At 39.7% G+C, this 72,089-nt stretch overlaps 2 protein-coding genes across 3 annotated transcripts; both read left to right on the plus strand.

Moving 5' to 3' along the window:
* The first annotated feature begins 16,350 nt into the window (after positions 1-16,350).
* LOC103698245 (kinetochore protein NDC80 homolog) lies at positions 16,351-40,631 on the plus strand. Of its 2 annotated transcripts, none has more exons than XM_039117182.1 (4): positions 16,351-17,577; positions 30,362-30,566; positions 39,895-40,041; positions 40,166-40,631. In XM_039117182.1, the coding sequence occupies exons 1-4, from the start codon at positions 16,463-16,465 to the stop codon at positions 40,370-40,372; spliced, it is 1,674 nt and encodes a 557-aa protein (XP_038973110.1). In that variant the 5' UTR covers positions 16,351-16,462; the 3' UTR covers positions 40,373-40,631. The 2 variants fall into 2 exon arrangements, with proteins under 2 accessions (XP_038973110.1, XP_038973109.1); XM_039117181.1 differs by having other exon boundaries at positions 16,358-17,577; positions 30,320-30,566.
* A 6,971-nt stretch (positions 40,632-47,602) lies between these two features.
* Positions 47,603-48,625, plus strand: LOC120105079. The gene has a single exon (XM_039117149.1). The coding sequence runs from the start codon at positions 47,603-47,605 to the stop codon at positions 48,623-48,625; it is 1,023 nt and encodes a 340-aa protein (XP_038973077.1).
* Positions 48,626-72,089: the final 23,464 nt, after the last annotated feature.

Consider the following 72,089-nt stretch of genomic DNA (forward strand, 5'->3'; position numbering starts at 1 on the left):
AAGATTGACGTCACCTCGTTCCACGATATCTCATACAAGGTGGTAGCGATGCAGAATGTGCTTGGTCCTGTGGTGAGACTTTGGCTCCTTCGCTTGTGCAATGGCTCCAGTGTTGTCACAATACAAAAAAACTGGACCGTTGATTGAGGGAGCAACACCAAGTTGATTTACAAACTTCTTGATCCAAACAGTTTTCTTTGCCGCATCTAATGCAGCAACATACTCTGCTTCGCATACGGAATCGGCTACTGAATGCGGCTTGGAACTTTTCCAGCAGACTGCTCCTCCATTCAGGATAAACACAAATCCTAACATACTCTTACTGTCATCATGATCTGACTGAAAACTCGAGTCTGTAAACCCCACAAGTTTTAAGTCAGATTCTCCATAGATTAACCATTAGTCATTAGTATTTCTCAAATACATAAGGATGGTTTTCACCACCTTCTAATGGTTCTCATCCAGATCATACTGATACCTACTCACTACCGCTAATGAGTAAGCAACATTCGGTCTTGTATATGTCATGACGTACATGATAGATCCCACTGCAGAAGCATATGGGATTCTACTCATACGCTCTCTCTTCGGAAGTTGTTGGACAATCTTTCTTAGAGAGAGAAATTCCTTGGCCTATCGGAAGATAGCCCTTCTTGAAATTCTCCATGTTGAACCGCTTCAACATAGTATCGATGTACGTGGATTAGGACAACCTAATAACCTCTTAGATCTATCTCTATAGATTTTTATCCCTAGGATGTAGGATGTTTCTCCCAGATCCTTCATGGAGAACTGTGATGACAGCCAAAGTTTCACATTTTGTAATGCAGGGATGTCATTTCCAATTAAAAGAATGTCATCCACATACAAGACAAGGAATGTGATCACTGAACCGTTAGCCTACTTGTAGACACAAGGTTCTTCTTCATTCTTAACGAAGCCATACATTTTGATAGTTTTATCGAAACGTATTTTCCAACTTCGAGAAGCTTGCTTAAGTCCACAAATGGACTTTTGTAGCTTGCATACTTTGGACTCGTCTGTGGATGTGAAACCCTCAGGTTGTATTATATACACCTCTTCTTCCAGCTCTCCATTTAGAAAAGTTGTTTTCACATTCATTTGCCAGATTTCATAATCCATATTTGCTATTATAGAAAGCATGATCTGAATAGATTTTAGCATTGCCACAGAGAAAAAAGTCTCATCATAGTCGATACCATAACGTTGATGATACCTGTTGACCCCCTAATGGATTTTGATGAATACAAAACACTAGAGTATAATTCCATTTATCTTAACAATTTAATTGAGGATTTCATGTATTTTATTAGGAATATTGTTAAGAAATGTCTAGGCAAGTTCCCATGATTTTTAAGGACTTATTAAAGAATTTTTGAGATGAAAGAAAAAGTTCAGGGACAGCCGAGACGTCTCCGGGTTGTCTCAGAGACGTCTCTGGCACAAACAGGAAGAACTGGCACGTCTGGAGACGTCCCTGGCACCTGCCGAATCGTCCCCGCGATAGCGGAGTCGACTCTCTCAGTAGCGGAGTCGACTCTCTCAGTGGCGGCAGAAAGGCAGTTTTCAAGAGATATGCGCGAGACGTCCCCACCGTACGCGGAGTCGTCCCCGCAAGTAAAAAGCAGACTTCCCGAGTCGTCCCCAAGATAGCGGAGACGGCTCTCTCAGGGTTTTCCAGAGAATGACTTTTTCGGTGATAAGGCAGCGGAGACGTCCCCTGAAAGAGCGGAGTCGACTCTCTCAGGGAATTCCAGAAGACATGTTTTTCTGAGATAAAGAAGCGGAGTCGTCCCCGAGGCAGCAGAGTCGTCCCCATTCAAAAAGTGCAAACAAGCCGAAACGTCCCCGTAAAGTGCAGAGACGACCCTCTCAGCAAATCAGAAAGGCAAGGATTCAAACGGTACAATTCCAGAGTCGTCCCCGTAAAGAGCCGAGTCGTCCCCAGACAACGTAAAAAGTAAAATCTTGTAGCCGAGACGTCTCTCGTTGAAGCAGAGACGTCCCCGGAGCGCCTGGGACGCGACTGACAGCTTTTACAGGTTTGGTTTGAATTTCAAATCTCTTTTACTTTATCTCTAACGGCTATATTTGCTTTTTGGGCTATAAAAGGGACCTCTTAAGTGCTTCTCAACAACTCTTCACCAACCAAAAGCTAGATCATTTAAGAGAGAAGCAAGAGAGAGAAGTTCAAGGGAGTGAGTGCATTCAAGTGAAGAAATCAAGTGCTTTCAAGCTTCCCAAGTGATTTCAAGCTCAACTACTCTCTTCCGCCCGGGATTCAAAGCTCACACTCAAACCTACGCAATCCACATCGAAAGAATCACCATTTCCCACGCTTCCAACGGCAAAAGGATTCTTCCGGGTTCTATTGTTTATCATTGTCATATTTGCTTATTTAGAGCTTTTCAATCCTTTGTAAAACCTTTCATTGTGGTGCTTGTTCCAGTCAAGGGACTTGGAACAAGGGAAAGGCGTCCCAAGCCTAAGTGAAATTGGGGGTTATAGGGTTTGTTGTTAGTCCGGTGTAAAACAACGAGTTGGGTAGTGAACTCGCAAAACTACCGTACTGTAATCGTGGATTATAGTGAAAATTCCCAAAGGTGCTTTGGGGAGTGGATGTAGGAGCAGTGGAGGCTCCGAACCACTATAAAAGCTTGTGTTTGCGATTGTTTGTCTTCATAGCTTTATTTTAGCCTTAGCTTATACATTTGTGTGTTTTATTTTTTAATTAGACAAAAGTTTTAAAACACCCAATTCACCCCCCCTCTTGGGTGACCATCTCTGGGCAACAAGTGGTATCAGAGCAGGTGCTCTGTGTATTTCTTGAAAGACCTAACCGTCTTAGCCAAAGATCTAGATGGCAACACCCTTTAACAATGTTCCTGCTGAGGGGCAAGCAACCAATAGACCTCCACTCTTCAATGGGACAAATTATACCTATTGGAAGACTAGAATGAGAATCTTCATTCAAGCACAAGACTATGCCTTGTGGAGGGTTATAGTCAAGGGACCACAAGAACCATCACACATGGTTAATGGCATTCAAGTTCCCAAACCTGAGGAGGATTGGGATGAGAATGATGATAGGATGGCTCAACTCAATTCAAGAGCCATGAACTCATTATTTTGTGCTCTAGATGTAAATGAGTTTAATAGAGTCTCCACATGTAGTTCCGCTAAGGAAATATGGGATAGGCTTGAAGTTACCCACGAGGGTACAAATCAAGTCAAAGAGTCCAAAGTGAACATTCTAGTTCACAAATATGAGTTGTTTAAGATGGAACCCAATGAAACCATCACATGCATGTTTACACGCTTTACCGATATAATTAATGGTCTAAAGAGTTTGGGTAAATCTTATACTAATCCGGAACTTGTAAGTAAAATTCTCAGGTCTTTGCCGAAAGCATGGGAAGCAAAGGTCACGGCGATCGTAGAAGCCAAAGACCTCAACACCTTGGGGCTAGAACAACTCTTGGGCTCATTGATGACGCATGAGCTCACGATGAAGCAACATGAAGATGATTTGCCAAAGAAGAAGACAATTGCACTCAAGGCTACTTCGAGTGTGTGTGAAGAAGAAAGTAGTGAGAGTGAGGAAGAAAGTGAGGACGAGGACTTGGGTTTGATAGTTAGGAAGTTTAAAAAATTCATGAGGAAAAAGAAACCCTTTCCAAGGAAAAAGTTTGGAGGGAGAAATGATTGGGAAAAAGAAAAAGAAAAAGAAAGAGACCCAATCATATGCTACGATTGCAAGAGACCGGGACACATTCATTCCGAATGCCCTCAACAAAAGAAGTTTTTTGGAAAGAAGAAGAAGAAGGCATTGAAAGCAACATGGGATGATAGTGACACATCATCCTCCGAGGAAGAGAAGGAAGAGACCGCCAATTTGTGCTTCATGGCATTCGAAGACGACGAGGTATGTCAAAACTCAACTATAAATTTTACTTTAGAAGAATTGTATGAAGCTTTTCAAGAACTTATGGGTGATTGTAGTATGTTAGGAGCAAAGAATAAAGAGTTAAAAGCCTCCAATCAAAAACTGAAAGAAGATATTGAAAACCTATTGATTGAGAAGGAGAGCATTAAAAATATTAACACCATTGACCTAGAAAATAGAAACTTAAAACTTAGCATTGAAAATAAAATGGGAAAAACACTAATTAAGGAATTAAATCTAAAAGTAAAATCTCTACTCGATAATAATACCTCACTTGCACAAAATGTTGAATCCCTTAAAAAGGATAAGGAAGAACTAGTTAAAGAAAATTTAAATCTTAAAAATGAGGTACATAAATACAAACCAATTGTTGAAAAATTCACACAAAGCTCTGAAAAATTAAATCTTATTCTTTCAAATCAAAGAGCTGTTTTTAATAAAGCCGGATTAGGATATAAAACTAACAAACAACAAAAGTATCTAAAGAATTTCTTTGTAAAAGCAAAAGATGTAAAAACTGAAAAACCTACATGCTTTCATTGCGGAAAAAATGGACATAAAGCCTACTCTTGTATTCAAAGAAAGATCCAAACTAACAAGAGTACATTTGTGAAAGCTAAAAACATAACTAAAGTATGGGTGCCTAAGGGAACCAACTACACTAACCACGAAGGACCCAAGAAAACTTGGGTACCTAAGAGCTTCACATGATCATTTTGCAGATATGCCTTGCAGCCGGGAATAAAAGGAGAATGTGGTATCTTGATAGTGGTTGCTCAAGGCATATGACCGGTGACAAGAGTCTCTTCGTCACTTTGAAATCAAAAGAAGGAGGAGTAGTCACATTTGGAGACAATGCTAAAGGTCAAATCATTGGTGTTGGTAAAATCTCCATTTCACCCTCCTCTTTTATTGACAATGTATTGTTAGTTAATGGACTAAAACATAATCTATTAAGTATAAGTCAATTTTGTGACAAGGGATTTAAAGTGTCATTTGAATCATCACTATGCATAATTAGTAGTTCAATTGACAATGAGATCATACTCACAGGACATAGGCATGGAAATGTTTACATGGTTGATCTTGATGATCTCACCATGAAGAATGGCCAATGTCTTGTAGCCATGAGTCCCAAAGTCAATGAGACTAGTTGGTTATGGCATCGTAGGTTAGGACATGCTAGCATGGATTTAATTTCTAAATTGATTACAAAAGATCTAGTCAAAGGACTACCAAAGATAGATTTTGAAAAGAACAAAATTTGTGCTGCATGTCAATTAGGGAAACAAACGAGAAGCTCTTTCAAGTCTAAAAACATAGTCTCAACAACAAAACCCTTAGAACTAATCCACATGGATTTGTTTGGACCCACTAGAATTGCTAGTCTAGGGGGTAAGAAATTTGGTCTTGTAATTGTTGATGATTTTTCACGTTTTACATGGGTTTCATTTCTTGCACATAAAGATGAGTCCTTTCCCGCTTTTATCAAGTTTCATAATAGAGTTTCGAATGAACTCAATCTTAAACTAAAAGCAATTAGGAGTGATCATGGTACCGAGTTTGAAAATCAGCACTTTGAAAAGTTTTGTGACGAAAATGGTATCAATCACAATTTCTCGGCACCTAGGACACCCCAACAAAATGGGGTGGTAGAAAGGAAGAATCGCACACTAGCAGATATGGCTCGTACCATGTTGTGCGAATCGGATCTACCAAAATATTTTTGGGCTGAAGCAATAAATACTGCATGTCACATTTTAAACCGTGCATTAGTTAGATCCATCTTGAAGAAAACACCTTATGAGTTAATAAAAGGTAAGAAACCAAATATAAGCTATTTTCATGTTTTCGGTTGTCGATGCTTTATTTTAAACAATGGAAAGGACAATCTAAGCAAATTTAGTGCTAAATCAGATGAGGGAATCTTCTTAGGTTATTCCTCATCTAGTAGAGCATACAGGGTCTTCAACAAGAAAACTCTCGTTGTTGAAGAATCCATTCATGTTGTTTTTGATGAAGCTAATGGAGATTCTTCTAGAAAAGAAGAAGATGGTGATACAGGTATACTTGAAGACCGAATGAAGGAATTCTCCATACAAGACAAACAACAAGAGGATGAGATCAAAGAAGATACAATTCAGCAAGATGAAGAAGAAGACCAACCTCCGTTGAGAAATCAAGATCTTCCTAAGGAATGGAGGTATGCACATGGTCATCCAAGGGATCTAATCCTTGGTGATCCCTCACAAGGGGTAAGGACAAGATCCTCTCTAAGAAATACTAGTAATTATCTTGCATTCGTTTCACAAATCGAGCCTAAATCACTAGAAGAAGCTGAAAAAGATGATAATTGGATGAATGCTATGCAAGAGGAATTAAACCAATTTGAAAAAAATGAAGTTTGGACTCTAATGAAAAGACCCCCTAATGTTTTAATCATAGGCACCAAATGGGTATATAGAAATAAACTAGATGAAGATGGGATAGTAATAAGAAACAAAGCTAGGCTAGTGGCCAAAGGATATAATCAGGAGGAAGGAATAGACTTTGATGAAACTTTTGCTCCTGTTGCTAGATTAGAGGCTATTAGATTACTTTTGGCATATGCATGCTTCATGGATTTTAAACTCTATCAAATGGATGTAAAAAGTGCCTTTTTAAATGGTTATATAATGGAGGAAGTTTATGTAGGACAACCTCCAGGTTTTGAAAATCACTTACATCCAGATTATGTGTATAAATTGCATAAAGCATTGTATGGACTTAAGCAAGCCCCTAGGGCATGGTATGAAAGATTAAGTAATTTCCTAATTGAAAATAAATTTAAGAGAGGAAATGTAGACAAAACCCTCTTCATTAAAAGAAAAGAAAATGACTTATTGCTTGTGCAAATTTATGTGGATGATATAATTTTTGGTGCTACTAATGATAGTCTTTGTCAAGAGTTTGCCAAGCTTATGCAGGGAGAATTTGAAATGAGCATGATGGGTGAGCTCAACTTCTTCCTTGGGCTACAAATAAAACAATCAGAGGAAGGCATCTTCATCAGTCAGTCCAAATACATCAAGGAAATGTTGGAAAAATTCAAGATGAAGGATGCAAAGGAAATCAGCACACCCATGGGCTCAAGTTGCAAGCTTGACAAAGATGAAAAAGGTAAAAGTATAGACTGCAAATTGTACAGAGGTATGATAGGCTCTTTACTTTACCTTACCGCTAGTAGACTAGATATATTATTCAGTGTTTGTATGTGTGCTAGATACCAAGCATGTCCTAAGGAATCACACCTGCAAGCTGTTAAAAGAATTTTTAGATATCTAGTAGGGACATCTAATGTTGGCTTATGGTATTCTAAACAATCTGACATAAATTTAATTGCTTATTCCGATGCTGATTTTGCCGGTGCAAACTCGACAGAAAAAGCACAAGTGGCACATGTCAATTCTTGGGTGCTAATTTGGTTTCTTGGTTTAGCAAGAAACAAAATTCAGTTGCCTTGTCCACAGCTGAGGCTGAGTACATTGCAGCTGGAAGCTGTTGTGCCCAAGTCCTTTGGATTAAGCAACAACTTGAAGACTTCGGTATCAAAATGAATAATATACCAATTAAATGTGATAATACAAGTGCAATTAATTTAACAAAAAATCCTGTCCAACACTCTAAGTCAAAGCATATAGAGATTAGGCATCATTTTATTAGGGATCATGTGCTGAAAAATGATGTGATGATTGAATATGTATGTACTGAAAATCAATTGGCCGATATCTTTACAAAGCCCCTTTGTAAAGATAGATTCAACTTCTTAAGGAATGCCTTGAGCTTGTATGATCCTAGCAAATAAATTAAACTTGTATTGCATTGCTTTGCCACTCAAACTAGTAATCCACCTCAAGGTAAACATAAGTGAAAGCATGAATTCATCTAAGCTAAATGACGAACTGTTTGACTTTTCGGAGGATGGTTACCCTCCCTTGGACTCTTCATGGAGATATTTTCAGAGCCTATTTCATAGGTATTCGAAATTTGGTCAAACATTCCTCATTTCAACATTAATAATTTAAAAATCTTTATCAATTTATTATAGGATGTATTATTAAGGGGGAGGATCACAAACAAATTCACTCTGTGTTTATCAAAAGAAATCATGTTGATTAGGGTGATTAAACAAAAATTTGGGAAAAGATAGAATTCAGTCTGAAATTTTTCAGTGCCGGAGACGTATCTGGCAAATCGCAGAGACGTCCCCCCAGGCGAGACGTCTCGCCTTAGTCACGGAGACGTCTCGGGGACCGAACGAGGTTTTTTTTTTTAAATAAGTGAAACCGCTCGAGCCGACCCGAGCTATCTTCTCTCATCCCCGACCAAAACAAAAAACCCTAGCCTCCATTTGCTCTCCACCTCAAACCCTAGCCTCCATTTGCTCTCCATCACAAACCCTAGCATCCATGGCACCAAAGAGGGCTAGACGAACCGGTGGAAGGAGACCTAGGGTAGCGGCCGACGGTGAGGAACGGAGGGAAGAACCTTCCGCGCCGTCTCCTCCGGTTGCTCCGCCAACCACGACCATTTTCTGTGCAAATCGCACAGTGACGACCGGTAGGTACATAGATTTTGCATTTTTAGACAGTGAGGGGTTCTCTATTGGAGAGAGACTCCGAGCCCAAGGGTGGGAGCACCTTTGTAGCCTCAATACCTCGACCTACCCCGGTCTAGTTAGAGAACTTTTTAGCAATATGGCCTTAGGGGACTTAGGGTACACTGCATATGTCCGGGGGACATTAGTAGAAATTAATGAGGACATCTTGTCCACTATTTTGCAAATTCCTAAGGACGGTGAGGCTCCAACCTCACATCTCCAAAGGGAAATAGCCCTAAATTTACTTTTAGGACGAGAGGACTGCGGCCCTCTTGATGTTGTCAACTCTCAAGACCTAAACGCTGAGATGAGACTCCTTTTGAGTATTGTCAACCGGGTCTTGTTTCCTAAAACCGGTCGCTTCGATTTTGTTTCGGAGCGAGACTTAGTTATTATGCATCATATCCTACTAGGGATTCCCCTAAACCTCCCTAGACTTATGTTGAACTACATTGCTCTATGTCATAGGTATTCTAGGTTTAGTATACCCTATGGCATGATATTTACCCTAGTATTCAAACACTTCAAAGTTCCCATTCCAACATATGAGCCTGCAAAACCCTTGAGAAACACCGACTATTATAATGAGGGCACAATGCGAAGAATGGAGTTTCATAAAGTAGATGGGTCGTGGGTCAAGGTACCAAAGAGAAAAGCCCAAATCCTAGAGCCTGAGATCCCACTTCAGGAGCCTGACCACCACTCTCCTCCACCTAGCCACATGGATTTGCCTGATATACCCTCCAGCTCAGCTGGACTTTCCACATCCATGCCACCACCTCCTCCAGTCAGTGGGCCCTCCTTCCTATCAGAAGACCAGATGCGTACCTTAGCATCTGTCATTTGCCAACAAATGAGGGAGGAAATGAGATCCATGATCTCTACTGAGTTGGCCCCCATCAGAGCTTCACATGAAGGGCTTCTACAAGAGCTAAAGGACATTAGAGCTCAAATTGAAGCCACAACGCAAGAAATAATTGGTGTGGGTGCCACCCAAACAGTCAGATCAATCGAGCTAAAGGATAGTTTGAAGGCCATTTCAAAGAATCTTAAAGAGTTGACAAGCCCAGGAGGAAATGTGGGCACCTTGGTTGCCCAACTCAGAGGAAGAATTGAAATGGCAACCATAGAATTTGAAGCCCTCGTGGCAGCCTTCCATAAGTCACAGGGGGATCAGTTCAAGACCCTAATGGATTCAATCAATGCATTTATAGATGCAGCTTGTAGGGTCTATGAGCAACGTCGCCGATGAGGGACATTTTGTAGGATCTTCTTTTTGTAAACCCTAGGCTATTTTGGAACACTTCTTGTAATGATTTTTTCTTTTAACTATGTACTGACTTCAAAGGTTTACAATGATACATGAATACAATTTCTTTTGAAACCTTGTGTATGTGCTTCTGTGTATGTGATTCTGTGACTGTGTATGTGTTTCTTGTGATGTGCCATAAAAATCTCATAACATACCTTGAGTATTCAAATTCAACACAACTTATCAATACATATGACACAGGGGGGAGCACATCTTGTGATAACTATGTTAAACAAAAAGAGGAGTCTGAAATGAATTCCAAAACAAAGGGGGAGTGATATGAATGACTAAATTCTTGGACAGGGGGAGCACAACTTGAATCTCTTTGAGTAGTTCATGGAAGGATAATTTGTCCCCTTCATTGTTGATGACAAAAAGGGGGAGTAGATATAGCAGGGGGAGTAGAATCAAGAGTAGAACCAAGAGTAGAACCAATATGGATATATGGATATTGGATACATTGGAATGCAAAATTCATACTCCCAAGTTGAATTAAGAGAAGATAAAATTGAAAAATATTGGCCTTTAGATAATTGCTCTTCTGAAAAGAAAGGGGGAGTCAAAAAGAACTAAGCTTTCAAATTTTAACTTAATTCAAATTCAGTTGATATGCTAAAATTGCTTAAGAGCTATGAAGATCAATCTTATGCATAATGATAGAACTCAAAATTGACTATTTTGAATTATGCACACTGTATCTAGCTCTAATCAAAACATTATGCTTATACATCTGATCAAATACTGTGTATATGTTTAAATTTCGAATTTTGCATATACTCAGTGTTTTGTCATCATCAAAAAGGGGGAGATTGTTGACCCCCTAATGGATTTTGATGAATACAAAACACTAGAGTATAATTCCATTTATCTTAACAATTTAATTGAGGATTTCATATATTTTATTAGGAATATTGTTAAGAAATGTCTAGGCAAGTTCCCATGATTTTTAAGGACTTATTAAAGAATTTTTGAGATGAAAGAAAAAGTTCAGGGACAGCCGAGACGTCTCCGGGTTGTCTCAGAGACGTCTCTGGCACAAACAGGAAGAACTGGCACGTCTGGAGACGTCCCTGGCACCTGCCGAGTCGTCCCCGCGATAGCGGAGTCGACTCTCTCAGTAGCGGAGTCGACTCTCTCAGTGGCGACAGAAAGGCAGTTTTCAAGAGATATGCGCGAGACGTCCCCACCGTACGCGGAGTCGTCCCCGCAAGTAAAAAGTAGACTTCCCGAGTCGTCCCCAAGATAGCGGAGACGGCTCTCTCAGGGTTTTCCAGAGAATGACTTTTTCAGTGATAAGGCAGCGGAGACGTCCCCTGAAAGAGCGGAGTCAACTCTCTCAGGGAATTCCAGAAGACATGTTTTTCTGAGATAAAGAAGCGGAGTCGTCCCCGAGGCAGCGGAGTCGTCCCCATTCAAAAAGTGCAAACAAGCCGAGACGTCCCCGTAAAGTGCAGAGACGACCCTCTCAGCAAATCAGAAAGGCAAGGATTCAAACGGTACAATTCCAGAGTCGTCCCCGTAAAGAGCCGAGTCGTCCCCAGACAACGTAAAAAGTAAAATCTTGTAGCCGAGACGTCTCTCGTTGAAGCAGAGACGTCCCCGGAGCGCCTGGGACGCGACTGACAGCTTTTACAGGTTTGGTTTGAATTTCAAATCTCTTTTACTTTATCTCTAACGGCTATATTTGCTTTTTGGGCTATAAAAGGGACCTCTTAAGTGCTTCTCAACAACTCTTCACCAACCAAAAGCTAGATCATTTAAGAGAGAAGCAAGAGAGAGAAGTTCAAGGGAGTGAGTGCATTCAAGTGAAGAAATCAAGTGCTTTCAAGCTTCCCAAGTGATTTCAAGCTCAACTACTCTCTTCCGCCCGGGATTCAAAGCTCACACTCAAACCTACGCAATCCACATCGGAAGAATCACCATTTCCCACGCTTCCAACGGCAAAAGGATTCTTCCGGATTCTATTGTTTATCATTGTCATATTTGCTTATTTAGAGCTTTTCAATCCTTTGTAAAACCTTTCATTGTGGTGCTTGTTCCAGTCAAGGAACTTGGAACAAGGAAAAGGCGTCCCAAGCCTAAGTGAAATTGGGGGTTATAGGGTTTGTTGTTAGCCCGGTGTAAAACAACGAGTTGGGTAGTGAACTCGCAAAACTACCGTACTGTAATCGTGGATTATAGTGGAAATTCCCAAAGGTGCTTTGGGGAGTGGATGTAGGAGCAATGGAGGCTCCGAACCACTATAAAAGCTTGTGTTTGCGATTGTTTGTCTTCATAGCTTTATTTTAGCCTTAGCTTATACATTTGTGTGTTTTATTTTTTAATTAGACAAAAGTTTTAAAACACCCAATTCACCCCCCCTCTTGGGTGACCATCTCTGGGCAACAATACCCCTTGGCAACCAAACGAGCTTTATAGGTCTCCACCTTTCCGTCTGCGCTTCTCTTTCTTTTGAAGATCCATTTGCACCCTATGGGCTTTATCCCTTCGGGTGGATTAACTAGTGTCCATACACTATTGATTTCCATGGATTCCATTTCGGATCTCATGGCGTTAAGCCATAACTCAGAGTCGGACCTCTGCATAGTATCCATATAGGTGATCGGATCCTCATTGTTCTCATCGAGCTGAATGAGATCTGCGTCTTGGACCAAGAAATCATAGTATCTGTCCACTTGATGCGGTACTCTACCTGATCGCTTTAATGGTGCTTCTACATTGGGCTCCGGGTTTGATCTAATCGAATCCGGTTCTGTGGGTTCAGTAGATTGTGTTAAATCTTCCACCTGCTGAACTTTACTAAGTTCAACTTTAGAGGTAACAATTCCTTCACTAAGGAATTCCTTTTCCAAAAGGGTTGCCTTAAGTTCTACGAACATTTTTTGTTCATTAGGAAGGTAGAAGTAATAACCCCTAGTTTTCTTAGGGTACCTAACAACATAACACTCATCGAACCTAGGACCAAGTTTGTCAGTTCGAGAACGTTTAATATAAGCCAGACATCCCCAAACCCTAAGGTATGAAAGTGTCGGCTTACGCCCAGTCCATATCTCATATGGAGTCTTCTCAACAAACTTACTTGGAACCTTATTTAGTATTATACACGCAGACTCTAAAGCATAACCCCAAAAATATAAAGGCAGACTAGTAAACCCTATCATGGATCGAACCATGTCTAACCGAGTTCGATTCCTCCTTTCGGATACACCATTGTGCTGAGGTGTTCCTGGAGGGGTCCATTGTGAGAGAATCCCATTCTCCTCTAGATAAGTCAAGAAATCACCGGAAAGGTATTCTCCTTCTCGGTCTGACCGAAGGATCTTAATACTCTTTCCAGTTTGTTTTTTTACTTCATTACGAAATCGTTTGAACATTTCAAATGATTCCGACTTATGCTTCATCAGATAGACATACCCATATCTAGATAGGTCATTTGTGAAGGTTATGAAGTAGGCATAACCACCTTTGGCACTTACGTTCATAGGTCCACATACATCAATATGTATGAGGCCAAGAACATCGCTGGCTCGTTCACCCTTTCCAGAAAAAAGGTGACTTGGTCATCTTACCCAGAAGACAGGATTCACAAGTTGGTAGTGATTCACAATCATTGATTTCTAAAATGCCCTGTTGGGCTAACCTGTTTATCCTGTTTTTATTTATGTGACCTAGCCGGCAATGCCACAAATAGGCTTCATTGACATTATCTAACTTAGGGCGTTTATTAGAAGTGTACATTACATTCACAGGCAGTGATAGAGTATAAATGTCATGTGTCAATTGTTCACGAAAAATTTTAATACTTTTTAGAATGATATCACAAAGATTTTCTTTTATTGATAAACAATAACCATTTTTGGCCAAAAGGCCTACAGAGATGACATTCATAAAAAAATGTTGGACAATAATGACAATCATCTAATATGACTATTCTAGATTCAAAAACAAGCTTAATGACTCCTAAAGCTAGGACTGGAACTGATCTTCCATCTCCAACGTTTAGGAATCTTTCGCCATTCTTGAATCTTCTACTAACTTGAAATTCCTGCAACGAATTGCAAATATTAATTGGATTTCCCGTATCCAATACCCGAGCAGTAGAATCATAAACAGAAAAATTACAAGGTGTTATCATATAATTATCTTGTGCAGCAACTGTTTGCTGCTTCTTCTTATGCCTGTTTGGATCAAGGGACACTATGTAAGCCGGACAGTTTCGCTTCCAATGACCCATCTTCTTACAGAAGAAGCACTCTGCCTTGCTCTTATCGGCTTTATGCTTCTTAGTCTGGCTGGGCTTAGAGACCCCAGCACGAGCTTTCTGCACCTTCTTCTTCTTTTCTTTCTTAAAGGAAGAAAGTCCTGCAGAAGTCCCACCTACCATATTCACCGATTTCTTTTTGAGTTGGTGATCCTTTTCATAGGTCTGCAGTAAACCTGGCAAACCATGATAGGATACTTCAGGTTTAGTCATTCTATAATGACTAAGGAAGGTCAGGTAGGACTTGGGAAGTGAGTTCAAAATGGCGTCCTTGCCCAATTGCTCGTGCAAAGGAAAGCCAAGTTTACTCAGGCGATCGATTTGTTCGACGATGTACAATATATGATCGGTGACCGATGCCCCTTCCCTCATACGAGCATTGAATATAGCGCAGGAGGTCTTATGCCATTCAACATCATTAGGTGTGCCGAAAGACTCCTTCAACATTTGAAGGATTTCCACTGGCTGCGCTTCCTCGAATTTACGACTAAACTCGTTATTCATCGAGGCCCTCATGATGCAGCGCATTGTAGTGCGATCGTTGAGCCACTTCTGATAAGCGTCTCTGATTGCACGTGGTGCATTGGCTGTAGGTTCCTCAGGTGCAGGATTCGATATCACATACATGATTCGCTTATGCTTTAATACTATTTTCAACTTTCGATACCAGCTATCAAAGTTAGGTCCATTAAGCTTATCATTTTCTAATAGTGTTCGGAGGGACAATGAGTTAGCCATATCTAAAAAATAAAGAAAAACCCAACTAATCAGTATATGATTTTTTTTTAATTAATCCTAAAGACTTGGACTTTAGTCTAAAGTTTTCTCCCACTATTTTAATCGAATTAATAGCCTCTACCTTTAATTCGAGGAATTACTTTAATTCCCTAGTAGGTATTAGAATCCGCATAGACTGCATATGGGCCCGAGGAAGGCTCGCCCAACCCATGTGCATCTAAGAGTAGGTACATTACCAATTGTTTCTCTAAACAATTTATAGTAATCAAGTTTGCCCAGGGTGGTAATCAGTAGGCGGAGGCCTCCACTGAAAACCTTGGTTAGGTCCAACCATTAATAAACTAACTCGATAACACTACCTAATGTATGATCAGGCCCGAGGAAGGCTCGGCCAACCTAATCACAATTAGATAGCTCAAAAAGCCATCATATAATGAAGGATAATTCCAGTATTCAGAGAAACACCAGACGGAAGCGTCCTGCATGTTCAATTGTAATATTGGACCCATTATCATTCATCTTAATGGAAGGCTATGATCTAGTTATCTATATCTATAGAAATGGCGAGGGGATAATAGGTCGGATTGGAGTCCTCGCCGGAAAGGGGGCTTGGAGCACACCATTTCTTCTCTTGATTAGGACTGCATCGCTAGGTGTGCAGACTCTAGGGAGACCGCTCCGAGTCCCGACCTTGGGAGCAGTGGCTGACCAGATGCATGCTGTGCACTAGCGACTGAGAATGGTAGTTAGGCTGGCGGGATTTCGGTTGGACTGGCTCTAGTCATGCCACTGTCTGTTGCAGGCCCTAGATCGCCACGGTCAGCGCCTGCACCTATTGAGTGAGCAGGTTAAATTGTTCATTTTTCATCGATGCAGTGGGTTATCCCGGCGAAGTAGATCCAGGTTCTACAATGACCCTTGGGAGATCAGAGCACGTCATTGGGAAGCATGCGATGCGATGCGGGCTCCTCGTGACTTCATGCTTGTTGTCTCTCTCTTCGATGGGTATCAACATTGATGGGGACTGGTGAAACCCCTTCCTCTAGCGTTAATCTATTGCCGCCAAATCTGGACAAAGATCGGAGCGGAGTTCGGACGACTTTGAGGTTGGTTGGAGAAGAGCTGAGCAGTCGATCCGTCTTGTCATTACTTGGCCTGACGTGGCGTGCAATAATGGCTAGATAACGGCCGGTAGTACGACTGAGGCATAGGTGCCAGTCCGCATGGGTGGCGTGCTGCCACGACTGCGTGCTAAAAATACTAATTACCAGGAAAAAATTAAAGAACAACTTAGAAAATATTAGAATTTTGATGCCATAAAGAAAATTGGTTAGGTAACGGGTTTTCTTTCCGGCATAAACGGACATAACGGTTCGACGAGGGGTCCGTTATTTCGGTGTATCGGCGCTTGGGAAGAGGCGGCGGGGGACAGTTCTATGCGGCATCAAAACTGGAAGTAGCGCACAGCAATTTCAAAACCCACCTTAGATTTTGGGACGAAAAGCGGGAAAGAGTGAATACCAGCGAGAGAAGAAAAGGGAAGGGATGCAGCGAGGAGGGCGCCGGCGGTTACCTAAGGCCTCCATCACTGGCTTCCCCGAGAGGGCGGCGCCGTTCGACGTTGGCCGCCCCTTCGACGTCGGCGGCGGGCGGGACTCCGATGCCAGCCTCTGCAGCAGCCGGCCGTCCTCCGCCGGCGGCCGCCCCTCCTCCGCCGCTTCCGCCCTCCTCACCGACCGCTCCTCCCAGTCCGCCGCCCTCCGATCCGTAAACGCCTACCTCTCCTCCTTCTCGGCCCCGACCTCCCTCCGCCCCCCACTCCCCTCCGGCCGCGAGATCACCGACGTTTTCCGCTTCATCCTCGCCCGCCTCGATTGGCCCCTCGCCGACCTCGACGACGACCTCCCCGCCCTCCTCCGCCACCTCCACTGCCCCATCAAGCTTAACCGCTCCGCCCTCAAGGCACCGGGCACCCCCCACGCCTGGCCCCCGCTCCTCTCCGTCCTCTACTGGCTCGTCCAGCTCGCCCGCGTCTTCGATGACCTCGCCCCTCGCACAGACACGACCTCCACCAACGATTTCCTCCTCTACGTCGCCCGCAGCTACTCCCTCTTCATCGGCGGCGACGACGACGCTGTCGCCGACCTCGACGATGAGTATCTCCGCAAGGCCCAGCACCAGGCCACCAATGCCACCGCTGCCGTTGAAGCCCTCGAGAAGCAGGCAAACGGCCTGGAGGCCAAGCTCCGCGCCCTCACCTCAGGCCCCTCCCGTCGCGATTCCCTCGAGCGCGAGCGTGCCGTGCTGGTGGAGGACGTCAAGAAGTTCCAGGCAGTCGTCGACACCTGGGGCTGGAAGGTGGCTGCGATGGAGTCAGCGCTGGGGGACTGGGAGAAGGAACTGGAAGCCAAGGAGAAGGAGATCAGGAGGACCTGCGAGGAGAACGAGGAGCTGCAGAAGAGGATAGATGCACAGACTGTGAACGTGAGGGATGCGGAGAGGATGAAGAGGGAGCTGCAGGCTGTTGAGAGAGACATAGCGGAGGCAGAGAGTGGGAGGAATGTGCTGGAGGAGAAGGCATGGGAGCTCGAGGCGGCGGTTGGGCGAAAGCTCAATGAGTTTGAGGTGCTGTCAGAACACTGCAATCAGGCAATCAGAAAGTAATCTCCTTTTTATGATCTCATTACACAAACAATCGGAATCATTATGCATAATCCGTTTCTCCTCTTGTTTCTTTTGATACATATAACATCTTATCCTGCAGGTAGACTAAAATAAAACCCGTTCTTCAGTACTAACTTTGTTTTGGATGATTTCATTATATTGGCTGCGTAAAATAAATCTATATTCATGATTCTGCATATTGGGTGGCTTACCTAATGGCATTTTTGGTTTTTCTCGCTGGTAATGACTTTGCATCCAGGAACACAATAGATGCATGTTTGTATGTATGTATGCACGTATATATGTAAGCATTTATGCATGTATGCATATTCTGATCAAATTCAATCATAGTCAGTAGATAAGTCTCTGTTCTGAACCTCCTCTGCTGCTTAATCAACAGAGAAGTCGATATGGTCCAAAAAAGGGGTAGTAATTTGTGGGTTGCATTTTAAAAGTAGCTAATTGTTTCTAAGTTAGTGAAGTGGTTGTGATAGATGGAAAGTTTTTGCATTTATGTAATTGTGATCTCAGGTGATGAAAAGTAAGAGGAAAAGTTTTGCATCCTTTACCGGTTTACTCTATGAGGGAAGTTAAAGGCTATACCTCCTATAGGATGTAAGGAATAACAAATTGAGAAGGATATGTTTCTGTGCTAAAGTTTTTTTACCTTTGTTATGAGCACTCCTACTCCATCTTGACTACACCCAATTATAATTTGCATTTTGTGCTCATGCTATCCAACTTTATTAACTTGTTTGGGTATATGAGGAAGTGGTAAAGGCTTTCTCCCAGTTCATTCCTCATCTGTTCTTTTCTTGTGTTGCACTCTTTTGCACTTAGTGTAATTGTGTAAATAGTCTAACACCCTCACCCCCCAACACCAACCAAAAAGAAAGAATTCTGTTATGGCTAATAAACTGTAGGAAACTCTATATTGCGAATTCATAATTTGACAGCCATCATCTGATGTTATTGCAACACTGGCCGCGAAGTATGATGCAAAAATAAAATTGTTCCCCCAAGTGCAGGAGAATCGCACAAGTAGTAAAATCTCGGGAGTCCGAGGTCGAATCCTCAGGGAACGATCTATAGATTATTAGCATAATTTTTAGATGTAATTTTCAGTTAAATAAATTTGTGGATTAAAATGATGTTTTGGTTTTCAAAAATTAAATGCAAAGAATAATAAACAAAATTCAATGAAATAAAGATGGTAGGGATCTGGAATCCCCCTTGATGATATTGCATCCAAGGAATAAACTCTATGGTTCTTGATTAAAGATTAAATGTAGGATAGATCTAATCATGGTATATGTTTCATGAACATATGAACTCAATTTCTAAGCATCCGTCGTGCTTTCTACGTCTACGACGAATCAAATACTAAAGCAATCCATATATCAATAATCATAATCCATTAAAGATCTATCTATGAAATAGCTACGCATGAATCAAGAACATATCAATAAATATAAACCATTGAAAGCAAAAGTTTAGAGTTTACTTCAAAGAGCAATACATCAAAGGTTCCTCCATCACCCTCCCTAAGAAATTAGCCACTCATTGAAAACATTAATCCCCCTTTCATTTTCTTTCTTTTTTTCTTTTTCGGAAACAGGGGCTCCCCTGTTTCTTCAATGGGACTCTCCTCTCTGTTTTTTTCTTTGAACCCGAGAGAGCCCCTCCTGTCTCTTCCGAATGAGGGATATATAGCTCCCTCTGTTTGCCAGCCGAGATAGGTATCAAGTCCCCCTTTTCCTCGCACGCGATGAAGACCAGCTGAGATGAATCCCTGATCCCACGGGATGCTCCTCTCATGCTGGCTACCGAGTATCCCGGACGCGGAGAGGCTGAGAGGCGGAAGAAGCGGGCGGACGCGGATGGATGAACTCGGATGATTGCGAATCCGGGAGGCTGCGAGGAAGACGGAAGGCTGGATTTGTGCTGTGGATGCGGGATCTTCGCGGAAGATTTGCACGCGGACGGCCGGGAGGAAGAAGTGTGGACGCGGACGTTGGAATCGGGAGATGCCGGGATCTTCGGACGCGGTGAAGCTTGGGACGCGTGGGAGGATGGACTCGGAAGCTTCACGGGATGCTGGGGTGCGTGGACTGCTGAGAACTGGGAGAACCTGGGACATGGAGACTGCTCACGGGATGTTGGGCTGCACGCGGATGAGCTTGAGATGGAGCTGATCACATGCGCTGGGACGATCATGAATCCTGGGATTTGCTGTTGTTCCTGGACGTGGAGGATCACTCGCGGGAGAAGCGGAATCTGGGAGGCTCGTGGATGCTGGGTAGACTGGTTCGGAAGGAATGCTTCATGGGATGCTGACCAGCTGGGCTTGAATGCTTGGGATTGGTTGGAACACGTAGGAGCTGATGTAGCTGGAACTCGGGTGCAAGATGGCTTCACAAGCGGAGAAGACGGACTGCTGGTGCTTGGGCTAAGATGCAGAAGAAGCTGGGTCGCACGAGATGCTGGGAAGGGAAAATGAAGCTGCGACGAAGTGGACCGCTGAACTTGACCTCCTTTTAGTGTGCAACTGGGGTCGTCCCATGCTGTTGGCTGGTCACCTATAGTGATGCATTTTTTTTGAACCCAATGTGCATTTTAGCTTTGATTTCCGATCACCTGCACTCCACAAAAATATAATATTAATGCGGCAATTTTATCATTATTTGTTAGCAATAATACTAATTTAAGTGATGTATAGATCGCACTTTTGTGCTCTCATCACACCCCCCAACTAGCTTATTGCTAGTCTCTAGCAATTAATGAGCAGATAATAGAATGAGAGTGCAAAAGGTATGGTTTAACCTATGACTTTTTATTGAAGCTAAAGATATAAAACTAAGATATGTACTCACTTTCGTAGGAATCACGATTGCACTTAGCACGTGCAACAAGCCGTTAAACCCCTAGGTTACCCTAGTGGACGAGTGTTGTCTCGTGAGGATTTTCAGGGACGTTACCGACAAACATCATGAATGGTATGACATGAGATTAAAAATATGAAATAAATCCTAAGCTAATACACATGTAATTAATTGATATATATTTTCAAGCATGGCAACTGTCAAAGCAAGGAAATATAAAAGTGAAGTGTGCATCAAACCGCATGACTTTCTCAGAGTACTAATACCTCCACCACAACAGGGCACCGCCTGAGTTTTAGGTGCACTACTCAAGTTCACAAGTGTTTTCTACAATTTATTAGAACCTGATCCATAAAATTTTCAGAATATCACATGTTGTCTAAATTTGTCAAGAATGGTTTGCAAGTAAAGAAAGAGCTATCAATCCCAACTAAACAACCCGGGTACACAGAGGTCCAATACAATGGAGTCAAACCAGCCATTACCACATGTCACTAGGTTCAGCCTAACCAACTCATTCATGCTTATTTTTATTTCAATTTTTTTTTTTTTTCAATACACATGACAACTACAGCTATCCAACCCCATTAGGCTCTAGTAAGGTCCATGTAGCGAGCTTTCAGCCAATGACCCCCGATCCAGTTGGCTCAAGACATTAGGTGAAACACCCCTCGGGCTTAATTACTCGAACCAGACTACGCCACGAGGCCAGACTTGTCATCATAAGTATTATTATTATTTTTTTTTAATATATATGCAAGAAAAGAGATGGTAGGCTGAACCATATAGATATTTTTATTATATATGTGACTGCATCGTGACTATAGGTCAGCCAAGGTCGGATCATAAGGCACCTAAGTAATCTAGTCGGGATATTCAACCTCTATCTTTATGTGAAAACCAAATTCTGAACCTTATGGTACGAACAAGGATACTCATACTTCTTTTATGGATAAGGCTAACAAAAATGCAGTTAACAAATATGAACTCCTGAGGCTTTCCTATTGTCATTAAGTACACGTGTGGGGCTCTAATAATAGGTCTCTGATCAATCATAGTATGCATGTGTTCCTTGCCTTAATTGTTGCACAAACTCAATATGAAAATACATGTGCATTTGCTCAGAAAAGAAAGTAATAGAATAAATCAAATGCAAAAACAAGTGTTTTTTTTTTTTTTTTGATCAAAATATTTTCCTCCCCCAACTTAAACATTGCATTGTCCTCAATGTAAAAAAAATGCAAGAAAATTATATATTAGAGACAATAGAGAAAATAATAGAGAGAAGAAGAATACCTTGAGCTGTTGATTTCCAGAAAAGAAGACCTACAAAATAAGAAGAAAACTAGAAATAAAATAAAAAATTTAATTCTAACTAATATACACATACCTTGGCCTTCATGTTCAGTCATAAGAAGGCTCCCCCAAGGAAAAGGAGTCCTCTTCATCTGCAAAATTCTCAAGAAAAGGTTTTAATCTTTGTCCATTTACTTTAAAAATTGTGCCATCCTGTGGATTTTCAATTTCAACTGCCCCTGGTTTGATTTCAAAGTGTCCCACATTTTCAGGAATAATCATGCATGAAGGTTGACTAGTCCTAGTGGGATGTAAATATTGTCGAAGTGTCATAACTGGGGGTCTACCTTCATCACCATGGTGACTTCCTACATCATCAGGAAAATTTGCCATCTCACAAGGTGTGAGATACTGCGAAGGAATTTCAAAGATGTGTCCTAAGGAATTGTCAAAAGGTTGTCGACTCAGACGTCCAGTGTTGTCCCTATTCCAACCTAGCATACAAAATTTCAGAGTTTATTTATTTGTTTGTTTTTTTTTGTTTTGTTTTTTTTTTTTAATGACTACCCTTGATCTTTTCTTAAAGTTCTTATCAATTTTCAAGTAGCAACAAGGGTTAATAAGATATGATGATAATAAAATTCTGATTCTAAACCAAAAAAAATTAAACACAGAAAATTCAAAGCAGAAAGCAGTAAAGTTTATATTAATTTAATGGTCGTAAAAGTATCAGAATATCAATCAGACCGTTCAGATGAAAGAAACATGTGTCCTACAGCAGCCGACGAAATTTGAGTGCAATCAGACGGTGGATTACTCAGATATCAGAGTTTGATGCAGACTGTGCAGGGAATAAAAAAAACAGCAATAAAGATTCAATTTTTTTTTCGAAAGAAACAGATTAAGTACTAAGGTACTAATTAAATCTACTAAAAATTAACTCTAAAATTATACTAATAAATCAGCCGTTCCCCGGCAACGGCGCCAAAAACTTGATGCAAAAATAAAATTGTTCTCCCAAGTGCAGGAGAATCGCACAAGTAGTAAAATCTCGGGAGTCCGAGGTCGAATCCTCAGGGAACGATCTATAGATTATTAGCATAATTTTTAGATGTAATTTTCAGTTAAATAAATTTGTGGATTAAAATGATGTTTTGGTTTTCAGAAATTAAATGCAAAGAATAATAAACAAAATTCAATGAAATAAAGATGGTAGGGATCTGGAATCCCCCTTGATGATATTGTATCCAAGGAATAAACTCTATGGTTCTTGATTAAAGATTAAATGTAGGATAGATCTAATCATGGTATATGTTTCATGAACATATGAACTCAATTTCTAAGCATCCGTCGTGCTTTCTACGTCTACGACGAATCAAATACTAAAGCAATCTATATATCAATAATCATAATCCATTAAAGATCTATCTATGAAATAACTACGCATGAATCAAGAACATATCAATAAATATAAACCATTGAAAGCAAAAGTTTAGAGTTTACTTCAAAGAGCAATACATCAAAGGTTCCTCCATCACCCTCCCTAAGAAATTAGCCACTCATTGAAAACATTAATCCCCCTTTCATTTTCTTTCTTTTTTTCTTTTTCGGAAACAGGGGCTCCCCTGTTTCTTCAATGGGACTCTCCTCTCTGTTTTTTTCTTTGAACCCGAGAGAGCCCCCCCTGTCTCTTCCGAATGAGGGATATATAGCTCCCTCTGTTTGCCAGCCGAGATAGGTATCAAGTCCCCCTTTTCCTCGCACGCGATGAAGACCAGCTGAGATGAATCCCTGATCCCACGGGATGCTCCTCTCATGCTGGCTACCGAGTATCCCGGACGCGGAGAGGCTGAGAGGCGGAAGAAACGGGCGGACGCGGATGGATGAACTCGGATGATTGCGAATCCGGGAGGCTGCGAGGAAGACGGAAGGCTGGATTTGTGCTGTGGATGCGGGATCTTCGCGGAAGATTTGCACGCGGACGGCCGGGAGGAAGAAGTGTGGACGCGGACGTTGGAATCGGGAGATGCCGGGATCTTCGGACGCGGTGAAGCTTGGGACGCGTGGGAGGATGGACTCGGAAGCTTCACGGGATGCTGGGGTGCGTGGACTGCTGAGAACTGGGAGAACCTGGGACATGGAGACTGCTCACGGGATGTTGGGCTGCACGCGGATGAGCTTGAGATGGAGCTGATCACATGCGCTGGGACGATCATGAATCCTGGGATTTGCTGTTGTTCCTGGACGTGGAGGATCACTCGCGGGAGAAGCGGAATCTGGGAGGCTCGTGGATGCTGGGTAGACTGGTTCGGAAGGAATGCTTCATGGGATGCTGACCGGCTGGGCTTGAACGCTTGGGATTGGTTGGAACACGTAGGAGCTGATGTAGCTGGAACTCGGGTGCAAGATGGCTTCACAAGCGGAGAAGACGGACTGCTGGTGCTTGGGCTAAGATGCAGAAGAAGCTGGGTCGCACGAGATGCTGGGAAGGGAAAATGAAGCTGCGACGAAGTGGACCGCTGAACTTGACCTCCTTTTAGTGTGCAACTGGGGTCGTCCCATGCTGTTGGCTGGTCACCTATAGTGATGCATTTTTTTTGAACCCAATGTGCATTTTAGCTTTGATTTCCGATCACCTGCACCCCACAAAAATATAATATTAATGCGGCAATTTTATCATTATTTGTTAGCAATAATACTAATTTAAGTGATGTATAGATCGCACTTTTGTGCTCTCATCAAAGTATTTCATTGGTATCATACAAAGATACTTACAAAATCCTAGACATCGAATCTCTATATTTAATTTCTCTATCAATCTGTTGCACTAGCATCAATTTGCCTTCATGGCCTGATTATAATATGTCCCCTTTCTACTGAATAAAAATACCTTCTTGAAGTAGTTGTTTTCTTATTATCTTTAAATGGTTGATAACATATGATCTTTCAGCCTTATTTGATCTTTTTTGGGTGGTTTCTTCTTCTACAACCTTATTTTTTGGGTGGTTTCTTCTTCTACAACCTTATTCTCAGAATGTTTGTTTTTCTCTTTTATGTCTTCAAGCTTGCACTTGTGTGTCTTGGCCTATGCATTTTTGAAGACTTTCAGGGCAATGTTAAGACCCATGCCTTTGCATTTGAGACTTGTTTTTGCTGGAAATGGGACCCGGGGGTGATCGCGGACCAAAAGAAGGAGCTTTCGCCGCGAGCGGTTGTAGAAGGCTGTCTCCGGGAGATGGTGGCGGCGGACGGCTACCTCCGGGGAACCTGCAAAAAGCCTGGGCCGGGGGTTCCGGCAAAGGCCCTCCGATGCTTAAGTCAGAGAGAAATTTGGAGACAGTTTTTTGTGGAGAAGCCCAGGCGTGGAGGAGGAAGAGTCCCCGTCTTCTTGGAGTTTTTCCTCTTTATAGGAGGTGGTGTGGCAGTTACAGGCTATCAGGCGTTATGGCGAAAATTTCGGACTGAAATACGTTACCTTAATTGGCCTAGAAATTCGAATTAGCTGGCCCTCAGTGGAGAACGGAAGGATTTGAATTCGACAGCTGTCGCGGCTTAGATTGCGGAGGTCGATCCCGGATACGGAGAATGTGGTAGCCGTTTTGATTTGGAGATCAGCTTGATTTTCGATGGAGTCGGCTGTGGGTTTTGACTGGGTCCTTTCTAGCCTCGAGGTCGAGCGGGCTTTGCTCGGTCGGGGCGCGTTTGCTGAGCTCGTGTTTGTCAGGCTCATGGTTGTTGAGGCTATGTCTATTGAGATCACGTGCGTCGTCGGATTTGGGTTCCTCAGTCACGTGCGTTGGGGGGCCCACTTTTCTCCCCATCAAGACTATTGCTTGTCTTTTCTCCAAGTTGCAAGCCCATTCTTTATACTCTATGCAATTACATCTAATGTTCCCAACAAATCAAATTCTTTATCACAATATGGCGTCGAGACATTCAACGTTAGATTAATTTTTTTGTATTGAAGTTTCAAAATAACGATGAGGGTGAATATTTGGTATCCTTGGAGCATGTAAATAGGTTGCTTTGTCCTAAAATAAAAGATAATGACATCATTATTTAGAAAAGTCACAATTTATTAATGCCGTTAAAGTTAGAGAATAAGGTTAATTATGAGAAAAATAACTAGATAAGAGGTATCCAAATTTAGATGCATACTTGTCCTTAGCACGCTAGAGATCTTTTGGGTCGTTAAGATAATCTTGAAATAGATGTAGGATAAAAGTCTACGCACAATATTTAAGCTTGGGTTTGCTAGTTCCTAGTTTAAATTGGGACAACAATGAGTCAGGTATTCGATAGGCGATTATCTATACCTGCTTGTACTCATCTTGGGGATGGACGGGGCAGTTAGAGTTAGATGGGGTAGGTTGGATGGATCGGGTTGGGTAAAGTGTAGTCCCATCTACCTTTTTTTTGTCACAAATTGTGGTGATGTTCTGTTGTGCCTATGTTGTACTGGCTGGATCATGCTGTATTTCATAGCCGCTCGCCTCCCTTTCCCTTGTGCCTGGACACATAAGAAAAAATGAATGATCTTACTGCCATTTCTTCTTCTTTTGTTCCATTTCTTCCATCCCAGCTTTATGCTTTCTGTCAAATAAATTTTTTTTATACAAATCAAACAAATAATACAGAATACAAAAATAAACCTTAGTACTTCACATAACACTAAGTAAAATAAGAGTTGAAGATATAGAGTATAAAGGATCAAATTTTCAATAATAATAGAAACATAACAAACAAAAATATATTTTTTAAGAAGTCTATTGTCCTTTAAACTAAAAAAAGTAGTCAATTAAAATCATGGCATCTACTCTTTCATATGTTCAATCTTTCTCACGAGTGAAGTGACTATGGTAAAGGGTGGGGAGGGAATTTTTGAAGAGTTACATATTTTTGGATGGGGATCGGGGCAGGTTTTATGTTACCCTCACCTGCTCTGGATTTGTTACAGGTCAGGTAAAACCCACCCCATTAGGGTCAGGTCAGGTTGGGTAGCCGATGGGTAGAGTAAGTTGCCACTCCTAAGTTTAAATCCTCGGTAATCTTAGACTTTTTTTATACTCAGTAGATTCTACATTTATATCGATAGATGATTAATATGATGGTAATTATTGTATCAAATTTCACATTCATATATAGCTCTATGGTAGTATATAAAGCAAGGTTCGCCGTACCGGTACCGAACCCCGTACCGGTGCCGCACTAGTATAGGCGTACCGAGTGTCGGTACGGTACGGTATGCGGTACGCCAGGCGTACCGACATTGGTGTACCGATACCGGTACCCATCGGTACGGATATGGTACGCTTGGTACCGACCGGTACCGATCGGTACAGCGAACCTTGATATAAAGGTTTTATCAAACGTACTTTTATAACATTTCATTGATTTTCGAAGAGTTATGATTTTCATACTTTCAGGCATGAGATCCAAAAACACAGGAATTGTATCTTTGATGATTGCTGACAATACAATATAATTCAAAACTACATATATGTTTCCTTGGCATCTTTTGTTTCTCTTATTTTCCTAATTTTTCATTATTTTTTTTTTTTTAGCCGAAGCTTCAAAATTTGATCTGAAACTATTGTTATAGTCAAACTTGTCGACACTGAAACATGGCAGCTTGAAACTGAAATGTAATTGAATCTTGAAACCTTGGTCAAATGTAACCCAGTAATTGCACTTGTTGGAGATGGACATAGTGTTGATATGTAGAAAGACATTGCTATTTGTGTTATTTTTATATGATATGGTGTTGACTGATGAGGTGAAGATCAAGTTAGCTGCTCAGATAGAAGTATAGAGGAAAGCGTTTAATTAAATTAAAAACAAGTTTGGTTTGTGAGTAAGTTTGGATTCAGGAGAGAGGAACCATGGCTCTTAAAAAGAAAAAAAAGAGATAAAGAGAGAAAAAAAGAAAAGAAGGAATAAGGCACCTATGAAGTATCTGTATGATGTGATAATCCACTATATGCTTAGAGAAATATAAATCTATTGATGTGCAGTGTGCTTAAGAGCAATAAAATAGATGATATTTCTTGGAAACTAACATGTAAATCAGTTCTTTTATGAACCTTCATATTTAGCAGTGTTTGGATATTCTAGAATTTATGAGGCTTTAAGGTGTGCGGAATACCTTAACATTTAGAAGTTGCTATTTTGTGCCAACCCGAAAATTGGAATTGGTACTAAAGTTGGAGAATCAATCTTTCATTGTTAAGCAATTTGGATTTTTGATTATTTTTATTGAATTCAAATGGGAGGTAATTCCTGATTTACATGTTATCTTAATTAGACATTTCCTTAGAGGGCTTTTTTCAAAATGATATTATTCTTCAAAATATTTAACTTTACACTCTTTTAAATTTATTTAACATAATGTCTTCTCCATTACCCTGTTTTGCCATATCAGCTAAAAGTAGGGGTTATCTTCTCCTGAGTGTTTATGGAGTCCTGCGCGGCTTTTCTCTTGGTAGGATCGATGACTTTGGAGAAGAAATAGAAGCCCAGGAAATGTAAGAGTGTCTTTGGTGATTCCGTAATTTGTTTCAACGTTCAAGCAAAAAATAAGAAGAAAGAAAGTCCTTTGATCATTGGGCATGAATTGGTGTTTTAAAGAGTGAAAAGATGGAGACTTTTTTTTTTTATGAAACAACATATTTTAATCAAAGGAAAGGAAATCATATATACTGATGTAGGAGAGGTGGAAGTGATTAAAAGTAAAGAATGGGATAGGAAGAAGGGGCTTCAAGAGCAGGAAAGTAGGTTTTGGTTGATGGCTTGTTTGGATAGTTTTGGAAACAAGTACAGCTGCTATAGATTAAATTATACCACTGTGAAACGGAAATCACTTTTTCATGGTGATATAACTACTACTTGTTCTTGATACAAACATAATTCTTCTTTCACCACATACTGAAAAATACTTGTGACACATCTTTATAAAAGTGGAATAACCTTGCATCTAAGGTTAAGCTTGTTGGAAATTTGGCCCTTTTTTGGCTGAAATATTCCTCTTAAATTATCATTTAAGCTCAAACTTCTCCAACCCCATGGATATACATTTCGTTGGTATAAGCTGATTTTTTGTAAGTTAGTTCTGCAGCAAAGATGATACAATTTCCAAAAGCAATGCAGTGACATACCAAATATTGGTGCATCTGTAGTCTTGGGGATGTTTAGATGCGAGGTTAGACAAGAATACGATGCTGGTGATTTCAATCTATTTTTCATTGGCAGAAGTACAAAACAAGCAACTTTGGGATGGAACAAGATGGAGAAAAAGGAGTTTTCACAGAGTATGACCTCTTTGTTGCTTAAGAACAATGGGCAGGATAATATGTGTGACCCTCTTTCTTTTGTTCTTTTGTTCTCTATATTTCTCCCTCTCATTTCATTCTGGAGTACATACTTAATTTTGTTTAAGAATTTGTGGTGACTTAAGGCCAATAGGGAGGCAGCAATGTCGGTGCCTTCATCCTAGGCCTGATGCAGAAAGATGGAAGGCAGAGGAGTGGTTATCGGCATGTTGATGCAGGAGGCCATGGCCAAGCACATGGGAGAAAACAGGTTAGATGGGACTTCATGAAGAGCCCATGGGGAAACAAAGCTTGCTTTATACTAACATGACCAACTAGGCTATAGGGAAGGCTATATTGTTAACAACATCCATTTAGTCATTCAGTAAATTTTTAGAACAAAAATATTTTCTTGAAAAAGCTCATGTGAATAAACCCTGTTTCTTGAGGTTGTGTTGACTTATCTAACCTACTCACCCAATTGACCTGCTAGACCTACTTGGATTGACTATTTAACTGACCTAATGAATCACGTGAACTTGCTTTCCATGCCTATAAGAAGAGGTCAATAGGGGTATGTTAGGAAGAAAAGAGGAAGAAGAGGATGTGCATTTCCTAAGATAGGAAAGCTCAGACTAGGATTCTATGGTTTTATTTTGGCACCGAACTTTGAGTAAGTTTTCCATGTCTTTAAATTGCTTTTTCAAGTCTTGGCGTTCCTTTAGAGTTTATATGTGTTCCTTCTTTGAGAAAATTTCTTTACCACCTCTCATTCTTGAGTTAGATTGTACTTCTGTTTCGAGTATACATGTTCTTTTGAATCCTTAAAACAAATCTAGTTTGAAAATGTTTTAAATCTCTAAATCCTATATTGTTTGACATCTGGAGTTTGAGAAAGATTAGTGTTTTGAACCTTTTTTAAATTAATTATTATTTTAAAATCCTAAAACCCTTGTCAGTTTAAGAACTTAGGGATTCATTTGAAATTTTTGAACTCTACAATTGGCTTTTGTATCACTTTCTGTAACCTAGAATTAATTACAAAGGATCCTGGTGAGGGTTACAATATGATATTTGTAACCTAGGATATCCCACCACTTTCTCATACATATGAACTTGCCTGTTGCTCCTGCATCACTTTTATTCTAATATCTGCATTCTTTATTATTTTCTTTTTGATTCCTATTTTTTATCAGCTTGTTTGTGGTCACGACTTGATGCTTTTTGACATTTTATCTTCTACCATTTTGAAGGTTAAAACTTGGAAATGATTTTCAATATGCCTTGAATGCTAGAGGTTCTTCTCCAGCTGAAGTATTGGGCACCAATTACAAAACTATCCTAAAACCTGCACTTAGTGCTCTTGCTGAGGATACAAAGAAAGCATCCGTCTCGAAATTGGAGGAATCAATAAATCTACAAAAACAATCACGGGAAAATGCTAAGATGCTAGAGGAGAAGAGGGATCGGCTTGCAGCTCTTCAATTCAAAATTGATGATGTGAGTCTGTAATCTCTATACAATAATTTTTGTACTCTAAATTCTTTTTTAGGTATATATTTCTTCATTCTCTAATTAGAAACATAAAAATTAGGAACATGATTCTTTTTCCTTTCATTTTCAGCAGTATTAAAACTTAGTTAATGGATAACTTGTATAAGCCCACTATTTGCCAAAAGAAATATCTTTTATGATCCTACATACTAGTAAACATAGATAATCCTAGTCATCTAGATATGGGATTCTTTCCAATAAAAAACTATTTTCTTCATGGTTTGCCGTACCATCCGATACAGGGTGTATCGTACCGTACCAGAAGAAAATCGGTATGAAACTTAACTTCAAGTTAGTACAAGCCCCGTACCTAGATGTACCGACCTATATTGAGGTGTACCGAGGTGCGTACCGGTCCGTACCGAGGTATACCAACCTGTATTGAGATATACCAAAATAAAAATTGAGAAAAATAGTTAGAAAACTATTTTGGTAAGCAATTCAGTAAGCAATGAACACTTTAGCTAGATAAATCAGGCAATAAATTAAATAATTATCTACAGAAAATAAGTATATGGAATCTATCAATTCAAAACCAAATTTTCTATATGCAGCATTGTTAAAATATTACACATGCCAAATTCAATCTTTCTCAAAATCAAATTTCGTTCATAAATCCAAATTCTTTCAGATCATCAAATTCATCTCGTTAACCATGAGCTATGACCACATGTTCCTTGTGGTAGGATCATCTTTCGGGACTGCGTATTTATTTGCGGTATGTTGCGCATCTTCTTGTGACATAATGTTTAGGACTAATCAAGTATCAACGTATTAACTTCCATTGGTGGGGTCCTTAATATAGTCAGGCTAAGAGTTCAAAACAATCATGTAGTTCATGTTTCAGTCCAACAAAAATATAAGAAATTATGCGATATCGGAATCAATTGAACGAGTTCAATATTTATGACCATGCATCATCATAATATTTAAAAAATAAAGTATATTCTGTAATAAAATACCATCCATCAAATTCATGCGTCATGAGTCATGACTAATATGATTCAAATTTATTAATATAATAATTTTATAATTTGCCGATAAATTTAGAAAAAGAGTTTCATTATTTACCTTGCGAGCAAAACCAAACATACATTCAAATAATTTCGACAATCTCTCTTCGAACCTAAGACTCCAGCGAGTGTTCAATTGAATCTCCGATGAGCACTGTGAGCCAAGGCCGTTGGAAATAAAGAGGAGAAAGAGAAGAAACCAATGATGGTCTAGTGGTGGTCATCGGCAAAATCTGTCGGCAGTGAGGCAAAAGAGGTGTGGGGGTCTTGAAATAGCCGTTGGAGGCTAGATTTTCTAGCTCCTGTAGGAAATCGGGATGGAACAGGAGTCTGTCTCCTGCTCCCAAGTCGAACAAAGCTCTATCTCATGGTTGGTGGAACCATTCTAAACCGCTCAGTTTGGGGTGTCCCAAGCTGTACCGGGACGGTTCTGACAACAAAACCGAGACCAACAATGGAGGGGGAGAAGAAAAAAAGGAAGAGAGAGTGAGGGAGGGAGGGAGAGGAAGGAAGAGAGAGGCAGATTGGGGTAGGCCGACGGAGGTTGGAGAGTCGCAGAGGTGGGGCTCCGCCTCCGGTCCCCTGTTTCTTTAGAAACAGGGGCCCGGAGGGGGTTCCTTTTATAAATAGTATTACAGTTGGATAGGTTAAATGGCTTTTAGCATATTCCTAGGATTGGATACAACCTTACCTGACGAGTTAAGTGGAGCAACCCGATAGACCCGCTTGGGTTTCTAATACTAATGCGAATAGGTTGTTCCTCCACTATTAAGCTTCATTACTTACTAGTGAACTGCTCATCCTATTAACTTCAAGTTTTTCTTCATACATACATGCATACATATAGGCATGCACATGTCTGTATGTATGTGTATATGTATATAATTAATACTTGGGTTTTTGGGGGGGTGGGGGGAGGGGAAGGTCGCGGATGCAAAACCCCACCTACTTGTATGAGGGTGAAGGCAGCACTTGAAAACAAGCCACTAGTATCCAACCTTAGTGACTTTACCAAAAATTCTACTATTGACTCCTCAAGTATCGCTATTACTCTAACTTGCGAAAAAAACACTTGTTGCTGCCACCAACTTCTTAAAGTTCCCACTGTCATTTGTAAAGTTGCAATATTCAAGGGTTTAGGGTTTGGTTTTTGAGATTATATTTTCTTTTTTCAACCAAAGAAAGAATATAGTTTCTTTCCCTTTTTTTTCTTTTTGATCGGTGTGGGTAGTTGACTCTTTGATCCAAGTGGTTTGACTAATTCGAGCAGTTGAGCCACTAAGGTTGGATGGGTTGAACGGTTTATCGCATATTCCTGGTTTGGATATGACCCTACCAGAGATTAATATTGGGTGATGAGTCGGGCAGAGCAACCTCAACTGACCTGCTTGGGTTTTATGTATGTGTAAATCTATGTATTAACACTTGGCCCCACCTACTTATATGAGGGTGAAGGCAGCACTTGAAACCAAACCACTAGTACCCAACCCCTAGTGACTATACCAAATCAGCTATTGACTCCTCCAATTTTTATTCATATGTTAATATCTGAAGTATTGCTATTATTCTGCCCTGCAAATATACACTTGTTGCTGTCACCAATCTTCTTGAAGTTTTCACTACCATTTGTAAAGTTGCAATATTGACTTACATTCTTGTAACTGTAGCTGATGACCCTGTTGTGTTAAAATTTAAAGATACCTGGTAAATAAACTGGATCCTTTTTTGGGTAAAAGGGTAGCAAATTTAAATTCTGAAGTTTGTGTTGGAACCTTTTGATTTTATTGCACAAACCTAGTCGGTTGTGAAACAGAAATGCCAAGATCATCAGGGCTAGAAATGTTGTACACTCCAAAAGCTTAAGCTTTTAGGGAAGGGGTCAACAATGTATATCAAGCCTTAAGGAAGATCAGAAGCTTCAATAGATTACTAGCATCTAGGTTTGGAAGATGAAACATGTCAATGGATTACCACTGTCAACACATTTTACGCAAGGATCAAATCCTAACTAATTTATGGATTACACTGCATTGGGCCTGATGACCAAAGAAATCTCTGTGTTAACAACCCAAGATGTCTATGTCTAAAAGTAATTGTCTAGTGGAAGATGGCTTTGTAGATAACTATCTTGTAATTGAGGTGTTCCAATGTTAGATGTACAAAGAATAGACAGTTTATTTGATACTTTTAGACAATTTAGCTTTACCAGGTAGGTACTAGAGGGCAGGGCCATCTATTTCTGCTGCATCTTGGAGATGAATTTCTTTTTTCTATATATAGAAATGGAATAAAGCTGCGTTATGTCCTCAAAACCAGAAAAAGAATGTAGGTAAACCAGGGCCAGGAGTCAGATGCAAAACCAAACAGACACTTAAATTTCTAAACAGTGAACATCTTAACTAGGAATTCAGAGATGACAGAAAATGAAGAATTAGACTATGAAAGCAGCTAAGATTGTGGGTAGCAAACAGGGCATTGGCTCTAAAGCTGACTACTTAGAAAAACCTACAAGGGGATTGACATTATACCAGAGTTGCATCTGACAGAGTTCTTGGTGACCTGGGTCAAATTAATCGCAACATCAGCATAACAACTCAAAATATAATTTCTTATATCTATAATGGGTCTCTTCACCAGTTTGATTCATTTACTTCTTCTTTACATCTCTTGCTTTTGAGGGGAGAAATTCTGGGTTTATTACCTTGAGGCAAAAAAATGGACCATAAATGTCAGAGAAATGAATTGCCAACTGCCTATTAAAGGACTACAATTTCTTGATTTCTTGAGGATGCGAAACTCGTAGACTGTCATTTATCATAATGCAATCAATTGGAGGGGTTCCTGAAATGGATCATGGACTGGATAGGTTACATTTAGATTGAGATTTGATCTGCATTTTCCATAATATACTTGTCAATTCTGTTTGGGCTGGCATCAGCTATCATTCTGTCATGATTCATGAAGTTATATAAGCATCATACTAGAACAAACACTTTTTCTCTTTAGAAGGCAGGAATGGATGTAGCGCTAGAAGCTTGGGGAATCGACATTCTAGCAATCTAATATGTAGGTTTGCTTCAGAAGCTCAGATCTGTAAAGGCTGTGATCGATGATAATAACACGGTCACATGGTATTATGCTGTATCCACAAGAGAAGGAATTAGATAACCAAACTGGGACATTTCCATTCAATTCTAATTACTAAAAATTTTAATTTGTTTTGATTATATTTAAGTACTGTCTCAAGGTTAAAATCCCAATCTCTGGCATATTAAAGGGGAATGTAGCACCATATTCTTCGACAATGCTAGTGGAAAATGTAATTTTTGTAATGAACTCAAAAATCCTTTGAGATTGCTCAAGGGTGGTGGTGGGATATTCTATAAAAGATTGAAGATACCAAGAAGCATGTGGATTTTATCTGAAGTTTGAAAAACTTCCCTACTTACATTTAATTGGCGAAGCAAAACTATGGCTTGTCATACATGTCTTTGCATAATAATAAAAATGTTTTTAGTTCCTTGAATCTATAAGAATGTCGTAGACCTGATGGCAATATGGTTTTGTTTTCTAAACAGATTTACTTTTTTCATTTATTCATTTTCTGTATCTGCTAAATCTTTGGCTCAGGTTACATTTGGTTTGCATTTTTGATATGTAAATTTAGTAATGCAGATTCTTGTACCAATATGATGTTCATCATGCTTTCAGATGTTGTGATACAATAACTGTGAAACTTCTTACTTGAAAGATTGCAGGAAGATAATGGTTAGAATTTTTAGTGGGGATCATTGTGCCTTAATGAAGTATAGAAGCATCATTAACACAGTCATATGTGTTAAGTAGCCACTGTACCTCAATAGCTTAAGGTGTTAGGAAGCGAACAATGTATATCAGGCCTTAAGGAGCCCTCATGTGTGGTTCAGACGATGCACGTGAAGGCATAAAGTCAAGAATGATTCAAGATGATAATCAAGAACTATTTAACATAAGAGAAACCTCAAGATGATAAACTGGTGAATTAAATAAAAATTGGCATAAAGGGTATCTAAACCCATGACATTTATCTTTGATACCATGTTAACAAGCCATTATAATCCCAAAGCCTAAGCTGTTAGGGAAGGGGTCAACCATATATATCAGGCCTTTCCATGAAAGCTCAGATCTTTTTTCTTTAGGGGTAGGCACATAAGTGCCTAAAGGATGAAAACTCAGAGGTTTTATGTGCCTAAAGGATGACAGCTCAGAGGTTTAATCTTGATATTCTACCTTTCAGATTTAATCATACAAATGTATCATCGAGTCTACTTTGTCCATGCTAGCAACATCAACCTGGAGGTGTAGCTAGGGTAGGTTGGGTCGGGTTAAGTGCTGAAGTGATACCCAACCCATAATTGAAACCATGCAATCCTAAGTTGATCTAGCTCGAGTCCATATATTTTGACCTGAACATTATTTGGGTTGACTCAGATTAGGTTAGTTAAGGTGGGCTATCTCCCAAATTGATGCTCTGGAATATTTTTACCCAATTTAACTTGTCAAAGGTAATATTCAAATCTTGCACACCTCCATTATCTTATGATTTAAATTTTTTAATACACTATTGTGGTTGGTTTGTTGATTAAGGAATATGTCCTACGTGAATTACACCATAACTTTTACTGGGCAAGATCAAGTTGAAGAAAAAAGTGCCATAGTTGGGTTCGGTCGGGTTGAGATGTGAGCGGGTCAAAAATCAATCAAGTTCAAGTTGGCTTGGGTTCTTGGAGTCTTCAACCCAAACCCAAATGGACCTTAATTTGATGTCACCAACTCAAACCCAACCTGACTGCGTAATATATAGGCCCAACCGATTTAGAATCATGGGTTGGATCAAGTTGAGTCTGCTCCAACCCAGCCCTTGTTACACCCTGAAGTAAAATTTCTTTTTTGATATGTTACCTAGCATTAAAGGCATTGTAACTCCAAGCTTCATTATCCATGTTTCAAAGAAAAATTTGTGTTACAATGCTTTAGCACAAATTTAGAAGACTAATCTTTCTTATCTTGGTATAATCCATGTCACTTTATTTTAGTAGGATCATCATTTTTCTCTGCAATGTCCTCATGATACACTTCTTAAGTGTTCTCCATTACAAGCAGAATTTCTTATAAAGTTTTAAATAGATAAAATGGAAAAGATAAGCAACTGTGTTAAAAGTTTTGGGCATTTCTCTTGCAACTTGTTTTGTTTGTATTCATCAAAAAAGAGGGATGCTTCAAGCAAATCAACTATGTGCAAGTAGACATTCACTAAGATACTTAAGTGCTCCTCTGTATTATATTATATTCTGCAATATCTATTGTATCGACACTTTATGGTTATAGTACAGTTCTGCAGGAAATCTTGTTATTATGCTAGCTCATATGGTGCGGACACAAGTGCTAGGTCATCCGTCACTCGGGTCTACGGTCGCTGCAGGAGGATGGTCTAGCCAGCTTGATTTTATTCTGGGAGTGATTTTATGTTATTTGGGCTTATTAGGGTATTTTGTTATCTGACAGCTTTTAGGGCTTATTTTGGTATTTCCTTATTTTGAGGGTTTTTTGTGTGACTAGTTTCTTTTTAGGAGCTTGTTTGCATATTGTCATTTTAGGGCCTTTATGGGATTGTTTTCTTTGTAGGGGTCTTTTTGTTATTTTTTGACCCTATATATATGGGTCCATGCACTTGTTTAGGATTATTGAATGTTTGAATGAAAATAGCCTTCTTTTCTCTAAAACCCTAGTATGAAGCCACGGCCAGAGCCAGGTGAGAAGCCTGGTTCTTCTTCTTTCTCTCCTCTTCTCTTCTTTCTCCTTCTTTCCTCTCCTCTTTACAGTTGTCCTGCATCAACTTTGGTATTATTATGGATGTGCATGATTTATGCTGATGCATGGTTGCATTTACTGTGTTCAACTTTCCATTCCAAAACTATCTGGGTCAACTTGGATGTTGACCTTAATCCAAGTCAACTTCTATGTTTTTAATGCTAAACCAACCCAACCATCTCAGGGTCGGGATTTCTCCAAACCAGCCCAATTCAACGACATCTGAAGCTAAATCTAGTTTGGTGTTAGATTTGTGGGGAGGATTTGATTGATAGGATTAGTCAGGCTGAGCAATAATGATAAATGTATAGTTTAAAAACTTCATATACCCCAAACCTAACAATAGTAATCCAAAATTAAGGAAAAAAGGCTTTGCTTGTGCTATGTGGAGAGATATATTTACAATAATAGATCTCTTCGTATTATGTAGAACAAAAAGGTACAAAAAATGCTAATCCAACCGAACCCAACCCATCTCAGGGTTGGGATTGCTCGAAACTAGCCCAATTCAACATCTGCAGCTAAATCCAGTTTGGTGTTAGATTTGTTGGTCGGATTTGACCGTTAGTCAGGCTGAGCAATACTGATAAATGTATAGTTTTAAAACTTCATATAGACTATGCCTAAGAATAATAGTTCAAAATTAAGGAAAAATGGCTTTGCTTGGGTTATGTGGAGAGAGATATTTACAATAATAGATCTCTTTGTATGTAGAAGAAAAAGGTACATGGCATCTATATAAAGAAATGTAGATATTTATTGGGTCAGTTCTAGGTTGGGTTGAGTTGGTCTGTTGGTTTCATGCTTGGTTTGAGCTTAATCTTAACCTAATTTACTGGGGGTTGTTTAAGATATCTAAGGCTGAGCCCTCTTAATCTCTCAAAGCCTCAAGCAATCCAGACTTAAAAGTGGGTTTTCCTGTTGTTTGGCGTTAGTTTAAGCCCAACTCAAGTTGCTAAATCTCTTCTTTACTTATTTATTTTTTATATTTTTCCTTCTTCTTTTTGGGCTCGTTTTTGGCTTTTCAATAGATTTGACATTGTGATGAAACAAACAGCCATTCTAAATAAAAAATAAAGATTAGAAATAAAGACACTCCAATATCACCAATCAATGTTTCTTTACTAAAATAGTTTGATATCTAATTTTTTTTGCCTCTGATTTTCTCTGCTTTTATTCTTTTTATTAACATCATTGTTATTAATATTTTCTTGAACTAAATCACCAAATGCATGGTTGATATTGTGGAAACTATCAAATCATGGTTCTTTTATTTTGGACATAGCAGAATATCTAGCAGTGAAAATTTTCCTTTCATGAATGCTAAACTCAACAGATGCAAACATAGCTTTAGTTATATTAGATTGTCAAGGTTCCAACTAACATGGAATGGATATATTATCCATTTGCATGTGATGCAGAATCCTACGGGTTCAGTGTGTCATACTAGTGATGGTGGAAAATGAACACATGAACTTCATGCATCGAGTGGATTTGGTGGCTTGCAATCCTTCCCAAGAAGAGGGCATATTTGGAAAGATGAAATCTTTTGTAGAACAAGAAAGGTCTAATGATGCACTATTTCTCTGGATACGATACACCATGACAGAATTGCTGATTGAAACCATGAGCAGCAAAATTAGCTGATTGTATGGTAGAAGGTTTTGCATCAAATATATCCTTGGAAATTTCTATTTTTGAGATTCCCATTATCGACAGCATCTTCAACTTCATAACTTTTATAATCAACACAGCTTCCTCTTGGGGTGCTAACCCGAGCTTTTGTGGAGCTTGCAGTCTATGACTGCCAAATCTTCTATATTGACTTTTGTGTCTATGTGCAGTGCTTGTATGTCCATGTTCTTGTTTGGTCCATGCATGCCTGTATGGGTCATAATATTTTTTGGGGCATCAGAAGCATAGTTATGCCTTTGAAACTGCACAATAGAATATCGAAATCAATGTTCCTCATTGTCCATTTTGTCTTACATAGTTCAAAATGCTTCAAAAAATTAGATAATTTGAGACTTAAACATTGAGCAACTGTAAAAAGAAAATATTTTGATGACAGCATGTGCTCTGCTTTGGTCCATGGCTGAAAACTATAGGAAATTTGCATCCACGTTTTTTAATTATGTAGAATGTGATGAATAATATTTAAGTGTCCACTTGGGTAGGGCATCATGCCTTTTTTAACAGGATATTATTATGGTGGTCATGTTTTTAAAATATTACATTTGTCCAAAGCATGGCAATCAGAACAAATTATTCTCTCGACTTTTTTTAGTTATCATATTGGGAAAGGCTTAAGGCTCAACACTGTAAAGCAGATATTTAGTTTGATGTGGCGTGCAAATCAGTCTGATATTGCTTTCCTGTAAATAACTTTTACTGAGTGCCTTTTTCTTCAGGCTGAAAGTCGGTTGAGGCTGCTGAAGAATGAAATGGAAGATTATGCATCTAAATGTGCAGCTGAAGTTGAAAAAATGAAAGAGGAGTTCATAGCAAAGGAGCATCAGTTGTGCATTGTGGAAAAAGAGGCAGAAGAATTTTTGAAGGTATTCTGTCATTTTTTTTTCTTAGTCATTTTCCTTTTCATCTGACATCCCAGCATCATGTTGCTGGTAAATTAGACATTGACACGAGTTTACAATAATTGACATATTCTGGATCATCTGGCAGAACTCTGAGCGAAAGCTAGAGGATGCTGTCAGAGAAAGTGATGAGGAAGTCCAGATGTGTGCTCGCGAGCTCTTGACATTGATTGATGCTGTCTCAGAGTACAAAGAATACATGGAATCCACAATATCTGAAAGGAAAACTGATCTATCTGAAGTTGCAGATGCTGTATCCTCTCTATTGACCAAATTAGTGATAAGTGGTTGCTAACTTCAGCCATTGTGGTCTGAAACAAGCATGCTACACCAGACTAAAATGTGTTCATAGGTTATTTTGATGCTGTGTGTTTTCTTTTCTCAATTCAAAATGATCTTAGTTGTTTAATTGATAATTTGGCACTAATAGTGAATGCTTTGTTAGCATTTTGATGTATGGTCTGTTGCCAGTAGGTGGCAACTGCATTCCAGCTCATTTAATGTTTCTCTCAAATATTGCATCATGCATAATGCTATATTTTGAAGTTCAGTTAGTTGCTTGATTGTCTATTCAAGACTCATGTTTAACTTCTTAAAGACTTGTACTAATTCGGTCTAACTTAGTAACAGCTCGTACTAACTCGGTCGAGTTAAAATCTTGGACAAATAGAAAGACTATAAACATGAGTGTTGATTTTGTTAACTCACCAATTCAACCGGGTCGTGAAAGACTCAGCCATACTCTGATCAAATCTTGCTCATATTTCAATATTAAAAAAAATTATAGTTTCATCCTCTTGAGTTTGGGTGATTCTCATGCTTTATTCCTCATCTTTAAAAATGTTCAAGTAAACTCTTCGAGTTTCTAAAGTGATTCAAAAGGATCCTGCTGTTTATCCTGTTCCATTAACAAACTTATGGTACGTGACTATCAAATGATCAGTTGCAGAATAAAAGTGTCCTTGGTATTAATTATTTGAGACGGGAGTCCTTTCCTCTTCCGCCTTTTTCTATTCGGTTCAACAAAAAACAACCAGGGGCTCCTCCACCCTTCCACAATGCCCCAAAATCCTCTCTCCATCATCCTTACCCCATGATGTCCTATTCTTCGACGAACCCTCTTGATCGACACCCTCCTCTAGAGTCTCCCGAACAGAAGAGCACCACTTGATCGGGCCCCTGAATTCCCCCATGCCTCCTCTCCTCTTATACGGTTGCGTCTCCACCAGCACCATCCTTCAAATATTCCACCATTTAAACTGCCCCTTTGTCTACACCAGCTGCTCCTCCTGCTATTCCCCTTGAATCCTCTTCGAGTAGGTGCTTAGTTGCTGCTCCATGGAAGGCATCTTGGTTTTGTTCACTGATTCAGAAAATCCTTCATTCTGCAAATGGATCTGTGCCTCTGCGGCTGCAAGAATTGTCAACACTCTCCATCCTTGCATATTGCACTGCGGATTGCGCTGGTAGCGTTTTCAAAATGATGGGCAAATCAAAGCAATGATTCTCCCAGGAAAAGCAATAGCGAGCAACCAACATGTCTTGGAGTGGAAGAAAATTCTTCAAAAACAACCAACAGTGCCATTAGAAACTATTTGCAGATGCAACATCTGATGAAAACTGCGCAAGATGGAATTGTGGTTGCAAGAAGCCAGATCGATTTACAGAGTCTCACTGGCGTTCTTTTATCAGAAACGGTAACCGGATTCAAGTTGTAAAAGCGAGGCGTTTTTAAAGCTTGATACCGAACTGACCACGTCAAAAGCATTCTTTGTCCCCCCTATGAGCCCCTCCACAAAAAAAAAAAAAAGAAAAAAAAAAAAGAAAAAAAGAACGAGGGTCTCATGCGCTCAGCACGTGTGACGAAGGAAGGAGATTTACAATCGGAGTCTTACTCCTTCCGACTTGCCGGAGGAATCCAATACTGAGACGGATTCTGGCCTTCGTCTCTATTTAGAGCTCCTGTGAGGTTCTTTTCGATCTTACTAGAAAATTTAGGCCTTCGAACGAAGCTTATCATCGGATTTCTTCGAATCCCTCTCCGATTACTAGTAGCCGTTCGCGCCGCTGCCGCTGCCATTTGCCGTTGGAAAGCTAGGTAAGAATCCGGAAATCTTTGGATAATCCTTCTCTTCCTCTTCCATGACCTTTGGAGGTTTGTTTCTAGTGGTGATCGATAGAATTTGGTCGAGAAGAACGAGTATTGTGTTTTCTCCTATTTTCATTGGATTTTCTGATTTCGTTCATTCTTTCAAGCCGGTAACACCGCTGGATCTTGTTGCCGAGGTCTTCCCCAGTTCCTCACGATGGTTTGCAGCCATGGTCGGGGCTCCCATCGCCGGGATGTTTGGATTTCACGGGTTTTGGGGGATATAACCCCTATTTTAGAAGGGTTTTTCCCTCGCCGCCGGCTATTGGCCGCCGTCCACATTGGGCGGCCATGGGTCCGAAACCTCGAGCACCATCTGCAACCATCCCCTTCCCTTCCTTCCTTGGTCAGGGAGAGAAGAAAACTTTCTCTCTTTTCTCCCTTCCCATTTTTCTCTCTTATTTTCTATTTGCAAAGTTTCTCTCTCTTGACTCATGCCAGACATGTTAATTGATCCAGGTTGACCTATTCCATTGACAACCAAACCAAGACCCCTAATTGAATCGGACTGAGATTCTCTCTTTCCCATCCTTTCTCTCTCTTGTTTTTTTCTCCACTTGAACTTTCTCTCTCTACTCTTTCTAGAGTAGTTGGATCCAGTAGAGACTCTTCATAGTGATTTTGAATTGACCCTGGTAAAGGTTCTTGATCTGGGGTCCTCGAGCGGCATGTTGGCGCCACCCTGGTCTTTGCCAAATACTATTAGATTTGATCACCCTCGATCTCTATTGAACCATATATGCCCTAGTTCAAACATGTTTTGACGAAATCATCTTGATTGGATCGACATGAATGTCAGGCACTCATGTTTGGTCAGCTTTGTGAAGGTGTTGGAATTTAAGATTTTTATTTTTAATATTATGATGAAATTTTAATAAAAATACAATTTTAAAGATTAGGCTTCGAGAAAGATTTTTGGGATTAATTGGATTTATTAGTCGGATTGCATTTGCAAGACAAATAATGTAATATTTTTTTAGATTTATCGGCAAATTATAAATATTTTTTTGAGCCAAATTGTTCTTGATATATGAATTTGATGCATGGTGTTATATGCCTTTTCCTAGAATATTATATAATTTTTGATTGAATGTATTAGTTTGGATATGGATTATGTTTGATTGATTTCGATATTGCATCTTTCGATTTGAAATACTGAACATATTTTAAGAAAAAGAGTTTTGAATCGAAATAAATCTGGACTCGTAGTCGGACTATGTTGAGGACCCCACCAATGGAGACTAATACATTGGCATATAATTAGTTTTGAAGGTTGTGTCCAAAATGATTAGTGATATACCTCCAGCAGACCAGCAGTCCTAAAGGACTTTTCTACAAGTTGATGTGCAGCTCACCGCAGGAAGATTAGTTGGTATTATAACCCTACCATAGAAAAGATGTGGTCATAGTTTTTGGCAGTCAAGTTGAATTTGATGATTTAATAAAAAATATTTTATGAATAATATTTGAATTTTTAGAAAAACTGAATTTAGCATAAGTAATGTTTTATTTTTTAAATTTATCAGTAATTATTAAATTATTTTATATTCATTACTTTGAATGATATTATTGGTGATGTATGAATTTGATGGATAGTATATTATTATGGAATATATTATTTTAAAATATTATGACAATGTTTGATTTTATTATGGATTTGATTGATTGATTTGGCGCCTCATGATTTTGGAACTGGATATAGAACCTAGAACTATTTGAATTTCGATCTAGCTATGTTGAGGACCCCATCAATTGGAGCTAATACGTTGGCACATGATTTATCCAGAAGATTATGTCCAAGATGATTAGTGACATACCGCCAGCAGATCAGTAGTCCTGAATGACATTGCTGCAAGATGATGCGCAGCTCACTGCAAGATGATTAGTCGATGTTATGACCTTGCCATAGGCTGATGTGGTCATAGCTCAGGATTGATAAGATGAAATGAATTTTTGAAAGAATTTGAATCATGAACAGAATTTTAAGATTTTAAGAAGAATGTGTCCCGTATATTAGTATTGCATATATGCTTATTTTCTATAAATTATTATCTATTTTATTGCCTGATTTATCTAGCTAAAGTATTCATTGCTTACTGAAATGTTTAGCTCATTATATAATATCCCCTTTTTTTTACAGATTCAGAGAACTAGCCTACTGGAATTGACAATATAGGAAAGCGACTAGAAGAACTATGACATAAGTTATCTTAGATTAGAGTTTATTTAATTGATATTTTATCTTAAACTAATGTTAGAATTGTGAGATATTGTAGTTGAATTAGTTAAAGAAATAAAATTTGTATATTATTAGTCAAATTGTTCCATTGCATATTTATTATATCATGTTAAGATGTCTTGCTTGTGAGAAGAGTTTTCTATGAGTATGCGGCGGTTGCTGCGACCTTCGGCTCACGATCTTGGGTCGGGGGCGTGACACAAGTTGTGAGACCCTGGAACTGGGCCCGGTCCACTTGACCGGCCCAGTCCCAATACTTGACCTCACGTGCAACGCACGTGAGGCAACGGGATGGATCCTCCATCCCGAAGAAGAAGGAGGAGCCCTGTTTTAGGGCTTCCTTCTCCTTCTTCTCCTTTGAGCCCACCGAAGGAGAGCCGCCGCACGCAAAGGGGGGAGGGTCTTCTTCGTGTGGCCACCGAGGGAGAGGGAGAGAGGGAGAGAGAGAGAGAGGGGGAGAGAGAGAGAGAGAGGAGCCACGGCACCGGGTGGTCTCCTTCTTCCTTGCCGCCGGAGAAGAGAGGCGCCGGATCTTCGTCGGGGCTAAGGTAAACTTCTCCTTCTCCTTGCTTAATGCTTGGCCATGATGTGTTGGGGGTTGGGGCGGGCCGATCGCCGGATTTGGGTCCAAAACGGCTTGCCCTAGCCGTCGGCGTGTTCGTCGCCGCCAATCGCCGGGGGTGGCCGGGCTTGCTCCGCCACCTCCTGCCGCTGCCAAGGCCGGCCACCGCGGCCGCCTTGTGTTCGATCGAGAGGAGAGAAGAGGGGGCGGCGACAGGGGGTCATGGGGTCCCCTGTTTCACCGAAGGAGAAGAAGGGAGTCCGGAGAGGGAAGAAGAAAGGAGAAAAAGAAAGAAGAAAAAGAAGAAAGAAGAAAAAGAAAGAAGAAAAAGAAAAGAAGGAAAAAAGAAAGAAGAAAAGAAAAAGAAAAGAAAAGAAAAAAAAAGAAGGGTGGTTTACGGGTATGAACCCGGATCCGAACCCGAACCCGGGGTGCTAGACACTTCGGCAGGGTCGGCCCTGGGAGAATGTTAAAATTTAGGTTTTATATATATATTGTGATGAATTTTAAAAGAAAATATGGTTTTTTTGAATATTAGGTTCTGCGAGGGATTTGCGGAATTAATTGGATTTGTTGTGGATCGCGTTCGCAAGGTAAGTGATGTAACCTCTTTACTAGATTTATCGGCAAACTATGTATATGTTTTACGAATTGAATTGTTCGTGATTTCGAATTTGATGCATGGATTATATGTGTATTTTAGAATATTGTATGATTCTGATTGGACGTATTTGCTTCTAGTTCGAATTGTGTTTAATTACTCTGACATTGTACCCTTTGGTTTGGAACATTAAACATAATGTAAGAAAAGATTATGACTTGAAATAGATTCAGGCTTGCAGTCGGGCTATGTTGAGGACCCTGCCAATGGGGGCTAATACATTGGTACCGCAAGAAGAATAGTCGGTGATATGACCCTATCACAGGGAACATGTGGTCATAGCTCCTGGCTGTTGAGTTGGATCTCATAAATTGAAAGAAATTAAGATATGAACAACATTTGGTTTGACACTGTACGTTTTCTTTTATATCACTGGAATATGAAATAGAGGACAAAATGAACTTCGACCTGGCCATGTTGAGGACCCTGCCAATGGGGGGAGATACGTTGGCAATTGACTGTCCTGAAGGACTCACCGCAAGAAGAATAGTCGGTGTTGATGACCCTGCCACAGGGAACATGTGGTCATAGTCCAGGATCGACAAGATGAATTGAATATGTGAAAGAATCATGAAACCGCGAAAAGAATCTCATAAATTTACGAAATATTTGACTTATATTTGGAACTGCATATTTATTTATTTTCCACATATTATTGCTTGATTTATCTAGCTAGAGTGTTCATTACTTACTGGGCTGTCTAGCTCATTATACCATCTCTTGTTGATTTACAGATTTGGAGAACTAGTCTATTGTGGATTCAAATTGGGAGAGCGACTAGAAGGATTGTGGCACAAGTTATCTTAGATTAGGGTTATTTAAGTTGATTTGTTATTATGGACATTTATTATGATTGGTGGACTTTTATTATTTTAAGAACTAGATTTCTGCATTTTGGTAAATGATTATTCCGCTGCATATTTAGTCTTGTGAGACATTATGACTTGAGTTAGTCAATGGAATAAGATTGCAATTTATTCTGTTAAATTATTTTAGAATTTTCATAATTGAGGTGTTTGGTTTAGATGCCTTGCATGCTCGTGGGGAGAGTTTCCTACGGGTGTGCGGCGGTTGGCGCGACCCCCGGCTCGCAATCTTGGGATGGGGGCGTGACAACTTAAGTGGTATCAGAGCGGACTTGGATAGAATCTAAGACAAAGAATCATACCCGATATGAGTATAGGTGGGAAGACACTAGGGACATCGGGATGTTAGATGTAAAGAATGTGATGATTATTCTTATAAAAAAAAATATTTTAATTCGGTGAGCTTTCTTTTTATGAATTTGCTGTGATTTGATGCATATAGGTCAGGATGCCTCAATGTCGGGCGAAAAAGACTATTATTGGTGCTACGAATGAGACACCGAACCGGCACGCTGACAGCACACCCCAACGGGCTACGAGTACCCCTCAGCAGGAGGGAGTCATGAGCCCTCAAACGGGACAGGAACCGGGCTTAAGCCAGGTTATGCAGACCATGGTGGGTCTCATGCAAATGCAACAGCAGGTGCAACAGCAGTTGCTCCAACAACAAGCACAGTTGCTCCAGACACAGCCTCAACAAGGACGAGGGGAACAGTGTGAACATCGTAGCAGCATAGCTAAATTTAAGAGGTTGGCTCCTCCAGCTTTTCAGGGGACTACAGAACCTTTGGAAGCAGACAATTGGCTTACATAAATGGAAAAAGCATTTACTGTCTTAAGATGCCGGGACGATGAAAAACTTTTGTTTGCATCATACATGTTGCAGGGAGAAGCATTTAATTGGTGGCAGATGTTGGAGCATAAATTTGAGCATGATGGGGAACCTCTCACTTAGGATAAATTTCGAAAAGCATTCTATGATAAATATTTTCCTCAGAGTGTAAGGACACAGAAGGAACAAGAATTTATCCATTTGAAGCAAAGGGGCATGACAGTGGCCGAATATGAAGCCAAATTCACAGAACTAGCCAAATTTGTTCCGAAATTGGTAGAGGATGAGCAAGACCGAGTGCACAAGTTTGAGATGGGATTGAAGACTGAAATTAGGAAGCAAGTGGTACCCTATGAGTTGACTACCTATGCAGCTGTGGTGAATAAAGCTTTAATCATTGAAAGGGAAGTCAACGAAGCTTTTGCTGAAAGAGAAAGAAACCAAAAGAAAAGAAACAGACCTGCTGAATTTAAAGGGGGAAACAAGAATTTCAAGAATCCAGCTCAGAAGCCAAATAAAGATAGAAATTCCAAAAATGAGAATGGAAAGTGTTCAAGATGTGGCGGTAATCATGAATTTGCAAATTGTTCCTGGGTTACAGGTTCTTGTTTTCATTGCGGACAGAAAGGTCATAAAATTGCAGATTGCTCACAAAGAAACGAGATTAAATCTACGCAGGCAATGGAAGGAAGCCAGAAGCCAAAGACTCAAGGAAGGGTGTTCGCACTTACACAGCAGGATGCACAAGCTTCTAATGCAGTGGTGATAGGTACTATTCCCGTATTCGATATTTATGCTTATGTTTTATTTGATCCGGGTGCCACACATTCATTTATATCCTCAAGCTTTATCAAAACACATAATATATTGTGTGAATCTATGACCACTAAGTTCTATGTGGAGACGCCAGTAGGTGGTATGTTGAGCACTGATGTTATATGCAAGGCATGCAAAATTGAAATAATAGATAGGGAGTTACCTGTGGATTTAATTGTACTTGATATGCGGGATTTTGATGTCATTCTGGGGATGAATTGGCTTGCTACCTATCATGCCTCAGTGGACTGTCATGGCAAGAGGGAAAATTTCCAAATTTCGGGGGAACCGGCATTCAGTTTCTGTGGGAACCAGGGAACTGCTTTTCCTCATATTATCTCGGCTTTGCAAGCTGGACGAATGTTAAGGAAAGGATGCACAGGTTATCTGGCCTCAGTAATTGATATATGTTGCCCAAGGTGACAACCCAAGAGGGGGGGGGGGGGGTGAATTGGGTCTTTTAAAAACTTTTAAACTACTTCTAATCTTTTAGATTAATTATGCTAAGTTGTATGGATGCTTAGTGAAGCTTAACCTTAGCAAGAGTATGATTCTAATCTAATCAACTATTAAGCAGTGGGTTCAATAAAAGATTAGTCTAATTTTGCCCTAGTATGCTATTCAATTTAATGATTGAGTAAATTGATTATGCTTGCAACTAAAGGATGCACGAAGAAGAGTTAAGCAAGCTTAATATCTAAGTAAGTGAGTGAGGAGGTCAGTCAACAAAGAGCATCACAAACACAACAAAAATATAGTGGTTCGGTGCATCCCAGCACCTACATCCACTCCCCAAGACCTCTTGGGAATTTCACTATAATCCTACAGATTACAGCCGGTTGTTTTACAAGCTCACAACCCAACTTGTTGTTTTACGAGGTCACAACGAACTCGGTCGGTTTTCCCAGGCTCACCGACTAGAACCACCCCCGATTGTTTTTCCGGGATCACAATCGAACCCTTACACGTTGGTTTTACCCTCGGCTCACCAACAAACCTAAACCCCGTTGGTTTTTCCTTTGGCTCACCAACAAACCTTACACCGTTGGTTTTCCTTTCGGCTCACCAACAAACCTTTATCCCCTTGATTCAATCCCTTGATTGAATCAAGTTACAAGATATTAAAACAAAGAATAAAAACAAATCAAAGCTTCTTAAACAAGCAAATATAACAATATAAACAAATAGAGTAAAGAGAAGCCCTCAAACGAGTTTTGAAGATGGAGGAGCTCGACTTCTTCTTTACTTGACCCTCTTCTGATTTGGCACGAAGTAGAGGATCACTGCGGCAGCACACGGATGGAGAGGAAGCTTTGGGATACACTTGGAAGCTCTTCTTCTCTCTATTTCACTTTGAATGGCCCTTATTGTGCTTATGGGAGATTTCCCTTGGAATCTCTTCCCTAAATGTTTTCTCCCACTTCCATGAGTTCTCCCCTAGCTCTCTTCTTGTTTTTATAGCTTTTGATAACGTGGAAACAAGAATATAGCCGTTAGAGACAAAAATAGAGCCGTTGGAACCAGTCTGCACCTCCTGACAATATGACCGTTGGGATCGGAGTCGACTCGCGCGATCAGGAGTCGGCTCGCCTGTTGCAGGAGTCGGCTCGTGTTTTACCGGAGACGACTCGCCCACTGTTCCAAATTTGAATTAAAGTGCATGCCTTGACTGGGAGTCGACTCGGCTTAACCTGGAGTCGACTCGCCAACTTCTGGAGCTGACCTGGCAGTTTTGGAGTCGGCTCATCCACTGAAGTCCGTGGATCCAATTTTGAATTTTGTCCTCTTGAGTCGACTCGACTGTCCTGGGAGTCGACTCGAATCTCAGAGCCCGAACTCCCGATCCTCTGTCTTTTGGCTCGTCCAGTCTTGGAGTCGACTCGAACTTCCTTGGAGTCGACTCGGCTCTCAGTTTGCGAAACACAGCCTTCTGCCATCTTGGTGTAGCGCTGCCTTGGAGTCGACTCGAGCTGTCTGAGAGTCGACTCGAATCTCAGAGGCAGTAACTTGGTTTTCTGTCTGTTGATGGTCGCGGAGTCTCGGAGTCGACTCGTGCAATGCGGGAGTCGACTCGAATCTCAGAGTCCCAAAAATGCTCTCTGACTTTTTCCTTGTGTTCCGCTGAGAGTCGACTCTTGCTTTCTTTGGAGTCGACCTACCAACCATCGGAGTCGACTCGCGTTCCACTGGAGTCGACTCGAATCTCAGACCCGAAAACTGCTCTCTGACTTTTCTGCCTGTGACTCCTAGGAGTCGACTCATACTTCCCCGGAGTCGACTCGGTAAACATTGGAGTCGACTCGAATTCCTCAGGAGTCGACTCGAAGACTATTCTTTTGAATTTTTTCTTTGATTTTACTCCTCCAATTTGAATCCTTTGAACTTTAAGCTTGGGCCAATAAATTGTAGCTTTCTTCCAACTTGAGAGCTTTGGAGGCCTTCTTGTGTTCTCCCAACTTGCTATGTTCCTTGCAAGATAAATATCTTTCTCCTTGCAACATAATCATTAGTATCTATACTTCAAGGTTTTGTGATCATCAAAATCAATCTTTGGGTCATCAATCTCCCCCTTTTTGATGATGACAAAACTTGGAGTATATGCAATATAAAAGATATTGTTTTCTAGAAGTAATACATAGCTAAGTTGCATGAAGTAGAAAACATATATATTTAAAAAAAACATACTTCATGATAATGCTTTAGATTTAATCAGCTTAACACAATCAACATATTTCAATTTAAGCTGATTTGTATTCAATTCAAAGCATAAAGGCATTATGAGCATATACTTAGATATTTCTCCCCCTTTTTGACAACATCAAAAAGATAGTGAAACATTAAGCACAAAGATCAGAGCAGAACACATCGAGTGTGAATTCAAGAGGTTTTCTAATTTGATACCACAGATAGTTTTCTAATCAAGTGTAGGTGGAATCTTCCTTAGGTTAATTCAAGAAGTACTACAAATGATATTCAAGGAAAAACATGAGTGGAAATCTAACCTCTCTTCACTAAGTATGAAAGCTTGTTCATTTAAGACCTTTTGCCCAATCTATTAAGTATTTTATCAACCACGAGAGCAATTTAATTAATTTTCTTAATGACTTCAAAGTTCTTTTATGATAATAGGAGCATTGGGGCACAAATATCAAAATATACATTCATGCAATTTTTGATACATCTTAGAGCTCTTTTAAAGACTTTCTTTTATTCCTTTAGAAAATAAGCACAATTTGATACATAAAATAATGAATTGGCACAAAATAGAAGTTCTAAAGAGCAAGCCAATTAAAACTCATTAGTGAGGTTCAAAATAGATTTTCTAAGAGATACTCAAGAAAATTTAATACATTGTTCTCCCCCTGTTTTATTAAATTAGAGGCTCTTAAGATTTGTAATTTGGTTCATGAGTGATGCATAAGATATACTAACCAAATAACACGCCTCAAGGTGTATCATAAAGATTTTCAGATTTAAATTTCAGATGATACATATTGAAGAGTATTAGGATCATTTTTCATTTAGTATTCTTTCCCTCTCCTATAGATTCATGTAATTAAGTTCCATAAGACCTCTCCTTCTGAAATTTTCTTTCTCCCCCTCAATTGATCATTCCATTTAAGAGTTTAGAATCCTAAGATAATGTTCAACAAAATTGTCAATCTCAAAAATATATTTTCTATAAGTTTCAGCTTATTTTCATAAGACTCAAGGTTTGAGATAAGACAACCTTTATAGAACTCATCTTAAGGTAATTAAAGCATGTCTTGCAATATAAGGAGGTTCATCAAAATCAATCCATAAAATTCAAAGCATGCATCAAAATAAAGTGTCTTTGGGATAGGATACTGAATATCTAAAGCTCCCCCTCAAAAGATGCATTTTTCTTTAATCATTTTAAATTGTTGAATTTCAGATTATAGTGATAAACGTGAATAACACTGAAATCCTGTAATATCGAGAATGTAGAGTAATCTAGTATTATTCCAAAATTTGTAGTAATTACTCTTTCTAATCCTTTACGAACAAGTTATGCTTTCTCTTAATCTTAGAGAAAATGTATAGAAATATCAATCAGAAAATGATTCATTTGAAGCTTAGTTTCTTTCAACCGCATTTACATTTTCTTTCTTTTAGAATCATTTGAGTGAGCTGAAATATTTCTAGTTTTAAGATCATTCACTCTATTGATGGAAGTTTTTTTAATAATGTAGGGGAGAAAAACATATAGATGATCATTGAGGTATATATATTTATAGAACTCAATTTCTTAATCATAGTTTTTCAGCAATGTATACATGAGACACAATAAATCCTTTTAATATCAAAATAAAATCATATATTTAGAAATTTTTGTTTGCAATCAAGATCATCGAAAAACACATCATTTGAACCAATATTAGTATACTTTGAAAATAAGAAATGATATGTTTTGGATGCGTATCGGAGCAATCAAAATAAATTCTGTTTTTCTTACATTAACATTTTATTTAGTAATCATATGGAGTTTAAGCTTTTATACAAAATCAAATTCTGAATTTCATAAAGATTTTCAATAGAGCCCTTTTAAGTCATAATTTGAGATATGTATCTTTCACATTGTGGCTCATCTTAAATTATTACGATTGAAAAGTACATATTTCAATAACATTAAAGCACTTTCAGAATCTTTGTGTTTAATTTTGAGTTTTGATACAAAATAAAGGATATTTTAACAAGTATTAGGACATTATGTATCAAAGTTAGGCGAGTAGAAAGATAGATCAAAATCAATTTATTTTTCCTAAATAGAGATATTCTTCTCTTCTCCTTTCTACAATGATTGTGAATGAATCTATTTTATTTCTTTTCAATAGGATCAAACAAAAGATGTTATGTAGCAATTCAAATATTCAATCAAATTGTCCAAGTATGAAGCATTACAAAATATTGAGAACCCATAAATCAAGACATCATACCATATGCAAAACATCTCATGTGTTAAATCATGCATTAAAATATTAAGAACAAGCATGTCAAGGATCCAAATCAATACTTTTCAAATAAACTCCCCCTATTTAAATATAATCTTGCAATGATTTCATCCTTAAAGTGTGTTTTCAAGTGATTAAGAAATTTGACTTAATTCTACTTTCATTTTCTTTGTTTTTCATTTATAACTTTCTTATGCTCTATACTCTATTTGCTCCCTATCCGGTGGAGTTGGGAAGGGGCACGAGGTACTATCACTAGCCTCCCTCTTGTGCCGTCCCTAATATGCCCTACACCGAATAGTTGGGTCAAATAGTGCCGGGTACTACCACTAGCCTCCCCATTGGCACCATCCCTATGATGAGCAATATAGAAAGGTTAAAATGTTCACTCCAAACTCTCCCTGTTTGAGTGTAATTAATTATAGATTTTATCCCTTCCAAATGTGCCGAATATATTATGCTTGTTTTGCTTTTTCTTAAGATTGAAGTACTTGCCTATGCTCAGATTTTTCATCTCTTGAACAATGTCCATTTTCTTTTCTTTATCTCTCTCTCTTTTTGTCATTCTCAAGTAATTTACATGAAAGAGTAGAATAAAGAGATAATCTTATGTATCATATAGATGTATATTATGCAAACAACATTTTCATTGTGCACAAGGATTCATAACTTCTCACAAGTTATTTTACATCAAAATTTTAAGCATATACTTGTGTATTTCATGGTTATGATATAAGCTAAGAAATCATTTAGTTTGGGCAAACCATGAAACAATTTCCAAAAGCATAAGTCAATTAATACATATATGGACATGATATCAAAAGATTAACAATTAATGATTTTAATCATGTCATAATAAGATTTAAAGTTATTGACTTTGCTCAGTTAATTTATGAGAGAGATATCTAGAATTACTTATTCATTATATGTTCTTCAAGCCAAACTAGATTTCTTATGTGTGAACTTTTGGCTGAAGAAGATCCTCTCTCTTGTTTGCATGTGAATGTTTATTGTATCTTATGTGGAGGTGTCCTTCAAGCTGAAATCACTCATTTTCTTGCTCAAGGATTTTGCATTATTACCAAATTCCTTTTCTTTCTTGAAAGAAAGTCTTTAGTTTCTTTAAGATACAAAACATTCATATAGCATATTTCTTAACTAGGTAACTCAACCTAAGATATGATAATAATTGAATGTTGAGTCACTTTACTCAAGAAATTGCCTAAACATAAGCAAACATATGTCACTTGAACTAAAGAGATAGTTTCATTAACCAAGACTGTTCAAGGACAAGCATGTGAAACAATAGGAAGATTCATCAAGGTCAAATTAATTTCTTATTTTCAACATCAATTTAGCTTAGATTCTATTTGCTTAAGATAATTATCAATAAGGCATGCTAGCTAAGTTTTGATCAAATTGCCTTAAACATTTGTTTCTATCAAAATTCAGATTATGATTTATTTGTTATCAATAAAATATGATTAATTAAAGTTAGATTGAAGTCTTGCACAAGGTCACATAATGAGCATACAGTCTGGTCTACTAGCTGTATGATAAAATAATTATTCTATCATGCTTCAATACAGCTTTAAACAATAGATCTATTTTGCTCATCCTTTACAAATTCTACAAGATGGGGTCATAGACATACCTTCTTCATGCCAATCTTCTATCAGAGTTTTCTTGTGGACTAATGTTGGTCAATGAAGATCCCCTTTCTTGTTTATCTTAATTTAGAGTTTGAGAGAAGATGTTCATCATACATATTTCAAACTCACCTTACATGAGCTAAGTAAAATCTTCATATAAATCTCCATTAGTAGAACCAAGAATGATGTCATTAATGTATACTTTGAGCAAGTAAGATATCACACATTTTTGATGCAAAGAATTATCACTATTACTTTATATCAAAAAGGTTGCTTAAGCTTTTATATCATGCTTTTGATGCTTGTTTCAAATCATATATTGCTTTATCATATTTGTAATGAGTGTTTTCAAATATGGTGGTTATTTAACATATATCTTCTTTAATAAAATAAGCATATAGGAGTCCATTCTACACACTCATTTGATAGAATATAAAGCTCATAAAGCAAGCAAATGATAATGATGATCTTTACTTCTAATCATGCAAGAATCAAGATCTATTTCATCTTCTAAGCAAACAATTTTTCTTCATTAAGTGCATTTCTGAAAAACTCAATTTGGTTATAATTATTAACATGTTTTCAGATTGTTATATGTAAAAGATTATCCATATACATATATAATTTAACTTTAGTATCTTGATAATAAATTATTAATCTCATAAGGAACAAAATGAATTAATATTTCTACAACTCGAATCTTTTCATTGAATGTTCTATATGCATTGCTTGATGAATGATATCCAAGAATAGAAATATCTTTATCAGATTTGGCATTATTTTCATAAGAACATATCAAGCATAGTATGCAATAGTTCATTTTCTATTTTTCAGAAGATCAAAAGAAGTTTTCATCAAAAATAGATCTAATAGAAGTCATATGTATGACAAGCAGTGATGATAGCCCAAAAAAAAAAATCATTTAAGTAGATGACTATCATACACAATTGTCTTTTTCATTTCTTCAAGAATTCTATTAACCCTATTTTACTTAAGGTGTCCTTGGTGCTGAAATAATTAATTTCTGTATAAACTTTATCAGGATTTTGGTTTTCAACACTGTGCCATGATACTCTTTATCTTCACAGTTTGGAAACCTTTATCATTTGAAACATTTTTACAAGATTTAGCAAATACAGAAAATATTTCAATTTTATTTGCCAAGAACACATCCAATGTAAGCTTTCGAAAATTTAGTGTTGGAAACAACATTTTTAGATTTAGAAATTGATTCTTGTTTGTTTCCTTAGTTAACATGCATAGCAAACTTTGACCTTTCAGAAGATAATCTAAGTAAGCCAATGGCAAGGTCTTTTGAGATTAAGTACATACTAGCATGAGTTGATTTTATATGCCAAGGATGGTTTCTTTAATCTTGGTATTCATAGTGCATATATTCAAAAGCATACCAAGTACACATTATCATTTAAACAATAATGCCATGGATAAAAACTCTCAATCAAGCATATAGAGAATTCATAGAGTTATTCTTAATAAATTGTTTAATCATTTAGCAACTTATCCAATAGTGAGTAAAGTATACTATAAAATGAAATGATTTGATTATATTTTCAAAAGTATTTTCTATATCACAAAATTGATCAATATTAGCAATTCATATCAAATACTAAAGCAAAAATAATGATGAGATGCAAGGATTACTGATTTCATTATTATTATTATTATTATTATTTTTATTTAAAATTACTTTTCATAAGTATGTTTTAAGTTTCAGTGTGTCTAGAATACCCACTTGTATGAGTTTATTTGTTCCATGGGTATCTTGGCACATCTATGTCTACATCCTCATATTTTCATTTTGGGTACCCAAGCTTGCTTGGGTCCTTGAGAGTTAGGACATATGGTTCCTTTTGGAACCCATATCTGTTTAATATTAATAACTTTACCATTTGATTTAATTGTGTTAGAACGATAGGTAAAGTTGTTATGCCCATTCTTTTCGTTTTTGAAATAAATTATCTTATTTAATGGTTTGTTTGGTGAATTAATAACCTTTTTCTCTAGAGATTTATTGTTAAGTAAAGAAGTCAAGCCAAGTTTTGATTTATCATAAGTAACATATTGGCTTTCAAACATCATTTTTAATCGTTCTGAACTTACGGTGAATTTGTTAATAAAAGATTTTAATTGATTAATTTCTTTACTTAAGTTTTGATTTTCTTTAATTAAGCTATGATTTTTCTGAATCAATTCTTCTGAAAATGACCTTAAGCTTTCATTTTCAGAATTTAGTTTCTTAAGATTTTTATTCTTTACAGTTAATTTTCTACATTCACTATACAACTCATGAAAAGCATTTAATAATTCATCATAAGAGAATTCTTCTTGAAAATCATTTGAGGTAAGAGTAGATTCAGATTTTACCTTGTCTTCTTGTGCCATAAAGCACAAGTCAGTTACCTCTTGTAGTTTTTTGGAGCTAATATCATCATTGTTGCTCCTAACCTTTATTTTTTGGCTTGACTCTTTCTTGGTCAAGGCTTTCTTCCTTTTTATCTCTTTCTTCCTTTCTTCTTGCTTCCTCTTTTTCCTTGTCTTTAGGAAGCTGATTTGCCTCGGAGTTGACTCGGACCTTATTGGAGTCGACTCGGCTAGCTTGGGAGTCGACTCGGAACTACTTGGAGTCGACTCGTTCACAGGGTCTTCAAGACTGTGTCTCTGCCGTTCAGACTGTTCTTCTCTAGGAGTCGACTCGGACAAACTGGGAGTCGACTCGGCTACTGTGGAGGATTCTGCAATCTCATTGTTAGTACGCAATTGAAGCACATGTGAGCTAATCTGAGATTTATCATAAATAGTTTCTAAAGTATCCCAGATCTCCTTAGCAGATAAGCATGCAGAAATTTCATTAAACTTCATTTCATGAATAGCACAATATAATATGTTCATAGCATTAGCATTCAATTGTGCTAAGTCCTTTTCATTAATAGTTTGAGAGAGTGTATGAAGGTCATTTATTATGATTTTCCATAAATAATAGTTTTGTGATTGAATAAAAATGCGCATGCGTGCTTTCCAATATGTGTAGGTTATGCCATTAAACAGTGGAGGCCTATCAATTAACTGTCCCTCTCCTAGAAAACTATCTATTTGAGTTGTCATGATCTTTGGCTCTTGATCGTGAGATCAATAATTAATCTTGAGCACATGCTCTGATACCACTTGTTGCCCAAGGTGACAACCCAAGAGGGAGGGGGGTGAATTGGGTCTTTTAAAAACTTTTAAACTACTTCTAATCTTTTAGATTAATTATGCTAAGTTGTATGGATGCTTAGTGAAGCTTAACCTTAGCAAGAGTATGATTCTAATCTAATCAACTATTAAGCAGTGGGTTCAATAAAAGATTAGTCTAATTTTGCCCTAGTATGCTATTCAATTTAATGATTGAGTAAATTGATTATGCTTGCAACTAAAGGATGCACGAAGAAGAGTTAAGCAAGCTTAATATCTAAGTAAGTGAGTGAGGAGGTCAGTCAACAAAGAGCATCACAAACACAACAAAAATATAGTGGTTCGGTGCATCCCAGCACCTACATCCACTCCCCAAGACCTCTTGGGAATTTCACTATAATCCTACAGATTACAGCCGGTTGTTTTACAAGCTCACAACCCAACTTGTTGTTTTACGAGGTCACAACGAACTCGGTCGGTTTTCCCAGGCTCACCGACTAGAACCACCCCCGATTGTTTTTCCGGGATCACAATCGAACCCTTACACGTTGGTTTTACCCTCGGCTCACCAACAAACCTAAACCCCGTTGGTTTTCCCTTTGGCTCACCAACAAACCTTACACCGTTGGTTTTCCTTTCGGCTCACCAACAAACCTTTATCCCCTTGATTCAATCCCTTGATTGAATCAAGTTACAAGATATTAAAACAAAGAATAAAAACAAATCAAAGCTTCTTAAACAAGCAAATATAACAATATAAACAAATAGAGTAAAGAGAAGCCCTCAAACGAGTTTTGAAGATGGAGGAGCTCGACTTCTTCTTTACTTGACCCTCTTCTGATTTGGCACGAAGTAGAGGATCACTGCGGCAGCACACGGATGGAGAGGAAGCTTTGGGATACACTTGGAAGCTCTTCTTCTCTCTATTTCACTTTGAATGGCCCTTATTGTGCTTATGGGAGATTTCCCTTGGAATCTCTTCCCTAAATGTTTTCTCCCACTTCCATGAGTTCTCCCCTAGCTCTCTTCTTGTTTTTATAGCTTTTGATAATGTGGAAACAAGAATATAGCCGTTAGAGACAAAAATAGAGCCGTTGGAACCAGTCTGCACCTCCTGACAATATGACCGTTGGGATCGGAGTCGACTCGCGCGATCAGGAGTCGGCTCGCCTGTTGCAGGAGTCGGCTCGTGTTTTACCGGAGACGACTCGCCCACTGTTCCAAATTTGAATTAAAGTGCATGCCTTGACTGGGAGTCGACTCGGCTTAACCTGGAGTCGACTCGCCAACTTCTGGAGCTGACCTGGCAGTTTTGGAGTCGGCTCATCCACTGAAGTCCGTGGATCCAATTTTGAATTTTGTCCTCTTGAGTCGACTCGACTGTCCTGGGAGTCGACTCGAATCTCAGAGCCCGAACTCCCGATCCTCTGTCTTTTGGCTCGTCCAGTCTTGGAGTCGACTCGAACTTCCTTGGAGTCGACTCGGCTCTCAGTTTGCGAAACACAGCCTTCTGCCATCTTGGAGTCGACTCGAGCTGTCTGGGAGTCGACTCGAGCTGTCTGGGAGTCGACTCGAATCTCAGAGGCAGTAACTTGGTTTTCTGTCTGTTGATGGTCGCGGAGTCTCGGAGTCGACTCGTGCAATGCGGGAGTCGACTCGAATCTCAGAGTCCCAAAAATGCTCTCTGACTTTTTCCTTGTGTTCCGCTGAGAGTCGACTCTTGCTTTCTTTGGAGTCGACCTACCAACCATCGGAGTCGACTCGCGTTCCACTGGAGTCGACTCGAATCTCAGACCCGAAAACTGCTCTCTGACTTTTCTGCCTGTGACTCCTAGGAGTCGACTCATACTTCTCCGGAGTCGACTCGGTAAACATTGGAGTCGACTCGAATTCCTCAGGAGTCGACTCGAAGACTATTCTTTTGAATTTTTTTCTTTGATTTTACTCCTCCAATTTGAATCCTTTGAACTTTAAGCTTGGGCCAATAAATTGTAGCTTTCTTCCAACTTGAGAGCTTTGGAGGCCTTCTTGTGTTCTCCCAACTTGCTATGTTCCTTGCAAGATAACTATCTTTCTCCTTGCAACATAATCATTAGTATCTATACTTCAAGGTTTTGTGATCATCAAAATTAATCTTTGGATCAATCTTTGGGTCATCAATATACAACAAGATGAACTAAAGATAGAGGATATTTCTATAGTGAATGAATTTTCGGACGTCTTTTCCGAGGAGTTATCAGGATTGCCACCGGACAGAGAAATTGAATTCACTATTAATCTTGTACCCGGTTTAGGTCCGATTTCTAAAGCTTCTTATCGAATGGCCCCAGCTGAATTAAAAGAATTGAAAGATCAGTTGCAAGATTTACTGGACAAGGGTTTTATACGACCTAGTGTGTCACCTTGGGGAGCTCCAGTGCTCTTTGTGAAAAAGAAAGATGGATGCATGAGACTCTGCATTGACTATAGAGAATTGAATAAAGTCACTATAAAGAACAAGTACCCTTTGCCTCGAATAGATGATTTATTTGACCAGTTGCAAGGTGCACATGTTTTCTCTAAGATTGATCTCCGCACAGGATATCATCAGCTAAAGATCAAAGCGGAAGATGTACCCAAGACTGCATTCAGAACTCGTTATGGACATTATGAATTCTTGGTGATGCCTTTTGGATTGACGAATGCCCCAGCAGCTTTTATGGACTTAATGAACAGAATATTTAAATCTTTTCTAGATCAATTTGTGGTGGTGTTCATTGATGACATTTTAATTTATTCAAAAGAAAAAGAAGAACATAAGGAACATTTACGAAGCGTACTTCAACTCTTAAGGAGAGAGAAGCTCTATGCTAAATTAAAGAAGTGTGAGTTTTGGTTGAATGAGATATCGTTTTTGGGGCATATCATATCCGGAGATGGGATTTCTGTGGATCCAGCAAAAGTGGAAGCTGTAGTACAATGGAACAGGCCTACTAATATTTCTGAGATTCGCAGCTTTCTAGGAATGGCAGGCTATTACAGACGATTTATGGAAGGATTTTCCTCTATAGCTATACCTTTGACTCGCTTAACTCAAAAAGAAATTAAGTTTGAATGGACTGAAGAATGTAAACGAGGCTTTCAGGAATTAAAGAGGCGATTGGTTACAGCACCTATTCTTACTATACCTACAGGTGATGATGGATTCACAATTTATAGTGATGCTTCAAAGAAGGGACTCGGCTGTGTTTTGATGCAGCATGGTAAGGTAGTAGCCTATGCCTCTAGACAATTAAAATCTTATGAGCAAAATTATCCTACTCATGATTTGGAGTTAGCAGCTGTGATTTTTGCTCTCAAGATTTGGAGACATCATCTATACGACGTGCAATGCGAGGTGTTTACAGATCACAAAAGTTTGAAATATATATTTACCCAGAAGGAATTGAATTTGAGACAAAGAAGATGGCTGGAATTGTTGATGGACTATGATCTAACGATAAATTATCACCCTGGAAAAGCTAACGTTGTTGCAGATGCCTTGAGCAGAAAGTCAATAGGAAATATGGCTACTTTGATTACTAGCCAACTACATATTTTGGAATATGTGAGGAAACTTGAACTAGAAATCCGAGTACCTGGCACAAGGACTCAACTGGCTTATATGCGGGTTCAGCCGACCCTCATAGAGAGGATCAAGACAGCTCAAGGTAATGACCAGCAGTTATTGAAGATTTGGAAGTCGATAGAAGCAGGAGATATATCTGAATTCAGGATTCATGAGGACGGATCTTTGAGGTATCGGAATAGAATTTGTGTACCTATGGATTTAGAAATCAAACAGGAAATTCTTAAAGAAGCCCATCAGTCTGGATACACAGTGCACCCAGGAGGAACTAAGATGTATAGAGATTTAAAGGAATTGTATTGGTGGAACAACATGAAAAGAGAAATTGCTCAATTCGTGGCACAATGTCTAGTATGTCAGCAGGTTAAAGCTGAACACCAAAGACCTGCAGGGCCGCTTCAGCCTCTTGACATTCCAATATGGAAGTGGGAACAAATTTCTATGGACTTTGTAACAGGATTGCCAAAGACTCCCAAATGATGCAGTATGGGTGATAGTGGATAGGCTAACCAAATTGGCACACTTTTTACCTATCAAAGTTGGGTTCGGCCTGGAAAGGCTAGCTAAATTATACATTAAAGAAATTGTGAGACTGCACGATATTCCAGTATCCATTGTGTCTGATCGAGATACTAGATTTGTATCACAATTTTGGAAAAGCTTGCATAAGGCTTTGGGGACAAAATTATGTTTTAGTACTTTCTTTCACCCTCAGACCGATGGTCAGTCTGAGAGGACCATTCAGATTCTCGAGGATATGTTGAGAGCTTGCGTCATAGATATGAAGGGTTCTTGGGATGAGCATCTACCTCTGATAGAATTTGCATATAACAATAGTTATCAGAGTAGCATACAGATGGCGCCTTATGAAGCTTTATACGGAAGAAAATGTCGTTCACCAATTTGTTGGGATGATATTGGTGAACGAAAATTGTTGGGCCCTAAACTTGTATAACAGACAGTTGAGACAATTCAGCTAATCAGAGATCGCCTTCGGACTGCACAAAGTAGACAGAAGAGTTATGCGGATAATAGAAGACGAGAATTAGAATTTCAAGTTGGTGACCATGTATTTCTTAAAATATCACCTACAAAGGGAGTTGCAAGATTCGGCATTCGAGGAAAATTGAATCCCAGATTTGTTGGTCCGTTCGAGATCTTAGAAAGAATTGGTAAGGTGGCTTACAGACTTGCCCTGCCGCCTTCTCTGGCTGGTGTACACGATGTTTTCCATGTCTCGATGTTGAAGAAATATATACCAGACCCAAGTAATGTCATAGAGCTTGAGCCTATACAAGTTAGAGAAGATCTATCATATAAGGAGCATCCAGTGCGGATAGTGGACAGAAAAGATCAAGTTTTGAGACACCGTGTTATACCTTATGTCAAGGTGCAGTGGAGCCATCATTCAGAAAGAGAAGCTACCTGGAAACTGGAAGATGAGATGAAACAGAAATACCCTCAACTTTTTGAAACTGTAGGTACGCAAATTTCGGGGACGAAATTTTTTTTAGGAGGGGGAATGTGAGACCCTGGAACTGGGCCCGGTCCACTTGACCGGCCCAGTCCCAATACTTGACCTCACGTGCAACGCACGTGAGGCAACGAGATGGAGGACAGGCAACGAGATGGATCCTCCATCCCGAAGAAGAAGGAGGAGCCCTGTTTTAGGGCTTCCTTCTCCTTCTTCTTCTCCTTTGAGCCCACTGAAGGAGAGCCGCCGCACGCAAAGGGGGGAGGGACTTCTTCATGTGGCCACCGAGGGAGAGGGAGAGAGGGAGAGAGAGAGAGAGAGAGGAGCCACGACACCGGGTGGTCTCCTTCTTCCTTGCCGCCGGAGAAGAGAGGCGCCGGATCTTCGTCGGGGCTAAGGTAAACTTCTCCTTCTCCTTGCTTGATGCTTGGCTATGATGTGTTGGGGGTTGGGGCGGGCCGATCGCCGGATTTGGGTCCAAAACGGCTTGCCCTAGCCGTCGGCGTGTTTGCCGCCGCCAATTGCCGGGGGTGGCCGGGCTTGCTCCGCCACCTCCTGCCGCTGCCAAGGCCGGCCACCGCAGCCGCCTTGGGTTCGATCGAGAGGAGAGAAGAGGGGGCAACGACAGGGGGTCATGGGGTCCCCTGTTTCATCAAAGGATAAGAAGGTAGTCGGGAGAGGGAAGAAGAAAGAAGAAAAAGAAAGAAGAAAAAGAAGAAAGAAGAAAAAGAAAGAAGAAAAAGAAAAGAAGGAAAAAAGAAAGAAGAAAAGAAAAAGAAAAGAAAAGAAAAGAAAAAAAAAGAAGGGTGGTTTACGGGTATGAACCCGGATCCGAACCCTAACCCGGGGTGCTAGACACTTCGGCAGGGTCGGCCCTGGGAGAATGTTAAAATTTAGGTTTTATATATATATTGTGATGAATTTTAAAAGAAAATATGGTTTTTTTGAGTATTAGGTTCTGCGAGGGATTTGCGGAATTAATTGGATTTGTTGTGGATTGCGTTCGCAAGGTAAGTGATGTAACCTCTTTACTAGATTTATCGGCAAACTATGTATATGTTTTACGAATTGAATTGTTCGTGATTTCGAATTTGATGCATGGATTATATGTGTATTTTAGAATATTGTATGATTCTGATTGGACGTATTTGCTTCTAGTTCGAATTGTGTTTAATTACTCTGACATTGTACCCTTTGGTTTGGAACATTAAACATAATGTAAGAAAAGATTATGACTTGAAATAGATTCAGGCTTGCAGTCGGGCTATGTTGAGGACCCTGCCAATGGGGGCTAATACATTGGTACCGCAAGAAGAATAGTCAGTGATATGACCCTATCACAGGGAACATGTGGTCATAGCTCCTGGCTGTTGAGTTGGATCTCATAAATTGAAAGAAATTAAGATATGAACAACATTTGGTTTGACACTGTACGTTTTCTTTTATATCACTGGAATATGAAATAGAGGACAAAATGAACTTCGACCTGGCCATGTTGAGGACCCTGCCAATGGGGGGAGATACGTTGGCAATTGACTGTCCTGAAGGACTCACCGCAAGAAGAATAGTCGGTGTTGATGACTCTGCCACAGGGAACATGTGGTCATAGTCCAGGATCGACAAGATGAATTGAATATGTGAAAGAATCATGAAACCGCGAAAAGAATCTCATAAATTTACGAAATATTTGACTTATATTTGGAACTGCATATTTATTTATTTTCCACATATTATTGCTTGATTTATCTAGCTAGAGTGTTCATTACTTACTGGGCTGTCTAGCTCATTATACCATCTCTTGTTGATTTACAGATTTGGAGAACTAGTCTATTGTGGATTCAAATTGGGAGAGCGACTAGAAGGATTGTGGCACAAGTTATCTTAGATTAGGGTTATTTAAGTTGATTTGTTATTATGGACATTTATTATGATTGGTGGACTTTTATTATTTTAAGAACTAGGTTTCTGCATTTTGGTAAATGATTATTCCGCTGCATATTTAGTCTTGTGAGACATTATGACTTGAGTTAGTCAATGGAATAAGATTGCAATTTATTCTGTTAAATTATTTTAGAATTTTCATAATTGAGGTGTTTGGTTTAGATGCCTTGCATGCTCGTGGGGAGAGTTTCCTACGGGTGTGCGGCGGTTGGCGCGACCCCCGGCTCGCGATCTCGGGACGGGGGCGTGACACAAGTACTATGTAAATCCCAAAGAATCTTGTATAGAGAGACTAGTTGGACCCCGGAGTAGGATCACATGCATCTAATTGGGATACATGGTCAGCCCATGAAACTAAGGAAAATCATCTCATTGCTTCACTCTTTATAACTTTTATATTTCAGCTTACAATACACGAGCTCCCAACCTATGGTAGAAATCATTTTTTATTTAGCTCTTGGGGTCCTTCTGAGCGCGTGGGATCCCCATTCAGGAAACCAATGCTTCTTGATTCGGTACATAAGATTGACAAGAAACCAATGCTTCTTGATTCGGTAAGCCAGGAGTTTTATTTGAATCGAATTATAGTCTTTCCACTGCTTGAATACTTAGCACCTAGTTTATGAATCATTAAATTGGAATGACAGGCCAGACTCAGTTGTGTTGGCACTTAATCGCGCGACGGCTGCTAAGGCATTGCTCCAGGTACTGCTGGAGCAACGTATGAGTACCTTTGATCCTGTGATCCACTTGTTTTAGATATCCACGCAATCAATCTCTTATTATTGACACATACTGACTTCAACGATATCATCTGTTTCTTTACTTTTCTTAATGTATATTTGTTTCGCTTAGGTTTGTATCAACAATATGGCACATAATGGCCATTTTGGTGGCCTTACTTGCCACTAACAGATACATCCTACTTCAATCACTCTAATAGTTTTATGAGTTACGGATCTCAAACATTCTTCTTTATCTTGTATTTCCCCTCTCAAGTTGGGAGCTTATCATGGAAAGGCTGCACCCGTAGCTCAGATTCTCATGAAAAGCAGAAGAAAAAAGCGGTAATGTCCAGGCCCAATACTTTCGAGGCCCAATTTAAGGGTATTTGGGCCAGGTTATAATGGACCGTACTGGGCCCAATACTTTCAAGGCCCAGTTTAAGGGTATTTGGGCCAGGTAAATAGTGGAGGGCTGCTACCTCATGCATGAGGGCGGAAATGACAGGGCCCCAGCTGGCCAGTAGAGAAGAGGCCAGCTGTTGTTCCTTAACCATGCAAATTAGGAGCCCGCCACCTCTCATCCTCGGTTAATGGAAGAACTTAGCTGGCCTGAGGAAAGAGGGCAGCTGGAGGCTCCCGGAGCAAGGGGGAAGGAGAGGATGCCACCTCTCCAAGGGGTCATTTCCTAAGCAGCATTATTTAAACCCTCAACTTCTTAACTTAAGATTGGCTATACCCTCTTAATCTCTAGCTTTCTGGAGTACTGCACTAGAGAAGCCGGACCCCTGGAGCTGGAGGTTAAAGGAGCTCTGAAGCCCTAGGAGAGGGAGGAGAGATTTTTGTGAAGGGTGCACTGCTCGGCTGCAGCTAACCCAGAGCAAGGTAAGATCTAATTTACTTAAGTAAATGGGTTTAAATAAATTAAAAAAAAAGGGTGGAACTCCTCTATGGAGTGTTCTCCCCTCTGTTTCAATAGTGAAACAGAGAGGAGAAGACTGGCATGGAGGAGATGGGAGAGGAGAAAAAGGGGGCCGACGAGTTTAACCCCGGGCCAGACCCACGTACTAGGGTTGGCCATGGGCCGGCCCAAGCCTAGCAACTGAGCTGGGCTGAGCCCAATTAGGCTCATCCCAGACCCAGTGCCACCCGGGCTGAGCCCAACGGGACTCGGCCTGCGGGCGCTTAGGGCACCACAGCCTCGGCTGCGGTTGCCCTGGGTCATCCGGCGCGGCCACAGGGCCACCAGCCCCGGCCGAACCACCACCTCTTCTTCGGTGAAGAGGTGGTGGCACCACCATAAAAGAAAAAGAAAGAAAAAAGGGAAAAGAAGAAGAGAAAGTAAAGAAACAAAAATAAATTTTTTTTTACCGGACCATTGAGGCTTCATTCTCGACGGCGAGCCTACCTCGCCGTGGCCGGAGTAGATGAGAACCTCCTGGAAGAGACCGGGCCTCGGCCCCATCTCCAGGCCCTCCTTCCCTTCTTCGGCATCACTTCGGAGAAGAGGAGGGGCCGGCCTCCTGTCTGCTGCTGCTCTGAGGTGGGAGCACCGCCTTGGCTAGTGGGCCGAGGGAGTCTCACCTTTCGGTTGCCAGCAAGAGGAAGGGGAGGAGACGGAGAGTTGCAGGGGAAGAGGAAGAGGTCGAGGCCGGAGGAGGAGAAGGACGAGGGTTCGGCTGGAGCAGCCAAGGTTCCGGTGGAGATGAAGGAGAAAGAGAGAGAGAGAGAGAGAGTGAGAGACCGGAAGAGAGAGAGGGGAGCGGGAGATGAAGAGGTGGAAGCCTCTGGAAGGTCGAAGAAGAATTCCCCTTAATGGGTCCGGCCTAATCGGTCGGACCTGGGCTCGGGTTCGTAACCCGTTAAGCCTAAATAAAACGAAATTGGCTTAGCCAAATCTGACTGAGCCCAAGCCCAATCAAATTGGGCTAAGGCTGGACGAGCCCAAATTGCAGACCGGATCAAATCCGAATTGAATTAAGCCCGAATTGAATTCAAAACCAATTAAGCCCAATTGAGCTGGGTCCAAATCCAATTAAGTTATGTTGGTCTCAGTAGACTTAATGGATTATGAATCAAGCCTAATTCAAGCCCAATCCAACTGACAGAAGGCCAAATTGACCTCAGGCTAACCCTGACTTAAGCCCAAATGAGCCACATTGACCTTAAACCCAAAATTAAACCCAATTAAACTTGAGATTAAGCCTATTGACCAAATCAGAAGACCAAATTGGCTAAAGAAAGTTGGACCCAATCATGAACAAGGCCCAATCCTTTAATTAAAAACCCAATTAACCTATATGCGGATCCAATTTGGATTTAAATCGAGCCCCAAAGGCTCCAAATTGGATAAATTGGACTTGGGCTAGATCCTTGGATGGGATCCAAGCAAGTAAGTTTATAGTATAATGAACTAAGAAAGTATGTAATAAATAAATAGAGAATAATGTGATCCCTATGATGTTGTTTTAGATGATTAAGGATTTGTCACCTGAACTTGAGAAATTTGGAAAGCGAATTGAGGTAAGTAACCTATCCAAATTTTATTACATTTATGGATCATACACGTAAGTATCTTGCCTTAATCTTTTATGGATCATGTATGTAAGTAACTTATCTTAATTTTGTTGTGGATCATGCAAAATCTTATTATGGATCATGTGAGTATCATGTTTATTAAGGCTTTTTAAAGTATTATTCATGTATATACTTCATGTAGGGGTATATTATGAAAAGTAAGCAACTGTCTTGATCTTATAATTCATGGGCCATGTATGTGAGTAGCTTGCTTTAGTCTTATAGTCTATGGTTATGCATGTATCATGTTTATTCTGATATTAAAGTATTATGCATGCAAGTTGATATTGTAATTGTGGTATAAGTATAACATTATAATGAGGAATTGCATCTAGCTATGTGTACTACTTGCAAGAGGTACTTGTGGGCTCTTGATGCTACTGGCTGAATGTAATTGAGCTCGCCCCGCCAGTGGCCGTAGAATAACTGAGCTTGCCCCGCCAGTAGCCGATTATGACTTCGCCAAAGTATTAGAGACTGTACTACTTGCAAGAAGTACTATGTATGGATTCTTAGATGCTACGGGCTGAATACAACTGAGCTCGCCCCGTCAGTGGCCGTAGAATAACTGAGCTCGCCCCGCCAGTGGCCGATAACGACTTCGCAGTAGCATCAGAGAGGGTAAATCACAGCATGTCGGTATACGGTTTTAAGTTACATTTTCATGAAAATACTGGTTGATATAAATATCAATTACTGACTCAGTACAAAGATTTTATCATGATGAATTTTTAAGTACTGTACATGTTAGCTTCTCAAACCCTGTTTAAACATGTTTAGTATTATAGTTGATCCGACAAGATTATGCAGGATTACTTACTGAGCCATGTAGCTCATACCCATTCATTTATATTTTTCTTACAGATCACCGCCAGTGATAGCAGTCAAAGACATTTTTCTTTTGTATCAGAGCTTTTTTCTTTTGGGGGTAAAATAAATATATTTTTGTGTACATAAACTGTATAGAAGCTCTATATTTTGTACCAACCAGCAAGTTGTACTGGGAATGCTCTAATATATGAAAGTTTGATTGGTCTGACTACATGTTACCCATGTATAAGGCTTCGTGCTATTGTGGGCGGTAGTCGGCAATAGCACGGCCGTATCACGGATCCAGGTCCGGGGCGTGACAAAAGCAAATAAGGCAAAGACAGAAGGTGCAGTGTCATGACAGCTGCTGGATCTTTTCCAAAATATCACTTGGGCACGTTGTGTTGCGAGATAAGACAGAAGGAGATGAGGTATTCTCCTATAACCTCCCTTCTCCCGTTCCATTTGTGCATTGAATCCCATCTATTCCCTACCCTAATTTAGTTTGTATTATGTTATATTTTTGTTTCAGCAGATCAGCAGTGGAGGATGATTTGGGAACAAAAATCGTATAGGACACACACCATAGAATATTGTATAGGGTAGGACTTCTCTTTTGCCACGTTTTCTCTAGCATCGAAATCCAAAAGCCAAATAGGGATAGGATTCTTTCCACTAATGGAGTCCGTCAGTCTCATAAATTAAAAAAAATAAAAAAAATATTTCACATGAAGAGAGACCCTCCGCATCCTCTTTCTTCCTCATCAAGCTTTTTCATCTATCCTCTTTCTCATCAAGTCGTCTCTCCCAACTGTGAGGTCTTCTTTCTCCTTTTGAGTCTCTTTCTTCTCCTCCAAGTCCTCTCTTTTATAGGATCTTTGCACCTAAGAGTTCATAGAATATAAGAAATGATATATATATAATTTCTTATGTTAGACAACGCTAGGAAATTAAGTAATGGAACTGATGAACACCATGTTCTAAGAACTATGCATTGATTTATTTAATATGTATTGGTTTGTTAGATAACTGATTTGCTTGGTATGTACCACTTAGTCATGTAATGTGTATTGGTAAAAGGCATGTTCGGTAAATTGTGAATATATTTAATTAGAGGTATGTATTGAATTACTGTTCGATATATATCAAAGAAGCTTGTAGCATATATCAGAAAGTCGATGAATATGAATCACCTAATCATGTAATGTATTATTATAGAAATTATATATCAATTTACTTGGAGGTGTGTAATAGGTTGCTAGATGACTAATTTGTAAAATATGTATCATTTGGCCCTGTACTATATACTGGTGAACATCATGTTCTAGAAACTATATATTGATATATTTAGATGTGTGTATTGGCTTACTAGATGATTAATTTGTTCCAAAGTGTGCTACCTAGTCATGTAATATGTTTTAGTAAAAATATATTTTGAAAACAAGAAAAAAAAAATGATGCCACGGGTTATTCTTTTTTTCCTTTAATCATGGAACCAACAATTCCGTTAGTAGAAGTCTCTAACTTTTGGGTTTCCTTTCTAAAATGGGTACTAGGAAAAATGTGGAAAAATTGAAAGTTCGCTCCATATTTTTTCTTTGGTGCCTACCCTACATGGTTTCTATTCTGATTCGGGAATGCATATCCTTAATGATGCTCATGAAAAGTTGGGTTACATGGTCATTCATTAGTCATGACTAGACTCATTCCACAAATAAGATAGAAAACATGTTTCCAGATTCTTCAATGCCATTTGTTCTTAATGCTAAACATGTAGATACTGATGCAATTGGAAGTGGGAGAGGTGAAGAGATGGAAAGAGTCTTAGAGTTCTACTTGCTATTATCTCTTTATTTGTTTCTACTCTCCTTATTCTCTTTTGAACGGTTGTGCAAGGGGTTGCTACTCCAGTTCTACAAGTGTCAAGTGGATGGAAGGTAGTTGTTTAGAAGATCGATGAACACCTGACAACTACTAGAGAAAGGAGCATAGGAGTGGAGGGTCGGAACAGAATGATAGTAGATATTTAGTGTTGCTGGAAATTGGACCCGGGGGCAGCCGTCGGCTGAGAAGGAGGGCTCCGGCGCAAGATGGCGAGTGGCAGTCCGTCGGCGGGCGGCATCCTCCGGGGGACTTGCAAAAAGCCGGTGGCCGAGGTTTCCGACGCCGACCCTCCAATGCCTAAGTTAGAGGGGGCAAGTGTATGGAGGGGGAGGAAAATATATCCCAGAGTTCAGAGTCCAACCCTCTCTAAGATGGAGGGGTTCCACTTTTATAGAGGGGTACAGGATTACCTGTGATGTGACGGGGCGAACGGGTTACTGTCATGATTGAGCATGTCGTATGAATTAATGCACGATCGTGTGAATTAATGCATTACCGTAGGAGATCAGATCGGAGCCAATGAGTCGTCATGACTGATTGGACGTAGCCGAGTAGCTCAGCTGTCTGCCGTGGAGAGCTTGAGGTCCGTAGATAGCTTTAATTGTTGAGTGAGCCGGAGATCAGCAGAGGCCATGCGCATTAATTGTTGAGTGAGTCGGAGATCAACAGAGGCCATGCGCATTAATTATTGAGTGAGCCGGAGATCAGCAGAGGCCATGCACCTTAATTATTGACAGCGGTAGCAGGGCATGGTCCCCGGTTGAGCTGTAGGAGGATGTGACCGCAGCAGGTAAATGGTGAGGTTGGGCTTCCGAGGTCAGGAACGCTAAGGTCGGGTGCCCGGGTCGGACGTTTCGAAGCCGGGCGCCTGGTTGGGCGCCAGGTCGGGGGCTCTGATGTTGGGAGCCCTGAACTCGGACGACTCCAGGTCGGACGCCTTCAGGTCGGACATCTTCAGGTCGGACGCCTTCAGGTCGGACGTCTTCAGGTCGGACGCCTTCAGGTTGGGCATCTCCAGGTCGGATGTTTCCAGGTCGGATGCCTTCAGGTCGGGC

Source organism: Phoenix dactylifera, unplaced genomic scaffold (assembly GCF_009389715.1).
Source record: "Phoenix dactylifera cultivar Barhee BC4 unplaced genomic scaffold, palm_55x_up_171113_PBpolish2nd_filt_p 000188F, whole genome shotgun sequence".
Taxonomy (NCBI): Eukaryota; Viridiplantae; Streptophyta; class Magnoliopsida; order Arecales; family Arecaceae; genus Phoenix; species Phoenix dactylifera.

Coding starts and splice junctions, on each gene's coding strand:
- LOC103698245 (XM_039117181.1), top strand. CDS start 16,463: ATGCAGCGAGGAGGGCGCCGGCGGTTACCTAAGGCCTCCATCACTGGC. Junction 17,578..30,319: donor TGCAATCAGGCAATCAGAAA/GTAATCTCCTTT, acceptor ACCATTTTGAAG/GTTAAAACTTGGAAATGATT. Junction 30,567..39,894: donor TTCAATTCAAAATTGATGAT/GTGAGTCTGTAA, acceptor CTTTTTCTTCAG/GCTGAAAGTCGGTTGAGGCT.
- LOC120105079 (XM_039117149.1), top strand. CDS start 47,603: ATGACAGTGGCCGAATATGAAGCCAAATTCACAGAACTAGCCAAATTT.